This window comes from Manis javanica, chromosome 17 (genome assembly GCF_040802235.1).
Source record: "Manis javanica isolate MJ-LG chromosome 17, MJ_LKY, whole genome shotgun sequence".
In the NCBI taxonomy this organism is placed as follows: domain Eukaryota; kingdom Metazoa; phylum Chordata; class Mammalia; order Pholidota; family Manidae; genus Manis; species Manis javanica.
This window is the reverse complement of record NC_133172.1, coordinates 18,036,412-18,108,500: the sequence shown is the minus strand read 5'-3', so window position 1 is coordinate 18,108,500 and position 72,089 is coordinate 18,036,412. Positions and strand designations below refer to the sequence as shown.

At 42.1% G+C, this 72,089-nt stretch overlaps 1 protein-coding gene, 1 long non-coding RNA gene and 1 pseudogene across 4 annotated transcripts in view; 2 read left to right on the top strand and 1 right to left on the bottom strand.

Moving 5' to 3' along the window:
• PMIS2 (PMIS2 transmembrane protein) overlaps positions 1 to 547 on the top strand; it is a 1,998-nt gene extending 1,451 nt beyond the window's left edge. Inside the window, exons 2-3 of the mRNA XM_073225593.1 lie at positions 1 to 251; positions 419 to 547. The exon at positions 1 to 251 is cut by the window's left edge and continues 11 nt beyond it. Of these exons, the coding sequence (XP_073081694.1) occupies positions 1 to 251; positions 419 to 547 (380 nt within the window). The remainder of the gene's footprint in view (positions 252 to 418) is intronic.
• Positions 548 to 33,133: 32,586 nt separating this feature from the next.
• On the top strand, positions 33,134 to 64,904 carry LOC140847011 (uncharacterized). Of its 3 annotated transcripts, none has more exons than XR_012126581.1 (5): positions 33,134 to 33,586; positions 42,931 to 42,991; positions 53,933 to 54,115; positions 55,586 to 58,352; positions 64,147 to 64,904. It is a non-coding gene; the product is annotated as an uncharacterized lncRNA (long non-coding RNA). The 3 variants fall into 3 exon arrangements; XR_012126580.1 differs by lacking the exon at positions 64,147 to 64,904 and adding an exon at positions 53,345 to 53,486 and having other exon boundaries at positions 55,586 to 60,750; XR_012126579.1 differs by lacking the exon at positions 64,147 to 64,904 and having other exon boundaries at positions 55,586 to 60,750.
• LOC108401514 (uncharacterized protein C2orf78-like) lies at positions 62,217 to 71,397 on the bottom strand (annotated as a pseudogene).
• Positions 71,398 to 72,089: the final 692 nt, after the last annotated feature.

Here is a 72,089-nt window from a genome sequence, read left to right as displayed (position 1 = left end):
AAAAGCTGCCAGAGCTGCCAAAGCTGTCCCAGCACCTGCAGCAACCCCACCAGCCCCAGGCACCCCACCAGCCAGCCCCAGGTGCCCCACCTGCCCCTGGCGCCTCACCTGAGGCACCTAAAGGGGATGCAAAGCCTATACAGACACCTGAAGAACTGACATTTCACGCCACAAATGACCTATATTTGACCGTCATGGCCGTACTTTTCTTCCCTCCCCTGGGATTACTAGCTGTCTTCTTCTGTCACAAGGTAAAACAATGCCTAAGCCTATTCTGTCCTCTACCCACCCCTTGCATCTGCACCTGTCTTGGGACCTGGGTGGGGTTTTCCCTTAGTGACCACAGGTCTCCGGCCCTTCCCCAAGGGTGTCACAGGCTGGACTCAGAAACCCACCTCTAAAGCTCCCATCCCTTCAGACCTGGAAGGCCAACAGGAACAGCAAATGGGAAGACGCTTACATCAACTCAGGCCGAACTGTTTGGATGGATGTATTCTCCATACTCATCAGTTTAGGCCTCATTTATGCCTATGCCCTGTATTTATGAAGGCCAGGCCCAGTAGCCCATGGGTCCACCCCCAAACAGGACCCACACCCGCAAGACACTAACCAGCCAAATCAGCCACCATGTAAGAAATCTTCAACTGAGACATCCCCTGGTCAGGAAACCTACCAGCCAAAGAACCCAACATCCAAGCAGCCAGCCCGCTAGCCCAGGAACATCACACTACTGCATCCTCTTTTCTTCATCCACTTCAGGGGTCCTCACTTTCATGCCTTAGATGCCCTTAGCTCCCTGATACTGGGCTGCTCTTTCAGAAAAATATTTAAACCAATAAAATTGAAGGGACTATTCAGGCTTCCACTGTGTGTATGTGTGTGTGTGTGTGTATATGTTTCTGAGTCAGTGTGTTTTGCTGGATCTCTTTCCCAGCTCATGTGAAAATCAGATTGTCCTTTTGGTGAAGCCCAGGGACATGGAAATCTGGCAGATGTGGGTGTAGAGCTCACCTCTGACACTTAAAAACTGCATGTCCTTAAACAAGATGGTTTTCTTGAGCTGGTTTCTTTGTAAAATAGGCATAATAATTGCCAGTGTGAGGTGATTAAAAAATACGAATCAATATTCTTTAGGTGTATCCCCATTCAAGCCGGACTTCTAGACTTCCAGTGTTTCAGAGCAGGGATAGGAAACCATGAACTGTCTTTGGCTCTATGGAACATGAGCAGAAGTGATGTGTGCCACTACCAACCCTGGCCTTTACACACTTTCTGTGGGCACTGCTCCATACTCCTCCTCCCCTAGCTGACTGGGTAAGTGATACCCGTGGTCATTGGCAGGCCACATGCTGTAGAGATGGAAGATCTCAGCTTCAGCTCCTGAACCACTCTAGGAATAGTCAGCCCACGGTTGAGCAGAAAATAAACATACTTCATTATGCCATGACATGTCTGGCCTATCTGTTCCACAACTCAGTCCACCCTACAGTGCGATGCAGGAAAATAGAGACATTTCTGAGACATCTGGGTTACAGGTTGAAATTCATACCCAACAGAGTGACCCATTTTGTTGGGAGGTTTATTGGAAATAATAAGTAGAGGAAAGAATAAAAGTCCTAGCCTGTGGGTAACCTTGATCTTAACTGTTATGATGCTGTGTCTGTCTCCTCCATAGTCGTGGGTACCTGCATGCATTACATGTGTTTGCAGGACAATGCTCCATGCTCTGGGTATGTGTGGAGAGAAGAGTATGCCTGGTTGTCTATTTTATTAGTGGGTCTAAAGGGTCAGCCATCCCTGTTCCCCCAGACCAGCCCAAGCTGGGTAGGTCACATTCAGCTGCCAGCCGTGTCGAGTCAGACGGCCTACCTCAGCACAAAGAGCCAGACCCAGAAAAGTCACATTGTGCTCCAAGGCCTGAAAACCAACCAGTCTTCCCTGCTTCAGATCCCTGACTCCCCCTAATCTGTATTCTGCTCTCAGGCATTTATCTGTATTTACTACCATGTAAATATAAAACAAAAGTATATATTCTTATATCTTGAAACATCACCAGTTGAATTACTATAATGAAACATGCAGAGGTAACACTGTCACCCTCCATTCTCTCCCCCCACTATTTCCCACAGAAGGAAATCCCAATTTTTAACTCAGTTTGTAGGGTTTATATTTCATTATGCCTGTGTAAGTATACTCCATTATGGGGCCCAGCAGCTAACAGTGACTGCATCCTCTCCCTGAACTAATTTTTTGACTCAGCAGCCAAGCAATCCATCTGCCTGCCCTCCTTGAGATTTTTCCTTCCCTTGCTTTCTCCTGCCCCTTCTTCCCTTCCACCCTCTGTGCCTCCTCTCCCTCCCTCCTTCTCCCGCCCCTCCCCATCTTCCTCATCTGTTTGTTTTATTTGCTCAGTTATCTTTGTGCCTCTTCACTAACTGTTCCCAAACTGTCCAGCAGAACTCCATAACTGCTTTCAACAGAATTTCCCTCTGGTCAAACAGGACAGGTAATTTTTCAATTCTCTTTTTCCCTTGAATCTTTAAACTTTTAATTTAAGATTTACTTGGGTTTTTTTTTTTTTTTTGCACAACTTTCACACAAATACATTCTCATAAAGAGTCAAGTCACACAAAGAATATGGCAAAGAGGAACTCACTTTGCTGCTGGTCCTGGTATCATTTTCCCCTCTTAAAGGTTTCCTGCCAATATTTTGCTGTAATACTTTCTAGTTATCTTTCTATGCATCTTCATGTGCATATATGTCTATACACATTGATAACACTTTTTTCTGCTTACCATTAGGTCCTGAAGATCTTTCCTGTTAGTACTGAATATCTTCAACACTGAATGACCTATGTTCCCCTTGCAAATGATCTCCCCCTGTCCTCTTCTGGTCCCAAGGGTAAATAGGGAGGTTCTCAGACCTGCCTTTTCTCCATCAGTGAGAGCTCATGAGATTCCAACACCTGACATGAACTGGTAGGCCCTTCTGCCTCTTGGTGAAAGAGCTTTGAGCAGGATCAGAGGGAGAATCTCAACAGAATAAACAGCTGTAGAAGAGTAGATTATCTTCCACACCATGAAGTGTTATGGCAAATTTATTTCTAACCCCCAAAAACTTAAACTTTAAGACCCTCAGATTGTGATATTATTACTGTATCCTATGATTGTGATTCTTTTCTTCTTACAGTTTTCAATTCCACATGAAACATTTTACTTAACTGTGTTACTCTTGTAACAGTACTTGAATTGCATCCTTATTGTCTGGAAGACATGCTTTTGAATTTTCTTTGTTAAATCAGGTGATTACCACCAGCATGAACTCCACAGCTGTGTGAATTAAAAAGAGAAAAAAAAATACTCCCCCCACCCAAGAAACACTCTTCAAGAACCCATAATAGAGCTACATTTCTTATTTAAATGATGAGTTTGAGAACCTGAGTCTCATTTAATACAAAAGTAATTCAAAGTTTTTCCTAAAGTGTGTAAGAGTCCACAAATCATATGTGCATACCAATAAACTTTCACCAACAGAACATTCCTGTAATGTCACCTGAAACAAGGCACAGGCCAGAAGACCCCTGAGCCTTCCCCCAAAAGAAAACCTCTACCTGGACTTTCTCTCCCTCTTTTTAATAACTGTTTGGTGGACTGTGTCAAGGATTGTGAATTTTACTATTGGGATCCTCCTTTTGATGTTCTTTTTTTTAGTTAAGGTATCATTGTTATACAATCTTATGAAGGTTTCGCATGAGCAACATTGTGGTTTCAACATTCACCCATATTATCAAGTCCCTCCCCACACCTCATTGTAGTCACTGTCCATTAACATCATAAGATGCTAGAGTCACTACCTGTCTTCTCTGTGCTGTATTACCTTCCCAGTGACCTACCTATATTGTGTGTGCTAATCATAATGCCCTTTAATCCCCTTCTCCCTTCCCTTTGGTAACCGCTAGTCCCTTCTTGGAGTCTGAGTCTGCTGCTGTTTGTTCCTTCAGTTTTGTTTTGTTGTTATACTCCACAAATGAGGGAAATAATTTGGTACTTGTCTTCCTCCCCCTGGCTTATTTCATTGAGCATAATTCCCTCTAGCTCCATCCATGTTATTGCAAATGGTAGAATTTGTTTTCTTTTCATGGCTGAGTAATATTCCATTGTGCATATGTTCCACATCTTCTTTATCCATATATCTACTGATGGACCTTAGGTTGCTTCCATTTTTGATGCATATTTAGATTATTCCTATCATGTGGCTGACACAAACAATCCTGCAAAGAAGATCCATGAGCATGCTTCTCCATTCACATGAGCAAGTATTATTTTAGCACAGAGTCCAAGTAGGGGGTTTGCAGGGCTGAAGCATTAGAACTTTGTTAACTTTGACAGATAATACCATGCTGCCTTCTGCAAAGGTTTCATCAAGTCACATTCCTGACCCCAGTGTTTGAAAAGATCATTCTTTGTCTTCTCATCAACATCAATCCTACAAATTTTTGCCAATTTGATGGGTGAAAAATGCTAACACTTTATTGCTTTAATTTGCATTTCTCTGATAAGTAGTGAGTTTGAGTGTTGCAAACAGACAAAACTGTGTCCTATGCAAACTGGTATTTTGGACCCTAACCCCCGATGTGACTGTATTTGAAAAATAGCACCTTGGGGAGATAATTAGGGTTAGATGAAGTCATGAGGGTGGGGTTCTTGTGGCAGAATTAGTGTCATTGTGGGATGAGACACCTGAGAGCTTGCCCACTTTCTCTCTGCCATACAAGGACACAGCAAGAAGGCTGCCTTCTGTAAGCCAAGAAGAGAGCCCTCACCAGAACCCGGACCCTCTGATCACAGACTTCCAGACTCCCAAGACTTGAGAAAATAAATTTCTGTTATTGAAGCCACACAGTCCATAGTATTTTATTATGAGAACCCAAGCTAACTAAGACACGCAGCTTTTTGAAAAGTTTGCTAATCTTTTATGGTTCTTTTCTAAATGGTTTGTGATATTCTTTGCCAATTTTTCTATGATTGTTTGTCTTTTTACTATGGATAGGTAAGGGTTCTTTTTATGTTGTGGAAATAAATCCTTTTCCCGTTAAATGTGTTTCAAGTTTTCTTGTATTTTAGCATTGCTTATGCTGTTCTTTCACAGAGGTATTTGTAACTCATATAAAGTCAGATTTATCAAATTCACCTTTATGACTTCTGAGTTTTATGTTCTATCTGAGAAAACTTACAAACACCTTCCAATATTTTCCTTCAATGTTTTCTAAGTGATTTTGTGATTAATTTTTAACCCATCAAGACTATATTTGTTTACTTATTTTTGTACTATAAGTAATCATAAACCAACAACATTAATTATACATCCTTTTCGATCAACATTGTCACCTTTACCATATACAATATTTCCATATAAATGTGAAAACTATTATTAGGCTTTATTCCTAAGCCGAAATCAATTTTGAATTACCAAAACTATGGTTTCATGACTTTATTTGCTTTCTGGTTGGTCAAGCCTCCTGTCGTTGTCATTTTTCAAAAATTTCTTGGGAAATTTCATTCCTTTTCCTTTCTAGATGGGCTCTAGAATCAGCTTTCCAAGTTCCATTTATAAAATCCTATCTGAATTCGATTTCATTACAATTAATTTAGTTATCAGTTGGGGAGGCTAACCCTGATGGTAAGCCTTCCAATTCATAAACATGGTATATCATACAGCACTTGTACATTTGGGGTTTATCTTATTTATTATAAATAGGCCTTTCTTTCTATTCCATAATCTAAGTTGTTATTATTGGAGTAGAAGAAAGGTAGTGAATTTTCTAACATTAATATTTTGGCTCTTTTACTTTTTTTCCCCTAATAATCTATCACTTACACGCTTTGATTGTCTATGTGAAATGTGAATTGTTTTTTAAAAATTTAATACCTCATTTTATATTTTTCCTTTAGTTCCTTGTTTAACCATCTGGTACAGTATGACTTAGTAACTAAAAATTGAGGTAAAATACACATAACATGAAGTTTACCATTTTAACTATTTTTTAAGTGTACAATTCAGTGGCACTAAGTACATTCAAATGTTGTATAAACTATTCAAGTGTTGTATAAACAACACCACTATCTCAAAAACTTCATTATCCAAAACAGAAACTTTGTTACCATTAAGCAATAACTGCCCATTTCCATCTGCTGACAACCCCTGGAAATCTATATTCTATGTTCTATTTCAATGAATTTGCCCATTCTGGATGCTTAATGTAATTGGAATCATATAATATTTTTCTTTTTGTGTCCAGCTTACTTCACTTGGCACGTTTTAAAGGTTCATATGTACCAAAGCAAGTACCAGAGCTTTATTCCTTTTTATGGTTGAATAACATTCCCTTGTGTACATAGCGTATTTTCTTTATCCATTAATTTGTTTTGGACATTTACATTGCTTCCACCTTTTAGCTGCTGTAAATAATGCTGCTGTGGACAATGGCATACAGATATCTGTACAAGTCCCTATTTTCAATACTTCTGGGTATATACCTATGAGGAGAATTTCCATTTCATGTAATAATTCTGTTTAGCTTTTTCAGGAACTGCCAAACTGTCTTACACAGTGGCTGCACCAGTATACATTCCCATCAACATTGCATCCTTGCCTGGAGTGAGTGTTTCCAGCATTAGCAAGAATAAGGGCTGGGAGACAGTACAGTGCAGAGAGGGGGTTAGTGGTACTTTGCATGATCAGTGCCCAGTTCTAGGCCAGGGTGCCAGCGGCCTGCCAGGATGGGACCTACTGAAGCAGACAGGTCCCACCCTTAGGGTAAAGGAGGCAGACAGGCTGGCACACGGATGCTGGAGCCAGCCTGCCTGGGTGCAGAGCCTGAGTCAGGACCCTGCGCTTAGTGAACTAACCTCACTGTGCCTCAGTCCCCTCACCTGGATGTAGCAGACCCCTCACAGAGGGTTGTGAGAAGGAAATGAGTTCACAGACCCAGCATGTAGGAAGGGCTATGAAGGCGCTTTTGTTCAGGTGGTTGATTGCATGTGGCAGAGACACAGCCACCCCTCCCCTGGAACACAGGTGCTAAAGGCTTTCTCTCCATTTCTTCCTTCCCCATAGCACTCCCAACACCTCCACGGCTCAGCCACTCTGCACCTGGGTGAATACACTGGGCTGGGCCCGGAGCACCTCTCATGGCAACCGGGACAGCTCAAGGTGCTTTGCCCACACCCAGATGCCAGACCAAGCCTGCAGGACTCGGAACTACAGGGGCCTTTGACCTGGCCTTCGCAGCCAGTCCATGTACTCTTCCCCATCTGGACATCAGCATTCCCTGGAGAGGGACTCACTCTTCTCTTTGTCATAGTGTAGACAGGAGCAGACTGGGAAAGTCACAGGAGGCCCCCAGCCCAGTCCCTGAAAGTCCTTGCACTGAACACCCTGGCTTCCAGCCAGTCACTCAGACCTGCCAGGCACACACAGACTACCAAGGGAGTGTTTCTACACAGGCCAACCCTTCAAGATGGGAGAGGTAATCCTTTCACCTAACCTATAGGAAGAAACACAGAAAGTCAAGCAGAGACAAAGGTTAGTTTAATCAGTCAGAGAACCACTAAGCCCCTCTCTGCACTGTACTGTCTCCCAGCCCTTATTCTTGCTAATGCTGGAAACCATCATTTCAGGAGCTGAGCCTTTCCATAAACTTTGAGAGACCCAAATCCTGGGCTGGGGCTTACAGGAGGAGTGCAAGACACCTGGCGTGGACCACTTCCCATGGGGGAGCCCTGTGCCCCAGCTCTGGATTGCATGTCACAGAAGGGTTGAGGGCCCCCCTGAGGATGTGGAGGTGAGTGGGAGGCACTGGAAACCCTTAGTCTGCTGCTTCCAGTCCACACAGCCCTGACAGCAGTGGAGAACCACAAGACGGAGCTGATGAACGGGCAGAGGGTGGCGTAGCACTGGAGCCCAGGCTGGTGGGAGGATGAGAGAATGCCGGGGCATCATGTCACCCTGAGGCTGGCTCTCCGGGACTGCAGGGGCAGAGGCAGCCCGGAGACAGTGACAGTGGCTGGGCAGGCTGTCACCACAGCTGTTTAAGTTGTGCATTCATTGCCTTGAATCTGGCAGGAGAGCAGGTGGGAGCTGCTTCATGTGCCCGAGGGAAAGGGCACCTCTTGTGAGTCACACAAAGTCCCCAGAGGCCAGGGTTGTCCCTGAGGCTAGGACTCAGTGTGCTGGTGGGCTGGGCACATGTGGAGAGAGTGGAGATAAGTCAGGGTGCCAGTAGGTGGCAAGATGACCCAGGTGGCAGAGGAGCCTGGGTAACCTTGGGCTGGATGCAGCACTTGGGGCATCAGCATCTGTGTGGGCACTTCTCCTTGTCTGCCACTGGCTTCTCTGCCACTATCTATGCCATCCTGGGCTTGGGCTCCATCTCAGGGTCTGGGAGGTCCTAGGGCTCTGTCTGGGTGGCCCATCTTGGGGGCTCCTATATGCACTTGAGGCCATGAGACTAGTTCTGTTCAAGAGACTGAGAGCAAACATCATGTATGTTACTTTAGGACCAAAGCCTTATTTTTAAAAAATTTCCCCTGCTTTGTTGAGGTATAATTGACAAACAATATTGTGATATCTTTAAAGGGTGCAACACACTGATGTGATATACTTATTCTTTCTGAAGTTATTACACCATCAGGCAGTGAATACACCCATCACCTCACCTAGGTCCTTTTTGTGTCTGTGTGCGAGAATGCATAAGATTTACCTCTTAGTCATGCAACTCAACACTGTTAACTATAGTCACCATGTCATGTATATATACCTTATTCATCTTGAAATGTAAAGTTTGAAGCCTTTTATCACCAGTCTCCGTTGCCCCCATTCTCTGCTCCCTGGTAACTACCATTCTACTTCCTGGTTCTGACCTTGGCTTTCTGAGATGTCACATATGTGTTTTCTCTGTCTGGCCTATTTCAGTTAGTATAACATCCTCAGGGCCCAGCCATATTTTTGGAAATGGCAGGATTTCATAGTTCTCATGGCTTAATAATACCCTTTCTATATATACCACATCTTTTTATCCCTTCATCCACTTAGGTTGTGCCCATGCTGGCTATCAGGAGTAATTCCTCAGCGATCAAAGGATCACAAGGATTTATCCGAGATGGTGATTTTATTTCCTCTGGATAGACACCCACAAGTACAGTTGCTGGATCGTATGGCAGTCTACAAATTTACATTCCCACCAAGATGTACAAGAATTTGCTTTGGGCCAAGGATCTTAAGAAGCAAGTGGAAGTTCACCACTCGCACATCTGTCTGGATTCAAAACACTCTGAGCCCTTAGGAGATGGTGGAATGACCAAGCAGAAGGAGCCTGGACCCCTGGAGTAATATGTGGGCTGCCAGGAATACCCATATTGCGGGTTCCTGTGAGTGGGAAATAAATTTCTTTAGGTGAGCCAGTGAAATGGTGGAGATTCTTGTTATCTCCAAACACTATAACTTCTCGGCTTTCTTGCCCACTAGCCCAGTGCTCCCAGACAATTGGTGGTTGTGGAATAGGACCTGTTTTTGATGTCTCCAGTGTGACGTGGACTGATCCTTTCGATCTATATCCTACTCAACAAGATCAGTTTATTGATTATAAATTTGGATATCATGGCATCATCAAGTTCTTGTAAGTCTCAAAGTACTTACTGGAATTTTCCACACTTACCTTCTTGCAGACCATGAACAGGTTTCAACAGGAAGTCACCAGAAAAGGATCTCATTTATCTTGTTCAGTTGTGTTCCTAATTCCTAGAAGAGTGCCAGGTACATCATAGGCAGTCAGAAAGTATTTGTTGAATGATGAATGAATCACAGGCTTTGGTGGTGTTGGGGAGAGGAGGCAGCATTCCTGTCACAGAAGCTCCCTACAATCACGACCTGAGCTGCGTTCCAACCAGTCCACCGACAGCTGCTTGGCTCTCTGGTGTTCTGGTAGACCTCAGTACCCCAGATGAGGTCCGGTCTCTCACAAGCCCCCTCCTTGGGTTTCCCCCATTAAACACTGGCCCAGTCTGGATGTCACTGGTGATAATCTGTCTTCCACCCTGGCTTAGAAGCTAAGAGGTTCAGAGTGGGTGGTCTGGATCTGAGCTGATCACTGCTGTGTCCCCAGGGTCAGGCAGCACGTCAAGGCCTTGGTCAGCACAGACAGATTTGTGGCATGAATGCACAAATGTGGGCAGAAAGGAGGCTGCCCTGGGGAAACAGTGCCCCACCCCATCTCTCATGGCCCCCATCCAGGGTCCAGGGTCCAGGGTCTTAACCTCTGAGCAAAGGCCGCCTGAGCTACCACTTCCTTTCTCCATCAACCACCTCAAGTTGCTGGCTCAGGATGGTAACACTTGGCTCTTCAGGCACTGAGGGGCAGGTTTCTCATTTGGCCCGATTGGATACTTAGAGCCAAGTTAGGCAACACCATTGGGTGAATTAGGTACTTTTCTCAAGAGCTGGAGAGGAGGTTACCGAAAAATCAAGGCCAGGAGGACAACCACACTGTTGATTACACCAATACCGGTCAAAATAAATGAGGCGACTGAGAGTGCAAAAACTTTCTTGGAGGCCTTGGCTACCAAGTCTTCTTCATTCCTTCTGTTGTAGGTCTGAGGTTGAGGAGACAGGTGATACAGGAATAGATGGGCTTGAACGGGTATTGCATGGGGAGGTGGATAGAGACCCCAGGTGGGGTCCTGAACTGCCTACACAGGCGGCAGAGCATGGATGACATTGGTTCAGGGTCAGGCCAGGATGAAGAGGGAAGGGAGGATAGCGGTTTGCACAATGCAGATTCCCACCCGGGAAGAGTAGTACAAGGCTGCGCTGCCGAAGGGACAAGACAGGAAGTAGGCCAGGATCGCCAGGAGGAGATAGTCGCTGGGAGGTTTGTCAGACATAATTTCAAACACCTGGGGCAGAAAGTGGGGTATGGCTAAGTATGGCTTCAGGGTTCTCCCATCCCTTCTGACCTCCATTACACCCTTCCTGGCTATGATGAAATCTTCACTGACATCCTTTAAAAATGTCACCCACTCCACCTTCCACTGTGCCACCCTAGCCGTACTGTCCCCTTGATACCTCCCTGTCCCCTGGATCTCCCAGCACCACCCCCCTGGCCCCATGCCCTAGAATCCCTCTGCTCCCTGTCACCCTTCCCCAGCTCTATGGCCTCCTCCCTGTCCTGTCACTGCACCGCACACCCTACAACACGTCTCACTTGGCCCTGCCACGATCCCCCCAATCTCGCACTGACTGACAACTCACAGGAGTCCTCCCTGAAACCGCCGCTGACCGCTCTCTCACTTTGTCCCTATAACCCCTCATTGCCCCAGGGCAGCCTTCTCTTTCCCAAATAAAACACCTCGAGGACACTCACTCAGCACTTTAACACTCTCATCCTTCCTCTGGGAAACCCTCATGTCCCCTTAGAAGCTCACACCCTATAAATGGCCACAGTCTCCAGTGCCTCTCTTCTGCCTTTGCAATAGCCCTCAATCTGTCTCTGTGCATGTGTCACAGTCCTGCTCTGACCCTTTGGGTTCACCCAGACACTCCTCCCTCCTACCCCCATAACCTCTCGCTTGGCTCCTCTAAGACCTTCAGCACCTATAAACTCCACATCCTCCCGTGTCCTCGCACGGCCTCTTCTCTGGCCCCTTGCAAAGGGCCGCCCTTTGTCCCTCTAACACCTTCTCTCTACCTCTGCAACCAGCTTCCTGACCGTTAGATCTCCTCCACCCACTTATCACTGCCTGTCCCATATACCCCTGCTTCCCCTAATTACTTCTCCACTTAAAACACCCTCTCTGACTCTCAGGAAGCCCCGTTTCCCCCTCATTCTGCCACTACCCCCGCTAACTCTCTACCTGCCACCTGTCCCCCCATGCATTCCCTCCCTGTCCTCTCAAACAGCCCCATTCAGGCAGGGGTCCAGCACTACCAAGGCTGCACAGGGGCTGTCCCTCACTACAACCAGCCAGCAATTACCATGGAAACAGGGCAGGCCCCCCCTCCCATTCTATCTTTTTACTTCTGTGCGCTGATTGGAGCTTGTGTGTGACAGGGTGGGCAATCCAGGGCTCACGAGGCTGCTGATTGGCCTGAAGGAAGTCAGGCCTTTCCTATGCCTCAGGTGATTGTCCAATTACAGGAATGCCTTGGGGACAAAGGCCCACTTGGAGCAAGAGTGTTGTGGGCCTGTGAGCCTTGGGTTCCTTTAGGCACCTTAAGAATGGTCATGTAATTACTTGGGTCGGTAGCAGTGGAGGGTGAACCTCACGAGAATAAACATCTCTCCATGTGCTTATTTGCCACCTGTACAATTGGCCCTTGAACAAGGCAGGGGTTGTGGCACCGACCCTCATACAGTAGCCAATTCGAGCATAACTTCTGACTCCCCCAAAACTCAAGTACTAATAGCCTACTGTTGACTGGGAGCCTTATTGATAACAAAAATAGTTGACTAACACATGGTTTGTATATTAGATGTGTTATGTACTGTATTGTTGCAATGTAGTCAACTAGAGAAAAGAAAATGTGTTTTCAAATTGCAGCAAATCTCCAAAAAATTTTCCAGTATGTTTATTGAAAAATATCTGTGTATAAGTGGACTCTTGAAGTTCAAACTCATGTTGTTTAAAGGTCAATTTTATATCCTCTTTGTTGAAGTATCAGTTCAAGTCCTCTGCCCATCAAAAAATGGCTTATTTTTATTATAGTTAATTTGAGGGTCATTTATATGTATTTTGGATACAAGTCTTGTCAGAGATGTGATTTGCAAACATGTTTTCTGAGTCTGTAGCTATCTTGTCAATTTCTAACAGGGTCATTAGCTGAGCAAAAGTGCTTAAATTTGATTGAGTTTAATTTGTTTTCTGTTATGGACATGCTTTTGGTAGCATGTCTAACAATTTTTGCTTAACCAGGGTTTGGAAGATTTTTTCTATGATTTACATTTATATTAATGACTCACATTGAGTTAACATTAGTATAAAATGAAATTTTTGTCAAGATTAATTATGTTTTGCCTATGTTGGTCCAATTAACCTACACCATTAAAAAACACAATTCTTTTTGTTAAATTGTCTTTTGACTTCTTTTGAAAATAAATTGGCCATATTTATGTGGGTCTCTTTCTGCACTCCTTGCCTATTCTGTTGATCTGTGTGTCTATCCCTTTGCCAAATCCAAACTGTTGTTATATAACTCTACAGTGATTCTTAAATTGGGCAGCCTGAATTCTCCAATTTTATTCCTCATTTTCAGAATTGTTTTAATTATGCTTGTCTAGATCTACAAATGGGAATTGCAGTCAAGTTTCTTGTCAACTTGGGAAACATGTTGAGTCTTCCATTTCACCACTATGGGAAGGTTCTCCGTTTATTTAGGTTTTTTTTTCTTCCATCAGCAGCTGAAATGTAAGCACACAGCTCCTACACATGATATTTTAGATTTACACCAACTATTTGCTTTTCTAGGAGCTTTTGAAATGATATTTTTTAAAACTTTGGTTTCTGATTGTTCATTGCTAGCATATGGAAATACAATAGATTTTTATTGACATTGCAAACTGTGATCTTATTAAACTCATTTTATCAATTCTAGGAGCTTTTTTTTGTAGATTCCTTGGGATTTCCTACATAGACAGTCATGTCATCTGCATACAAATATAGTTTTGTTTCTTCCTTCCTAGTCTGTATACCCTTTCTTTATTTCCCTGACTTACTGAGCTGATTAGGACTTCCAGTCTGATGTGGAATATGAGTGGTGAGTGGACATCCTTACCTTGTTGCAAATTTAGAGAGAAAGCTTCCCTCTTTCACTATTATCTATGAGAGCAGCTGTAGGTTTTCTGTAGGTACCCTTTATTAGGATGAGGAAGTTCCCTGTTAGTCTTGGTTTGCTGTGTTTTTATTATGAATGGATGTTGAATTTTATCAAGTGTCTTTTCTGCATCAATTGATTGTGTGGCTTTCTTTTTTGAGACCATTAATGTAGTGGTTTAACTTGATCAATTTTCTAATATTGAACAAGCTTTGCACACTTGGATAAAACTCCAGTTGTTGATGGTGTATTTTATTTGTATACATCTCTTTTTGGTTTTCTTATGATTCATTGAGAATTTTTCTGTCTGTATTTCTGAGAGATATTGGTCTTTAGTGTGCACTGTTTTTACCTGATTTTAGTATCATGAAAATGCTGGGCATCATAAAATGAGTTGAGAAATATTCACTCTTGCATATTCTGGAAGAGATATTTTCTGTTTGGGGTTGATGGATGTTTTCAGTACTGATTGTGAGAATGGTTTCATGAGTGTTCACTTACATCAAAACTTGTCACATTATATACTTTAATTATCTGCATTCATTATACCTAAATGAAGTCATTAAAAATTAAGTTAGTAAAGGATCAAACAGTAAATTCTGGAATAAGGATATATTACAGGTAAACACTAACCTTTTTTAATAAAATTCATTTTAAAAATTTCATATTGATGTACATACAATGAATGCACAAATCTTAGTGTACAGCTTGATGAATTTTGACATGTGTATACATTCATATAATTGTTGTCTAGATCAAGATATTAAACATTCTCACTAATTTTTTCCCTCTTCACCCATTTCTCCCATTCTCCACCCTCCTCCCCATGGCTACTACCAGTGTGCTCTCTGTGTTTATGAGTCTATTTCAATACTGTTTGTTTTGTTTTTTAGAATCCACATATAAGTAAAAATCATACAATATTTGTCCTTCTCTGCCTGGCTTATTTCAGTTAGCAAAATACCCAGTAGGTCCATCCAGGTGGTCACAAATGGTAAGATTTCATCCTGTCTTATGGCAGAGTAATAACCCATTGCATATTGCAGCACATCTTTTTATCCATTCCTCTACTGATGGACATTTAAGTAGTTTCCATATTTTGTCTATTGTAAATAATGCTGTGATAAACACAGAAGTACATCTATCTTTTCAGATTCATGATTTTGTTTTGTTTGGTAAATTCCCAGAAGTGAAATTGCTTGGTTGTATGGTATTTCTATTTTTTAGTGTTTTGAGGAACCTCCATACTGATTTCCATAGTGACTGCACTAATTTGCCATCCCACCAGAACTGTGCAAGGGTTCCTTTTTCTCCACATCCTCACCAACACTTGTCATTTCTTGTCTTATTGATATTATCCATTCTGACTAGTGTGACCTCGTTGTGGTTTTGAATTGCAGTTTCCTGATTATTAGTGAAGTTGAGCATCTTTTCATGTGTCTGTTAGCCATCTGTATGTCTTCTTTGGGAAAATGTCTATTCAGGTTCTCAACTCATTTTTTAATTGGATTGTTTGGGGTTTTTTGGTTTTGAGTTGTATGAGTTCTTTATATATTTTGGGTATTAGACACTTATCAGGTATATCATTTGAAAATATATTCTTCCATACAGTAGGTTGCCTTTAGTTTTGTTGCTGGTTTCCTTTTCAGTGAAAAAGTCTTTCGTTTGATGTCCCACTTGTTTATTTTTGCTTTGTTTCTCTTTCCTGGGGAGACATAGCCAGAAAAATTTACTAACACTAATGTTCAAAAGTTTACTGCCTATGTTTACTTCTAGGAGTTTTGTGGTTTCGTGTCTTATGCATAGGTCTTTAATCCATTTTGAGTTTATTTTTGTGTGTGTGGCATAAGACAGTGATCCAGTTTCTTTGCATGTAGCTGTCCAGTTTTCCCAACACCATTTATTGAAGAGACTGTCTTTTCCCCATTGTATATTCTTGCCTCTTTTGTCATATATTAATTAACCATACAGGGTTGGGTTTATTTCTAGGCTCTCTATTCTGTTCAATTGGCCTGTGTCTCTATTCTTGTGCCTGTTTTGATTACTGTAGACTTGTAGTATAGATTGAAATTAGGGAGCATGATACTCCCACTATTGTTCTTCTTTCTCAGGATTGTTTTGTGGTTCAGAGTGTTTTGTGGTTCCATATAAATTTTAGGATTATTTGCTCTAATTCTTTGAAAACTACCATTGACATTTTGGTAGGGATTTCACTGAATCTGTAGAATGCTTTGGGCAGTAGGGCCATTTTAACAATACTGATTCTTCCTATCCATGAACATAGAATAGCTTTCCATTTATTTGTGTCTTCTTCAGTTTCTTTCATCAATATCTTATAGTTTTCAGAGTACAGGGCTTTTATCTCCTTGGTTAAATTTATCCCTAGCTATTTTATTATTTTTGTTGCAATTGCAAATAAGATTGTTTTCTTAATTTCTCTTGCTGATATTTCATTGTTAGTGTATAGAAACACAACCAATTTTTGTATATTGATTTTGTACTCTGCAGCTTTACTGAATTTATTTACCAGTTCTAATAGTTTTTTGGTGGATTCTTTAGGGTTTTCTGTACATAAAATCATATTGTCTGCAAATAGTGACAGCTTAATTTTTTTCTTTCCAATATGGATATCTTTTTTTTCTTTTCTGATTGTTATGCTAGGACTTCCAGTACTGTGTCAAGTAAATGTGGTGAGAGCGGCCATCCTAGTCTTATTCCTGATCTTAGAGGGAAAGATTTCAGCTTTTTGCCATTGAGTATGTTAGCTGTGGATTTGTAACATATGGCCTTTATTATATTGAAGTTTATTCACTCTATACCCACTTTATTGAAAATGTTTATCATGAATGGATTTGTCCAATGCTTTTCGGCATCTATTGAGATGACCATATGGTTTTACTCTTCCTTTTGTTATATGGGGTATCTCATTGATTGAAATGAGGTTTTAACCATCCTTGCATCCCTAGAATAAATCCCACTTGGTCATGGGATTGATGGGGTTATGGTAAATGATCCTTTAAATGTATTCTTGAATTCAGCTTGCTAATATTTTTTGAGGACTTTTGCATTTATGTTCATCAGGGATATTGGTCTGTACTTTCCTTCCCTTCTCTTTTTCTTTCTTTTTCTGTAGTGTCTTTGTCTGGTTTTGGTATCAAGGTGATGCTGGTCTCATAGAATGAATTTGGAAACTTTCCTTACTCTTCAATTTTTTGAATGGTTTAAGAAAGATAGGTATTACCTTTTCTTTAAATGTTTAGTAGAATTCTCCTGTGGAGCCATCTGGTCCTTGAATTTTGTTGGGAGTTTTTTGATGACTTCAATTTCACTACTAGTAATTGGTTGTTCAGATTTTCTATTTCTTCTTGGTTCAGTCTTGGGAGATTGCATAGCTCTACAGATTTATCCATTTCTTCTAGGTTGTCCAATTTGTTGGCATATAATTTTTCATAGTAATCTCATAACTGTATTTCTGTGGTGTCAGTTGTAACTTCTGTTTCATTTCTGGTTTTATTTATTGGAGTCCTCTCTCTTCTTTCTTGATGAGTCTAGCTAAAGGTTTATAATTTTGTTCTTTTCAAAGAATCATCTCTTAGTTTCATTGATCTTTTGTAATTTTTTTAGTGTCTATTTCATTTATTTCTGCTCTAATATTAATTATTTCCTTCTTTCTACTAAACTTGGGTTTTGTTGTTCTTTTTCTAGTTTCTCTAGGTTCAGGGTTAGACTGTGTATTTGAGGTTGTTATTGCTTCTTGCAGTAGGTCTGTAATGCTATAAACTACTGTCTCTGAACTGCTTTTGCTTCATCTCAAAGATTTTGCATTGCTGTGTTTCTATTTTCATTATTCTCCAGGTATTTTTGATTCCTCTAATTTCTTTATTGACCCGTTGGTTGTTTAGTTAATGGTGTTTAGCCTCCACATGTTTTTATTTCTTCCAGTTTTTTTTCCTTTAATTGATTTCCAGTTTCATACTGTTGTAGTTGGAAAAGATGCTTGGTATCATTTCACTCTTTCTAAATATACTAAAACTTGTTTTCCAGCCTAACATGTGATCTATCCTGGAGAATATTCTGTGTATACTTGGGGAAAAATGAGCATTCTGCTCTTGTTGGATATAATATTCTATATGTGTACACACACACACACACACACACACACACACACACACACACAGCCCATTTGGCTTAATGTGTTGTGAAAAGCCACTGTTTCCTAATTGATTTTCTGTCTGGATGATCCATCCATTGATGTAAATGAGGTGATAAAGTCCCCTATTTTAGTCCCCTATTATTGTATGACTGTTGATTTCTCCCTTCATGTCTGTTAATATTTGCCTTATGTATTTAGGTGCTCCTTTGTTGGGTGCATAGATATTTGCAATTGTTATACCTTCTTGTTGGATTGAGACTTTAATCATTATAAAATGTCCATTTTCTCTTATTATAGTATTTGTTTTAAAGTACTACTACTCCAACTTTTTTTCATTTCTGCTTGCATGGAATATCTTTTACCATCTCATCAGTTTCAGTCTGTGTGTGTCTTTAGGTATGAAGTGAGTCTCTTGTAGGCAACATATAGTTGGGTCTTGTTTTTTAATCCATTTAGTCACCCTATATCATTTGATTGGAGTGGTTAGTCCATTTACATTGAAAGTAATTACTGATAGGTATGTACTTACTGACATTTTGTTAAACGTTTTATGGTTATTTTTGTCATTCTTCTCTGATCATTTCTTCTTGTCTTGTTCTCTTCCCTTGTATGTGATAACATTCCTTAGTGTTATAGTTGGATTCCTTTCTCTTTATTTTTTGTACATCTATTGTATAGGCTTTTGGATTGTTATCATATGGTTTATTATAATGTCTTACAAATATGGCAGTCTAATGCATTCTAACAGCACAACATTTTTAACTCTCCCTCTTCCATATTTTATGGATATGATGTCTTCTTTCACATTTTTCATTTAGTGATTTCCTTAACTAATTTTTAAAACTAGTAGATTTTACTACTTTTATCTCTTAACTTTCATATTAACTTTTAAGTAATTGGTCTACTACCTTTGCAATCTGTTTGCTTTCAACAGTGAAAATTTTTATTTTCATAATTTTCTTGCTTCTAGTTAATAGCCTTTTCATTTATTCCTAAAAAATTTCCATTAACATTTCATGAACATTGCTTCAGTGGTAGTGAACTCCTTTACCTGTGTTGATCTGAGAAGTTCTTGTGTCTCCTTCATAGCTGAACAGTAATCTTGCTGGGTAGAGTATGCAAGGTTGTAGGTTTTCTCTTTCAGGATTTTGAATATATTATGTCACTTCCTTCTGGTGTATTAGACTTTCTGCTGAAAAATCAGCTGATAGCCTTATGAGGTTCCCCTTGTAGGTAACTCATTCTTTTCTCTTGCTGCTTTTAAGATTCTTCGTATTGATCTTTGACACTTTAATTGTTATGTGTCCTGGTGTAGACTTTCTTGAGTTCATCTTCTTTGGAGCTCTAAGTACTTCCTGAACATAGATGCTTGTCTCCTTCCCTAGGTTAGGGGAATTTTTTTTTGAGGTAACATTCATATACACTCTCATGAAGGTTTTACATGGTTACTGTATTCACCCATATTATCAAGTCCCCTGCACACCCCATTGCAGTCACTGTCCATCAATGTCATTGCATAGTAAGATGCCATAGAGTCACTACTTGTCTTCTCTGTGCTACACTGTCTTCCCTGTGAACTCCCCCCACACACCATGGGTGCCAATCATAATACCCCTCAATCCCCTTATCACTCACTCCTCACACAAACTCTCCAATCCCTTCCCTTTGGTAACAGCTAGTTCCTTCTTGGAGTCTGTGAGTCAGCTGGTATTTTGTTCCTTCAGTTCTTCTTCGTTGTTATACTCCACAAATGAAGGAAATCATTTAGTACTTGTCTTTGTCTGCCTGACTTATTTCACTGAATATAATACCCTCTAGCCCCATCCATGTTGTTGCAAATGGTAGGATTTGTTTTCTTCTTACAGCTGAATAATATTCCCTTGTGTATATGTACCCCATCTTCTTTATCCATTCTTCTACTGATGGACAATTAGGTTGCTTCCATATCTTAGCTATTGTAAATAGTGCTGCAATAAAACATAGGGGTGCATATGTCTTTTTGAATCTGGGATCTTGTTTTCTCTGGGTAAATTCCTAGGAGTAGAATTCGTAGGAATTTTCTGGGTAAATTCCTAGGAGTGGAAATTTTAGTTTTTTAAGGAAACTCCATATTGCTTTCCACAGTGATTGAACTAATGTATATTCCCACCATCAGTGCAGGAGGGTTCCCATTTCTCCACACCCTCATCAACATTTGTTGTTCCTTGTCTTTTGGATCATGGCCATTCTAACTGGTGTGAGGTGATATCTCACTGTGGTTTTAATTTGCATTTCCTTGATGATAAGTGATGGAGCACCTTTCCATGTGCCTCTTGGAATCTGAATGTCTTCTTTGGAGAAGTGTCTGTTCATATCCTCCATGCATTTTTTAAATGGGTTATCTGCTTTTTGGGTGTTGAGGCATGTGTGTTCTTTATATATTTTGGATGTTAACCCTTTGTCGGGTATGTCATTTATGAATATATTCCCCCATTCTGTAGGATGTCTTTTTGTTCTACTGATGGTGTCTTTTGCTGCATAGAACCTTTTTGGTTTGCTGTAGTCTCATTTGTTCATTTTTGCTTCTGTTTCCTTTCCCAAGGAGATGTGTACAGAAAGAAGTTGCTCATATTTATATTCAAGAGATTTTTGCCTATGTTCTCTTTTAAAAGTTGTGTAGTTTCATGAATTACATTCATGTCTTTGACCATTTCAAGTTTACTTTTGTGTATGGGGTTAGATAATAATCCAGTCTCATTCTCTTACATGCAGCTGTCCAGTTTTTCCAACACCAGTTGTTGAAGAGGCTGTCATTTCCCCATTGTATATCCATGACTCCTTTATCATATATTAACTGACCATATATGTTTGGGTTTATATCTGGGCTTTCTATTCTGTTCCACTAATCTATGGGTCTGTTCTTGTGCCAGTACCTAATTGACTTGATTACTGTGGCTTTCTAGTAGAGCTTGAAGTTGGGGAGCATAATCCCTCCAGCTTTATTCTTCCTTCTCAGGATTGCTTTGGCTATTCAGGGTCTTTTTTTGGTTCCATATGAATTTTAGAACTATTTATTCTAGTTCACTGAGGAATGCTGTTGGTATTTTGAAAGGGATTGCATTGAATCTGTAGATTGCTTTAGGCAGGATGGCTATTTTGACAATATTAATCCTTCCTATCCATGAGCACAGGATGTATTTCCATTTAGCAGTGTCTTCCTTAACTTTGCTCATGAGTGTCTTGCAGTTCTCAGGTTATAGGTCTTTCACCTCCTTGGTTAGGTTTATTCTTAGATAAATAAAATACTAAAAAGTGTTTTATTCTTTTTGATGCAATTGTAAATGGAATTGTTTTCTTGATTTCTATTTCTGCTAGTTCACTGTTAATATACACGAATGCAACAGATTTCTGTGTATTGATTTTGTATCCTGCAACCTTGCTGAATTCAGTTATTAGTTCTAGTAGTTTTGGGGTGGATTCTTTAGGAATTTTTATGTGCAATATCATGTCATCTGAAAACAGAGACAATTTAACTTCCTTAACCATGTAGATGCCTTTTATTTCTTTGTGTTGTCTGATTACCATGGCTGAGACCTCCAGAACTATGTTGAATAAAAGTGGGGAGAGTGGGCATCCTTGTCTTGTTCCCGAAGTTAAAGGAAAAGCTTTCAGCTTCTCGCTGTTAAGTACAATGTCAGTTGTGGGTTTTTCATATATAGCCTTTATTATGTTGAGGCACTTGCCCTATATACCCATTGTGATGAGAGTTTTTATCATGAGTGGGTGTTGAATTTTGTCGCATGCTTTTTCAGCATCTATGGAGATGTCCTCTTCTAACTTTTGGAAAACTTTAAGGAAGATGGGTATTAGGTCTTCACTAAATTTTTGGTAAAATTCAGGGGTGAATCCATCTGGTCAGGGGTTTTGTTCTTAGGTCGTTTTTTCATTACCAGTTCAATTTCATTGCTGGTATGTGGTCTATTCAGATTTTCTGTTTCTTCCCAGGTCAGTCTTGGAAGGTTGTATTTTACTAGAAAGTTGTTCATTTCTTCTAGGTTATCCACCTTGTTAGTGGATAATTTTTCATAGTATACTCTAATGATTCTTTGTATTTCTGTGGGGTCCATAATGATTTTTCCTTTCTGATTTCTGATTTTGCTTATGTGTGTGTAAATTCTTGTTTCTTCTTGATAAGTCTGACTAGGGGATTACCTATTTTGTTTATTTTCTCAAAGAACCTTGGTTTCATTAGTATTTTCTATTACTTTATTTTTCTCAATTTTCTTTCTTTCTTCTCTGATCTTTATTCTATCCCTTCTTCTGCTGACTTTGGGTCTCATTTGTTCTTCTTTTTCCAATTTCAATAATTCTGAATTTACACTGTTCATTTGGGATTGTTCTTCCTTCTTTAAATAGGCCTTGATTGCTATAGACTTACTCTAAGAACTGTCTTTGCTGTGTCCCACAGAAGCTGGGGTGTTGTGCTGTTGTTTTCATTTGTCTCCCTAAATTGTTTGATCTCTGTTTTAACTTGATCATTGATTCATTGATTATTGTAAGCATATTGTTAAGCCTCTATCTGTTTTTGAGCCATTTTGTTTTCTTTGTACAATTTTTTTCTAGATTCATACTTCTATGATCTGAGAAGTTGGTTGGTATAATTTCAATCTTTTTGAATTTGCTGAGGCTCTTTTTGTGGGCTGGTATGTGGGCTACTCTGGTCAGTGTTCCATGTTCATGTGAGAAGAATGTGTACCTGCTGTTTTTGGTGGAGTGTTTTCTAGATGTCTGTTAAGTCCATCTGTTCTAATGTGTTGTACAATGTCTCTGTCTCCTTACTTGTTTTCTGTCTGGTTGATCTGTCCTTTGGAGTGAGTGGTGTGTTGAAGTCTTCTAAAATGAATGCATGGCATTCTGTCTCCCCCTTTCATTCTGTTAGTATTTGTTTCACATATGCAGGTGCTCCTGTGTTGGGTGTATAGATATCTATAATGGTTATATCCTTTTGTTGGACTGACCCCTTCATCATTATGTAATGTCCTTCTTTGTCTCTTATGACTTTCTTTGTTTAGAAGTCTATTTTGTCTGATAAAAGCACTGCAACTCCTGCTTTTTTCTCCCTGTTAGTTGCATGAAATATCTTTTTCCATCCCTTCACTTTTAGTCTGTGTATGTCTTTGGGTTTGAAGTGAGTCTCTTCTCCACAGCATGTAGATGGGTCTTGTTTTTGTTTATCCATTCAGTGACTCTGTGTCTTTTGATTGGTGCATTCAGACCATTTACATTTAGGGTGATTCTTGATAGGTATGTGCTTATTGCCATTGAAGGCCTTAGGTTAGTGGTTACCAAGGGTTCAAGGGTAAATTCTTTAGTAACTAACAGTCTCATTTAACTTTCTTAGTATGTTATTACAAACACAATCTGAATGATCTTTTTTCCCCCTCCGTTTCCTTCCTTTTCCATTTTTTATATATTAGGTATCATATTCTGTACTCTTTGTCTATCCCTTGACTGACTTTGTGGGTAGTTGATTTGATTTTGCATCTGCTAGTAATTAATTGGTCTACTCCCATTACTGTGCTTTTGTTTCCTCTGATGACAGCTATTTAGCCTTAGGAGCACTGCCATCTATAGCAGTCCCTCCAAAATACACTGTAGAGATGGTTTGTGGGAGATAAATTCTCTCAGCTTTTGCTTATCTGGAAATTGTTTAATCCCTCCTTCAAGTTTAAATGATAATTGGGTCGGCCAGAGTATTCTTGGTTCGAGGCCCTTCCGCTTCATTGCATTAAATATATCATGTCACTCCCTTCTGGCCTGTAAGGTTTCTGTTGAGAAGTCTGATGATAGTCTGAAGGATTTTCCTTTGTAGGTGGTCATTTTCTCTCTTTGGCTGATTTTAATATTCTGTCCTTGTCCTTGATCTTTGCCATTTTAATTATCATATGTCTTGGTGTTGTCTTCCTTGGGTCCCTTGTGTTGGGAGATATATGCACCTTCATGACCTGAGAGACTTATTTCCTTCCCCAGACTGTAGCAGTATTCAGCATTTACCTCCTCAAACACACTTTCTATCCCTTTTTCTCTCTCTTCTTCTCCTGATACCCCTATAATGCGAATATTGTTCAGTTTGAATTGTTCACACAGTTTCCTCTCTATTCTTTCATTCCTGGAGAACATTTTTTCCCTTGTTGCCTCAGCTTTTTGTGTTCCTATTCTCTAATTTCCATTGTATTTACTGTCTCCTCCACTATATCTAATCTGCTTTCAATCCCTCCATTGTATTTTTCATTTCAGATATTCCATTCCTTAGTGATTGAATCTCCATCCAGAATTCTTCCCTGAGTTCTTGAATATTTTTCTGTACCTCCATAAACATATTTATGATTTGTATTTTAAAATCTCTTTCAGGAAGATTGATGAGTTCAGTTTTACCTGGCTCTTTATTCTGGTATTTGTGGGATGTTGGTTTGAAACAGGTTCCTTTGACATTTCATATTTGTATGTGGCACCCTCTCGTGCCAAGAAGCTCTACTCTCTGGAGCCACTCAGCCCCTGATGAAATATCTATGTGTTGCAGGGGAGCAGCGCTGGTGCCCTGTTCTGTGAGGTCTATTCTTTTCTCCAGGTTTATGAAGTCTGGTGCAGCCTTCCTTCCTGTTGCTCTTTCAGGATTATTTCTATTAATTATATTTTCATATTATATGTGGTTTTGGGAGGAGGCCTCTGTCTCACCTCTCATGCCATCATCTTTACTCCCAAAAAAGCTACTCTTTTTAAATTTAATTTCTCTCTATATATATTAAATGGTGGACTGAGTAATACTGTGGCATACTTGGAGAAATTTTAGACTTGATTTTAGACTTTGTTCTCTTTGCCTGCTGTGTAGTTTGGACCTACATATTTCCAAGTCTAGTATTTCATCATAAAATAGGAACAAAGGTGTTCACTTGGATACTTCATGGGGCACAGGGGTCTCTGGAGGTAAGGGAGCCACCAGTGAGAAGAGGAATGTGAGGACCTTGGCATCTGAAGGGAGCACTGCAAGAGCTGTTCTTTTTAATGTTCATCATCAAAAGTGAAGGCATTCATTTGTGTCACTCAAACCAAATTCCATTCTTCTTCTAGCCTGTTTTCTTTCCAAGTCCCTTTTGCTGTACTTAAATCAATTACTGATGGGCATTCCCTATTAAAACACATGGGTTTGTCTCAGTATGGTTTCGCTGTTTGGACCTGACCAGGCCTTCTCCCATTTACATTCTTGCATCTAACTGGGAGCTGTGCACAATTTCCCAGAGACAGTGAATTTTGACTTTGTGTTAGATAATTCTTTACAGTATCTTTGTAAAAAAAACACACTCCTCTTCAGAGTTTCTGCTTTTCAGTGTAGTGGTAGTATTGTGTGAGTAAGAAGTGTTACTCCTCAGAAAAGTACATCACTTGTTGGTAGTACGTCAACTCAGTGTTATTTAACTCTATTCCCTGTTTTACAAACAAACTTATCAGTGCCCACTGTACCCATGGTGTAAATAGGACGGGCTACCTAATCTGCAGGTGAGTTGCCACTGCAAGAGACAAACCCTATTTGAGTTGTTTGGTTTACAATAGTAATGTAAGCTAGCTGCAAAACCCAGTGTAGAAGTTTATGAAGGGGAAAGCAGACTTAAGCCCAGGAAGAGATATCACCAGTGATCATTAAACCTATTAAACCTATTAAAAAGTCATTAAACCTATTAAAAAAGTTTTTAAATGGTACTTTAATGGTATAATATTTACTTATTTATTCTGTGAAGGGATTTTATCTTTTATTTCTATTTATTTAAAATTTTTTCATTGAAGTATAGTTGACATACTAATTTCAGGTTAATGGTATAATATTTAGACATCCTGATTTATAATGTAGTGTATGGTAGATATCTTCCTATGAAACTATTTGGAAACCTCATTCTTTTTAAAGGTTACATTGCTCCTTCACTTACTGATGAACATAAGAAAGTCACAAGTTGTTATAAACTACTGAAGTAATGAATATTCCTGTGTGAACATCTTTGAATAAATATTCTATCTTCTCAGAGACAGTTTCACTCAGATTGGAATTTATGAATAAGAATTTATACCCTTGTGTTTTTGTGAATGTTGCTACATTGTGCCAATTTTTGTTCATTCAGAAAATATTTTTAGGCATCTTCTATGTGTAAGACTTGTAAGACTTTGTGGGCTAAGAGACTTGACCTGTCTTCTCTGAATCCTACCAGTTTAGGGGGGGACTAGTTACTTGAGAATCACATAATTGCCTATAGAATTACAATGCTAACAAGTGCCAGGATGGACCGGACATGGTACTGTGAGAGCATGTTCATAAGGAGGATTTGGCCTCCTCAAAGAGATTATAGAGGTTTCCATACACATATTTGAGTTGATACCTGACAAAGGAGTAGGTATTAACCAGATGGGGACATTGGGGAGAGAATCCTGGGTGGAAGGAACAGCAAAGACTGACAGCAGGAAGGCATGTGCTGTGTTTGAGGGACTGTCCAAGTGCCTGGGTCTGGGGAGTATGGCATTAAAATGGAGCTGGAAGTATGGAGCTAGGTCGTGCAGGGCCCCCTTTAAGGTTTTAGACTTTGTCTTAAGAGTAACAGAAAACTGTTGAACTGTTTTTGTTGAGGGTGAGTGTGTGCAGCATGATCAAATATGCATTTTCAACCTATTGTTTTGCCACCAAGTGTAGAATATGTTGTCGGGGAAAAAGTGGAAGCAAGGAGACATGTTAGGAGGTTTTTGTAGAAGAGGCATACTGGTGGCTCGGGTGTGGGCCGGTCATTTTGGTGGAAAGATGTGAACATGTTCTAGAGATACTTAGGTAATACCCTTGTTCCAACTTGGTAGTGGGTTGAGGAGGAGGGTACGGAAGAAACGGCTGACAGTGATGGTGACTTCCAAGTTTCTGCCCTGTACAGTTGATTAGATAGTATTTCTTAGATAAGATGTTAATATTTTTCCCAGTTTGCCTTTTTGTGTTTGTTGGTTCCTGATAAATATGCCATCACACTATGTAAGTCTTCTGTATTTAATATAAAGCATTTTGATAAAATAATGACTGTTGTGTTTTTATTTGTTTATTTGTATTTTGGTATCAGTAATGAACAATTATATGAGAAAAATTGTGGTCACTTGACTTCCCCCATTATCAAGTCCCCACCATATACCCCATTACAGTCACTCTCCATCAGCATGCTAAGATGCTATAGAATCACTACTTGTCTTCTCTGTGCTATACTGCCTTCCCCGTGCCTCCCCCCTACATTATGTGTGCTGATCGTAATGTTCCTTTTTCCCTCCTTATCCCTCCCTTCCCACCCATTCTCCCCAGTCCCTTTCCCTTTGGTAACTGTTAGTCCATTCTTGGGTTCTGTGAGTCTGCTGCTATTTTGTTCCTTCAGTTTTTGCTTTGTTCTTATACTCCACAGATGAATGACATCATTTGATACTTGTCTTTCTCTTCCTGGATTATTTCATTGAGCATAATACCCTCTAGCTCCATCCATGTTGTTGCAAATGGTAGGATTTATTTTCTTCTTTTGGCTGAATAATATTCCACTGTGTATATGTACTACATCTTCTTTATCCATTCACCTACTGATGGACACTTAGGTTGCTTCCATTTCCTGGCTATTGTAAATAGTGTTGCGATAAACATAGGGGTGCATGTGTTTTTTTCCAACTGGACTCCTACAGTCTTAGGGTAAATTCCCAGTGTTGGAATTTTTGTGTCAAATGGTATTTCTATTTTTAGTTTTTGGAGGAACCTCCATACTGCTTTCCACAATGGTTGAACTAATTTACATTCCCACCAGCAGCGTAGGTGGGTTCCCCTTTCTACACATCCTCGCCAACTTTTGCTGTTGTTTGAATTTTGGATGGTTACCATCCTAACTGGTGTGAGGTGATATCTCACGGTGGTTTTAATTGCCATTTCTCTGATGATTAGGGATGTGGAACATCTTTTCATGTGTCTGTTGGCCATTTGAATTTCTTCTTTGGAGAGGTGTCTGTTCAGATTCTCTGCCCATTTATTAATTGGATTTTTTGCTTTTTGTTTGCTAAGGTGCAAGAGCTCTTTATATGTTTTGGATGTCAACCCCTTATCAGATATGTTATTTATGAATATATATTCCCATGGTTCAGGATACCTTTTTGTTCTACTGATGGTGTCTATGCTGTACAGAAGCTTTTTAGTTTGATATACTCCTACTTGTTCATTTTTGCTTTTGTTTCCCTTGCCCATGGAGATATGTTCATGAAAAATTGCTCATGCTTATGTCCAAGAGATTTTTGCCTATGTTTTTTCCTAAGAGTTTTATGGTCTCATGTCTTACATTCAGGTCTTTGATCCATTTTGAGTTTACTTTTGTGTGTGGGGTTAGACAATGATCCAGTGTCATTCTCTTACATGTTGCTGTCCAGTTTTGCCAACACCTGCTGTTGAAGGGGCTGTCATTTCCCCATTGCATATCCATGGCTCCTTTGTCATATATTAATTGATGATATATTCTTGGGTTAATATCTGGACTTGCTGTCCTGTTCCACTGGTTTATAGGTCTGTTCTTGTGCCAGTACGAAATTGTCTTGATTACTGTGGCTTTGTAGTAGAGCTTGAAGTTGGAAAGCGAGATCCCCCCTGCTTTTTTCTTCCTTCTCAGGATTCCTTCGGCTATTTGGGGTCTTTTGTGCTTTCATATGAATTTTGAAACTATTTGTTCCAGTTCATTGAAGAACGTTGTTGGTATTTTGAAAGGGATTGCATTGAACCTGCAGATTGCCTTAGGCAGGATGGCCATTTTGACAATATTAATTCTTCCTAAAGGGCATGGGATGAATTTCCATTAATTAGTGTCCTCTTTAGTTTCTCTTAAAGAGTGTCTCATAGTTTTCAGGGTATAGGTCTTTCACTTCCTTGGTTAGGTGTATTCCTAGGTATTTGATTCTTTTTGATGCAATTGTGAATGGAATTGTTTTCCCGATTTCTCTTTCTCCTAGTTCATCATCAGTGTATTGGAACACAACAGATGGGTTTTACTTAGTTTATACCAGTAGAGGAACTTTTATTTAAAAGAAGGAGGGGTGGTTCTGTTACTGTACCTGAAATAACTGTACGTGTAGGTGGATTGGTAAAGGGTGGTGTTACCTACACGATGGTCTCTCAGCCAGAATGTTTTTCACCTGCTGTCTTTTTGGTGTGGTGCTCACTTTTACTTCATTTTGAAGCATCCTCACAGGAGCCTTCTCTAGCTACCATTTCCTATTTAAATTATTCTCCCATCCTTTTTGCTTTTATCCTTCATAGCCTTTAATGTAATCTATAATTGTATATATTGCAGCTATGTATGTAATTGCAAGACTTTTTAAATTTTTAAACATGTTTTCTATTTTACAATAGTTTTAGACTTATACAAAAATTGTAAAGATAGTACAAAAGTTCTCCTATACCCTACACTCAGTTTCTCTTCTTTTTAACATATTAGTATAGTATATTCATTTTCATCAATGAACAAATATTGATACAGTATAGTGAAGTAATGTCCACACTTTATTCAGATTTTTCTTTAGGTTTTCATCTACTGCTGTGGATAAAGTGAGGTTTCCAATGGCCACGATTCTGGACAACTGCTTTCTCTGATAAAACCTTTAACATATTAGTCCTAGTTATTTTAAATTCTCTCTGATAATTCTAAAAGCTGTGTCACATCTGAGTTGGTTCTGATGGTTGCTTTGCCTCTTCAGACCATGTCTTTTCTTTCCCTTTTGGTATGCCTCGATATCTTTTGTTGAAAGACATTTTGTACCCAGTTATAGGAACTCAGTAGATAACAAGGGTTTTACCTGGCCAGAGGTTGGGCTGTGTTCAGTATTTATTGGACTTTGTAGACGCTAGAGTTTTTACATTCCTCTTAGGTCCCTGTTTTTTGTCTTCCTCTTAACACTGGGATCCCCTAAGCCTTCCTCCTCAGAGTCTGGGTCCTAACACTCGTCAGCTGTAACCCACTGATCCTGGAGCCCTGCTGGTGTCACGGTAAGCTGTGAGGGAGGGGAAACGTCCTATAACCTTATGAATGAATCTTCTTTTTTTTACTGAGTCTCTATCTTTGGTCCATGACCTTCAAAAATGCTTCTCCAGTGCTTTAGCTTTTCTTTTTAAAACCAAACTTAGATGAGAAACGAAGTCTAGAGGGCACTGGAGTAGGAAGAAATCTCTTCTCCCAGCTGGAATGACCGTACTGAGTACAAGTTTTTTCCCAGGAGGATAAGCTTTCTCGTGGAGAACTGTCTGGGTGTATTTCACAGTGATTTGTCTTCCACCCTCTTGGATCATTCTCGGATCCTTGTGAGAATCTGGTGTATTTCCAGTTTACGGCCCTGGAGGATTCTGTTCCAGGGGAGCAAATGTCAGCTGTGACTGCATGTGCCTTTCTCTTCGATTTCAGTGTAATGATTGCACTTGCAATTTCCACCGCAACGTCATTTCTTGTTTGGGTCAGTTTGTCCAGCTTTTCCTTGAAAGACTGGATATGATGACTTCCAAGCTCTTTCTGCATATCAGAGTGATTATAAATAGACAATTGTGAGGTGTTAGAAGACTTTGATTGAGAAAAATCACCAAGCCTAAAACCATCCAGGTTGGTGTGTTCACTCTCCAGTGGGCATGGCATTTTCCAGGACAACCTAAGGCAGCTAGAGCTAGAATTCAGAGAAAGGGAGGTGACGGGAAGAACAAGTCAGGGAAGCGGGAGCACCACCGCTATCAAGGTGTTGGGGCAGAGGCGTTCTGTATATTCCGCGGTCCTTGTCCCCACCATGACAAAGAATTGAAGGGCAGAGACACAGGAGTGAAGCAGAGTAAAAGTTTTATTTAAAGTTACTTAGAGAGAAGTGCAGGCGACCTCAGAGAGAGAGGACCGCCCTGAGAGGCTGGAGACAAAGAGTTTAAGATTAAAAGGTTACACACTTACAAAGTGTGGGCGACCTCAGAGAGAGGAGCACCCTGAAATGTTGGGAAAAGTGAGTTACACACTCTAAGTTACACGCTCTGAGGTGTGGGGACCAAGAGTGCTTGTCTGGGACAGGACCCCTGCTTGGATCTGACCTCACTACAGTTCAAGAACCACCTGGCCCGGCTTGGTGGAGCTCACCCCACCCAAATCCCTTGCTTTATCAGGGGGAAGCAAGCCCAGAGAGGGGGAGGCTGTGCCTAAGCAAGGGAAGCGGCAGAGCCAGAGTATACAGGTGAGAGCAGCTGGTGGCCTCGGTGTGCAGAGGCAGACGCTGCAAAGAAGAGACCCAGCCGGCCCCTGCTTCACAGTTATTGAACATGTCCTGTGCCCATGTGACTTACCTTCACCCTCACGGTGTCTCCAGGAAGTAAGGCTTATCCCAAGCCCACTTTTCATGGGGAAATGGAGGCTTAATGCAGTTTGGCAGGGACTCTCATGGCCTGTCCAGTGAACCTTGGTTCCCTTCTCAGAGCCCATGCGGGTTCTGTTCTGCTGGGCTGTCGGATGTGGGTGCAGTTCACCAAAATGGGGCATGGAGCCACCGCTGTGTTTTCCATGACTTTCTTGGACATGGACACCCCCTGGCCATCCCTGGCTGGCAGGGAGCCTTCACTTCCTAAGATCCCAAGTTCAAGGTGGCTGGTGGATGATGTCAGAGCAGCTCACTTCTCAGCTGAACCCTGAGCCTTCCTTGGCTCCATATTTCCCTCCACATGAAGCCCACACTGTAAACAAGCCACTGAACCCAGCACATTCTGGGCACTGGCCAGCCTCACCCACCGCACTGGCCAGCCTCACCTACCACACTGGCCTTCCGTGTAATTCTCAAGGCCGGTGTTTCCACCATGCTGTTCTGTCTGCCTGAAAGGCTCTTCTCCCTTCTAATTCCTCCTCGTCCTTCAGTTCTCAGTGTAAATGCCCCTTCCTCTGAAAAGCCCTCCCTGATCCCCTCCTACTAGGTCATGTCACCTGGCTTCAAGACACTCTGAGTTGTTCCTCCATGGTGTTCACTGCAGTGTTAAATAAACGATTTGTAAGAGTTAACATCCTGCCCACACTAGGCTGTGAATCTCATGAGAGCAGGGATCGTGCCTGCGGTGTGTCCCAACCTCTGATGGACTCGTTGGTACATAGTAGGTGCTTAATAAATACTTCGTGAATGAGTAAATTAAAAAGAGAGAGAGAGAGAGAGAGAGAGAGAGAGAGAGAGAGAGAGAGAGAGAGGAGCACCCTGACAGGTTGGGGGTTCCCCCTTTAAGGATTTTTCAGGACTGTGACAAAGGCCCAGGGTGCGGGCTTGTTAAGTGGTCTCAAGTCTCTTTGATGAAATGTTAAGTTTCCTATCAGTCAGCCCTCTAGGTAATGCTGCAAAATTAGCTTATCAGTCAAGACTGTCCGCCCTTCCGCCAAGGTGGGCAGAGTTATCTGTGATTTGCTAACGAGTGTGTGAAGAATCTTTCTTCTTAAACTTTCTGGGGTTTTTTTAAATGCAATTTTGGCTTTAAGGTGGGACCTCCCCGTCTTTATAATGCTGTTTATAGGTGGGCACTTTATCAGGCTGGAGTAAATTTAAAGTGGTCTAATTGACACAATGAAGACATGGGCTATGCTCAGGTATTTTTATCTGGGGGATATTCAAACGTTCAACGCCAAGTTGCTCTTCACCTTTTGAACTTTAACTGATTAACTCATTAACTCTGAGTCTTTTCTGCATTTCTGGTTTTAACTAGTTAACTGAGTCCTTTCCAGTGGGCTTTACTGACCTTGTTCTCCTTCCACCCGGCTCACATCTATTTTCCTGCCTAACAAAAAGGTGAAAGGATTGCACGCTTGGTATCGAGTGTGTGACCATCTGCAGGTCAGTCAGCAATTCCGGTCTGTCTTCATCCGGTAAGATCGAAGAGGCGAGCAGCAGCAGCTGGAGCTCCCGCCGGGCGTCCCGCGGTCCCTGCGGAGCTGCCGCGCTCTCTCGAGGTCGATCCGCTGGGCTTCCTCGGCCTCCCCGCTCAGGCAGCGCACGGCGCTGACACCGAGGTCACTCTCCCACAGCGCCTGCGCGGCAGCCCCGCCGGCCCCCACTGCCCACGCGCGCGCGCACCCTCCCGCCCTCGCTACCCTGAGACCGCCGTGGGCGCCGAGGTCCCGCCGCCCGGGCCCACCTCCGGGCCGAGCTTAGCGACCCTCTGGGCCGGGGAGGCAGCGGGAGCGGGCGGGTGGGGCCGCCGGGACGAGCGAGGCGGGCGTGGGCTCGGGTGTCGCGCGAGGGAAGGTCTCCCCGCCCGGCCTCGCCCAGACGCCGGCGCCTCCTTCCCCGGGTAGCGGCGGCCCGCCTCGCCCCCGCGCCGCCGCCGCCTTCGAGGTTCCCCGAAGGCCTGCGCCCGGCGGCGAGAGTACAGCCACCGGGGCGCCCCTGCAGCGAGCTGCCGCCGACGGCTCCCCGTGCCCGACGCGCCCATCCCTCGCCGCCGCCTGGCACCGCTCCGAGGCGCCCTTGGCCCTGCCCGCGCCCGCCGCCCGCATGGCGCTCCTATAATTGTTAAGTTTTTAAGTGCTGCTAGATAATTCTAAAATTATGGTTTTATAATTGAGATATATTGACATATCGCATTGTGTTAGTTTTAGGTGTACATGTACAACATAAGGATTTGATACATGTATTACACATTGTGAAATGATGACAATAGTAAGTTTAGTTAGCATCCCTCACTGTGTATAGTTAGGAGTCTTTTCCTCTCGGGATGAGAACTTTTATACATACTCTCTCAACATTTAAAATCTACAAATACAACATTGTTAGCTATAGGCACCATACTATATATTACAGCCCAGGACTTCTGCGTCTGGTAACTGGAAGTTGGTAACTTTTGTCCTTCACCCATGGAGCCTACCCCTACCCCTCACGCCCGCCTTGTCTGGTCTTCAACAATCTGTTCTGTATATGTACGAATTCTCTCTTTTTTGTTTTGTTTTGTTTTAGATTCCAAATGTAAATGATATCACACAGTATTTGACTTATTTCACTTAGGGTACATCTATGATGTTACAAATGGCAGAATTTACATAGTTTTGTAACTGAATAATATCCCGTTCTGTGTATGTATATATATATATATATGTACACACACACACACACACATTTTCTTTATCCATTCCATCAGTGGACGCTTAGATTGTTTCTGTGTCCTGGCTATTGTAAACAATGCTGCAGTGAACAGAGCAGGTATTTTTTTTTTTAACATGAGTAAAATTTATTATACTATATATAACATACAGTTAAGCAAGAAGAAAATTTTAAACTGGCTTGAAAATAGCAGAATGACTTCACAGTGCAGCTGAATATAAAGCATTCTCAAAAAAGCAAAATAATGAATAATAAATTTAAATCTCATTACCATTAAACCTCACAACAAAATTTCAGCAACAATACTTTTTAACATCAAGATTTTGATTTCTCTGGATAGAGTTCATACTGGAAAGGCCCAATAAATGCTCTTATTTCGGGGGTTTTTAATTATGAATTTTCAGAATAATGATCCAATGAAATGAACAATGATGTTTAATGAGTTTCGATTTGCTTATATTTTGTTTCTTTTGCTGTTTTTTGTTTTTGTTTTTTTTTTTGAGAGGGCATCTCTCATATTTATTGATCAAATGGTTGTTAACAACAATAAAATTCAGTATAGGGGGGGTCAATGCTCAATGTACAATCATTAATCCATCTCAAGCCTAATTCTCGTCAGTCTCCAATCTTCTGAAGCATAACGAACAAGTTCTTACATGGTGAACGAATTCTTACATAGTGAATAAATTCTTACATGGTGAACAGTACAAGGGCATTCATCACAGAAACTTTCGGTTTTGATCACGCATTATGACCCATAAACAATCAGGTCAAATATGAATATTCATTTGATTTTTGTACTTGATTATATGTTGATCCCACATTTCTCCCTCTATTATTATTATTATTTTTATTTTTAATAAAATGCTGAAGTGGTAGGTAGATGCAAGATAAAGGTAGAAAACATAGTTTAGTGCTGTAAGAGGGCAAATGTAGATGATCAGATGATCAGGTGTGTGCCTATGGACTAAGTATTAATCCAGGCTAGACAAGGACAGCAAGACATCCACGGATGCAGAAGATTTCTCTCAAAGCAGGGGGGGTGAGGTTCTGAGCCTCACCTCTGTTGATCCCCAAATTCTCACCTGATGGCCCCCATGCAACTGTGCCTGTCTTAGGTTGTTCCTCCCTTGAGGAATCTTACCCGTCTCTGGCTAACCAGTCATCTTCCGGGGCCATACAGGGAAATGTAAAGTTGGTAAGTGAGAGAGAAGCCATATTGTTTGAAAAGGTTAGCTTTTTACTTCTTTGCAGATTTATGCCCTGTGGCTTCTATGCCCAGCACTTGTCTCGAGGTATCTTTACCACCTGGAGGAATTATGATACTCGGTAAATTCGATATGAGGCACGAATTCAGAGCAGGTATTTTAAGATTGTGATTTCACCTCCTTTGGATAAATACTCAAAAGTGGAATTGTTGGATCATACAATTTTTTAATTTTTTTTGAAGCTCGTTAACTGTATTAGATAGTAGCAGAACCAATTTACATTCTAACAGTGCACCGAAAGGGAGCCCTTTACTCCACATCCTCTCCAACATTGATATTACTTGCCTTTTTGATAATAGACATTCTAACAGGTATGAGGTGATATCTCATTGTGGTTTTGATTTGCATTTCCTTGATGATTAGTGACAGTGACGTTGAGCACCTTTACATGTACCCGTTGGCTGTTTGTATGTCTTCTTTGGAAAATGTGTATTTACCTCCCTGCCCATCTTGTAATGGGGTTGTTTGGTGACTTTTTTCCCCTACTGAATTGTATTAATTCTTCCTGTATTTTAGATATTAATCCCTTACCAGATATGTGATTTGGAAATATTTTCTCTCATTCTATAGATTGTCTTTATTTTGTTGATTGCTTCCTTTGCTGTACCAGAAGCCTTTTAGTTTGATCTAATCCTACTTTTTCTTTTTACTTTTGTGGCCTTCTTTCACTCTTGGTGTCAAATTCAAAAAACCATCAATAAGACCAGTGTCAGTGAGCTTACCCTCTATGTTTTCTTGTAGGAAGTTTATGATTTCAGGTCTTAATGTTTCAGTCTTTGATCCATTTTGAGTTGATTTTTGTGTATGGTCTAAGATAATCATCCAGCTTTGTTATTTTGCTGTGGGGTTTTCCCAGCCATTTGTTGAAAAGACTGTCCTTTCCCACTGTATATTCCTGGCTCCTTTGTTGTAAGTTAATTAACCCTCTGTGACTGGGTTTATCTCCAAGCTCTCTGTTCTGTTCCGTGGATCTAGGTGTCTGTACTCTACCATTCTGATTATTATAGCTTTATTAATATAGTTTGAAATCAGAGAGCTTGACGCCTCCAGCTTTGTCATTCTTTCTCAAGATTGCTTTGGATATTCAGCCTTTTGGGGTTCCATACACATTTTAGGTTTGTTCTAGTTCCATGAAAAATGCCACTGGGTTTTTGATAAGGGGTTCCATTGTATCTGTGGATTGCTTTGAGTAGTATGTGATGATAATTGTTTCAGTCTATGAGCACAGACTCTTTCCATTTCTTTACATATTCTTCAACTTCTTTCATCAGTGTCGTATAGTTTTCAGCATACAGACTTTTCACCTCATTGGTTAGATTTATTCGTGGGTATTTTATTATTTTCAATGCAGTTATAAATGGGAGTATTTTCTTAATATCTCTGATAGTTCACTATTAGTGTGTAGAAACACAGCTGAGTTTTGTATATTGATTTTACATTCTCAATATTGTTGACTTCATTCAGTTAGATGTAATAGCTTTTTGAGCCTTCAGGGTATATATATATATATAGTATGTCATATACAGATAATGACGGTTTTGCTTTTTTTGTTCTAATTTGGGTGCGTTTTGTTTCTTTGTCTTGCCTCATTGCTCTGCCTAGGACTTGCAGTACTCTGTTGAATAAAAAAAAACAACCCTTGTCTTGTTGCTGATCTTAAAGGAAAAGGTTTCCATTTTTCACATTGTTGATGATGGTAGCTGTTGTCTTACCACATGTAACTTTTATTATGATCAGGTATATTCCCTGTATACGTACTTTGTCATGAATAGATCTTGAAGCATTTCTCTAAATGTCTGATAAAATTCAGCAGTGAATCCATCTTGCCTGGGTAATCTTGAAGCATTTCTCAGATGCTTTTTCTGTATCTCTTGATATGATCATATGGTTTTTATCATTCACTTTCTTAACCTGGTGTGTAACACTGACTGACTTGTGGATGTGGAACCGTCTTTGCATTGCTGGAATAAATCCCTCTTAATTATGATGTGTGATCCTTTTAATATATGGTTGAATTCATTTTGCTAGCATTTTGGAGGGTTTCCTTCTGTGTTCATGAGGGATATTGGCTTGCAGTTTTCTGGCTTTCAAGGCCTCTTAAAATGAGTTGAGAAGTGTTTCTCCACTTCTATTTTTGTGGAGTGTGAGAAGTTTCTGTATTAATTCTTCTTCAAATGTTTGGTGGAGCTGTCTGGTCCTGGTATTCACCATGAGTGCAGCTGTCTGGTCCTGGTATTTTGTTTGTCAGGAGATTTGAAAGTCTTTTGATATTTCAGATATTAAAAGAAGATCTTGTGTATCCCACTGTATTCTGGGGAAATTGCTTTAGGGATTCCCAGAGTATTTAGTGAAAATTCTGATAATACTCTAGAGTGTGGGTAACAAGGATCCTAGTTACAAGTGTTTTTTTCTTGAATCTACATGTCATTGTTTCTGCCTATGATTGTAACTCCAAAAATATGTATTGAGACCGTATTAGTGTTTACAACTAGGGCTTATGATTGTAATATGTTATTATGTCTAAAAATTCCTGTTTGATATAGAAGAATAACTGTCGAAAAGTGAGGGTGGAGTTAGACAACAATCCAGTTTCATTCTCTTGCATGTAGCTGTCCTGTTTTGCCACCACCAGTTGTTGAAGAGGCTGTCATTTCCCCATTGTATGTCCATGGTTCCTTTATTGTATATTAATTGACCATATATGTGTGGGTTTATATCTGGGCTCTGTAGTCTGTTCCACTGGTCTATGGGTCTGTCCGTGTGACAGAACCAAATTGTCTTGATTACTGTGGCTTTCTAGTTAGTAGAGCTTGAAGTTGGAGAGCGTAATCCCCCCAGCTTTATTCTTCCTTCTCAGCATTGCTTTGGCTATTTGGGGTCTTTCATGGCTCCATATGAATTTTAGAACTATTCTCTCTAGTTTGTTGAAGAATTCCATTGGTATTTTGATAGGGATTGCATTGAATCTGTACATTGCTTTAGGCAGGATGGCCATTTTGACAATATTTTAATTCTTCCTATCCATGAGCACAGGATGTATTTCCATTTATTGTTGTCTTATTTAATTTTTTGTGAGTGTCTTCTAATTTTCAGAGTATAGTCTTTCACTTCCTTCATTAGGTCTATTCCTAGGTATTTTGTTCTTTTCAATGCAATTGTGAATGGAATTGTTTTCCTGATTTCTCTCTCTACTAGTTCATCATTAGGGTATAGGAAACAATCAATTTCTGTGTATTAATTTTGTATCCTGCAACTCTGCTGAATTCAGATATTAGTCCTAGTAGTTTTGGGAGTAGATTGTTCAGCATTTCTTATGTACAATGTCATGTCATCTGCAAACAGTGACAATTTAACTTGCTTAACCATCTGGATGCCTTTTATTTCTTTGTGTTGTCTGATTGATGTGACTAGGACCTCCAGGACTATGTTGAATAAAAGCAGGGAGAGTGGGCATCCTTTTCGTGTTCCCAATCTTTAGCTTTTTGCTGTTACATGTGAATTTGGCTGTGGGTTTGTCATATATGGCCTTTATTATGTTGAGGTACCTGCCCTCTATGCCCATTTTCTTGAGAGTTTTTAACATGAATGGGTGTTGAATTTTGTCAAATGCTTTTTTAGCATCTGTGCAGATGATCGTGTGATTTTCGTCCCTCTTTTTATTGATATAGTGGATGATGTTGATGGATTTTCTAATGTTCTGGCAACCTTGCATCCCTGGGATGAATCTGACTTGATCATGATGGATGATCCTCTTTGTGTTTTTTTGTATTCAGTTTGCTTATATTTTGTGGACTCTTTCTGCATCTATGTACATCAGGGATATTGGTGTGTAGTGTGTTTTTTTTGTGGTGTCTTTGCCTGGTTTTGGTATTAGAGTGATGCTGGCTTCATAGAATGAGTTTGGAAGTATTCCCTCCTCTTCTATATTCTGGAGAAATTTAAGGAGATTGGGCATTATGTCTTCTCTAAATGTCTGATAAAATTCAGCTGTGAATCCATTCGGCCTGGGGGTTTTGTTCTCCGGTAGTTTTTTGATTACCAAATCAATTTCATTGCTGGTAATTGTGTTCAGATTTTCTGTTTCCTCGTGGGTCAGCCTTGGAAGGTTGTATTTTTCTGGAAAGTTGTCCATTTCTTGCAGGTTACCCAGTTTGTTAGTGTATAATTTTTCACAGTATTCTCTAATAATTCTTTGTATTTCTGTGGTGTCCGTAGTGATTTTTCCTTCTTCATTTCTGATTCTGTTCTTGTGTGTAGATTCTCTTTTCTTCTTGATAAGTCTGGCTAGGGATTTATCTATTTTGTTAATTTTCTCAAAGAACCAGCTCTTGGTTTCATTAATTTTTTTCTATTGTTTTATTTTTCTCAATTTATTTTTTTTATCTTTATTATATCCCTCCTTCTACTGACTTTGGGCCTCATTTCTTCTTCTTTTTCCAGTTCAAATAATTGTGAATTGAGGCTATTCATTTGGGGTTGTTCTTCCTTCTTTAAATTGGCCTGGATTGCCACAGACTTTTCTCTTACAACTCCTTTGCTGTGTCCCACAGAAGTTGGGACGTTGTGCTGTTGTTTTCATCTGTCTCCATATATTGCTTGATCTCTGTTTTAATTTGGTCATTGATTCATTGATTATTGAGAGCATGTTGGTAAGCCTCCATGTGTTTCTGAGCCTTTTGTTTTCTTTGTACAATTTTTTCTAGATTCATACCTTTGTGATCTGAAAAGTTGGTTGGTATAATTACAGCCTTTTTGAATTTGCTGAGGCTCTTTTTGTGGTTTACTATGTGGGCTATGCTGGTAAATGTTCCATGTGCGCTTGAGAAGAATGTGTGTCTTGCTGCTTTGGGATGGAAGGTTCTGTAGATGTCTGTTAAGTCCATCTGTTCTAATGTGTTGTTGAGTGCCTCTGTGTTCCTACTTGCTTTCTGTCTGTCTGATCTATTCTTTGGGTAAGTAGTGTTTTGAAGTCTCCTAAAATGAATGCATGGCATTCTGTCTCCCCCTTTCATTCTGTTAGTATTTGTTTCACATATGAAGGTGCTCCTGTGTTGGGTGCAGAAGATATCTACAATGGTTATATCCTGTTGTTGGACTGTCCCCTTTATCATTATTTAATGTCCTTCTTTGTCTCTTGTGACTTTCTTTGTTTTTGAAGTCTATTTTGTCTGATACAAGTACTGGACACCTGCTTTTTTCTCCCCATTGTTTGCATGAAAGATATTTTTCCATCCCTTCACTTTTAGTCTGTGTATGTCTTTGGGTTTGATGTGAGTCTTTTGTCCACAGCATGTTGACGGGTCTCGCTTTGTTAATCCATTCAGAGACTCTGTATCTTTTGATTGGTGCATTCAGACCATTTACATTTAGGATGATTCTCGATAGGTATGTGCTTTGTGCCATTGCAGGCTTTAGGTTAGTGGTTACCAAGGGTTCAAGGGTAACTTCTTTACTACCTAACCGTCTAATTTAATTTACTTAGTATGTTTTTACAAACACAATCTGAAGGTTCTTTTTTTCCCCCTCCGTTTCCTTCCTTTTCCATTTTTTATATATTAGGTATCATATTCTGTACTCTTTGTCTATCCCTTGACTGACTTTGTGGGTAGTTGATTTGATTTTGCATCTGCTAGTAATTAATTTGTCTACTCGCATTACTGTGCTTTTGTTTCCTCTGATGACAGCTATTTAGCCTTAGAAGCACTGCCATCTATAGCAGTCCCTCCAAAATACACTGTAGAGATGGTTTGTGGGAGATAAATTCTCTCAGCTTTTGCTTATCTGGAAATTGTTTAATCCCTCCTTCAAGTTTAAATGATAATTGTGTCGGCCAGAGTATTCTTGGTTTGAGGCCCTTCCGCTTCATTGCATTAAATATATCATGTCACTCCCTTCTGGCCTGTAAGGTTTCTGTTGAGAAGTCTGATGATAGTCTGATGGGTTTTCCTTTGTAGGTGGTCTTTTTTCTCTCTCTGGCTGATTTTAATATTCTATCCTTGTCCTTGATCTTTGCCATTTTAATTATTATATGTCTTGGTGTTGTCTTCCTTGAGTCCCTTGTGTTGGGAGATATGTGCACCTTCATGGCCTGAGAGACTTTTATCTCTTTCCTCAGATTGGGGCAATTTTCAGCAATTACCTCCGCAGCAACACTTTCTATCCCTTTTTCTCTCTCTTCTTCTCCCAGTACCCCTGTAATGCGAATGTTGTTCCGTTTGGATTGTTTGCACGGTTTTCTCTCTATTCTCTCATTCCTAGAGAACATTTTTTTTCTCTCTGTGCCTCAGCTTCTTTGTGTTCCTCTTCTCTAATTTCTATTGCATTTACCGTCTCCTCCAGTATATCTAATCTGCTTTTCAATCCCTCCATTGTATTTTTCATTTCAGATATTTCATTCCTTAATGTTTGAATCTCCTTTCAGAATTCTTCCCTGAGTTCTTGAATATTTTTCTGTACCCCCATGAAAATGTTTATCATTTCCATTTTGAAATCTTTTTCGTGTGCCCTCTCATGCCCAGAAGCTCCACTCTCTGGAGACGCTCAGCCCCTGATGCAATGTTCCAGGTCGCAGGGGAGCGGCGCTGGTACCCTGTTCCATCAGGTCTGTTCTTTTCTCCAGGTTTATGTCGCCTGGCGCCACCTTCTTTCCCGTTGCTCTTTCAGGATTAGTTGTATTAATTATATTTTTGTACTGTATGTGCTTTTGGGAGGAGGCCTCTGTCTCACCTCTCATGCCACCACCATCTTTACTCCCCAAAAAACTACTATTTTTAAATTTAAGTTCTCTATGTGTATTTTAAATGACAGATATCTAATACTGTGGCATAGTTGGAGAAATCTTAGACTTGATTCTAGACTTTGTTCTGTTTGCCTGCTGTGTAGCTTGGACCTTACATTTTTCCATGTCTTCCTTTTTCATCAAAGTAGGAATGGTCGTGTTCACTTGGATACTTCATGGGGCACAGGGGTCTCTGGCGTGGAGGGAGCCACCAGTGAAAAGAGGAGTGGGAGCACCTTGGGGTATAAAGGGATCACTCCAGGAGATTTTCTTTTTAATGCTCAGCATGAAAAGTGAGGGCGTTCCATTTGTGTCACTTGAACCAAATTTCATTCTTCTTCTAGCCTGTTTGTTTTCTTCCCAGTCCCTTTTCCTGTACTTACATCAGTTACTGATGGGTATTCCCTTTTAAGACAGATGGGTTTGCCTCAGTATGCTTTAGCTGTTTGGACCTGACCAGGCCTTCTCCCATCTACACGCTTGCAGCTAACTGGGGGCTCTGCACAAATTCCTAGAGACAGTGAGTTTTGACTTTGTGTCAGATAATTCTTTATAGTATGTTTGTAAAAAAAACACACTCCTCCTCAGAGATACTCCTTTTCAGGGTAGTGGTAGTATTGTGTGACTAAGAAATGCTACTCCTCAGAAAAGTGCGTCCCTTGTTGGTAGTGTGTCAACTTGACGTTATTTAACTCTATTCCCTGTTTTACAGACAAACTTACTGGTGTCCACTGTACCCATGGTGTAAACAGGACGGGCTACCTCATCTGCAGGTGAGTTGCCAAACGCGAGAGGCAGACCCTATTTGGGTTGTTTGGTTTACAATAGTAATGTAAGCTAGTTGCAAAAACCAGTGTAGAAGTTTATGAAGGAGAGAGCAGTCTTAAGCCCACCCAGAGATACCACCAGTGATCGTTTAACCTATTTTCTCAGACTTTAAAAATGCAGACATAAGCATATACATGTACTTTAAGGGTGTAATATTTCCTTATTTTGTGAAGGGATTTTATTTTTTACTTCTTATTTATTTAAAAATGTTCCTTTGAAGTATAGTTGACATACTAATTTCAGGTTAATGGTATAATAATTAGACATCCTGATTTCTAAGTTAGTGTATGGTAGATATCTTCCTATGAAAGTACTTGGAGACCTCATTCTTTTTAAAGATTGCATTTCTCCTTCACTTACTGATGAAAATACGAACGTCACAAGTTGTTATAAACTACTGAAGTAATGAATATTCCTGTGTGAACATCTTTGAATAAATATTCTCTCTTCTCAGAGACAGTTTCACTCAGATTGGAATTTCTGGATGAGAGAATTTATAACCTTGTGTTTTTGTGGATGTTGCTCCACTGTGCCAATCTATGTTCATTCAGAAAATATTCTTAGGCGTCTTCTGTGTGTAAGACTTGTGAGACTTTGTGGGCTAAGAGACTTGACCAGCCTTCTCTGAATCCTACCAGTTTAGGGAGGGACTAGATACTTGAGAATCACACAATTTCCTATAGAATTGCAATGCTAACAAGTGCCAGGATGGACTGGACATGGTACTATGAGAACATGTTCATAAGGAGGATTTGGCCTCATCATGGAGATTATAGAGGTTTCCATGCAGATATTTGAGTTGATACCTGACAGAGGAGTAGGTATTAAGCAGTTAGGGACATTGGGGCGAGAATCCTGGGTGGAAGGTACGGCAATGACTGACAGCAGGAAGGCATGTGCTGTGTTGGAGGGAGTGGCCAAGGGCCTGGGCCTGGGGAGTATGGCATTCAAATGGAGCTCGAAGTATGGAGCTAGGTTGTGCAGGGCCCCCTTTTAGGTTTTAGACTTTGTCTTAAGAGTAACAGAAAACTTTTGAACTGTTTTTGTTGAGGGTGAGTGTGTGCAGCATGATCAAATATGCATTTTCAACCTATTGTTTTGCCACTGAGTGTAGAATATGTTGTCAGGGAAAGAGTGGAAGCAGGGAGACAAGTTAGGAGGCTTTTGTGGAAGAGGCATACTGGTGGCTCAGGTGTGGGCCGGTCATTTTGGTGGAAAGATGTGAACATGTTCTAGAGATACTTAGGTAATACCCTTGTTGCAACTTGGTGGTGGGTTGAGGAGGAGGGTATGGAAGAAACAGCTGACAGTGATGGTGACTTCCAAGTTTCTGGCCTGTGCAGTTGATTAGATAGTATTTCTTAGGATGTTAATATTTTTCCCATTTTGCCTTTCTGTGTTTGTTGGTTCCTGATGACTACGCTATGACACTAAGTAAGTCTTCTGTGTTTAATATAAAGCATTTTGATAAAATAATGATTGTTGTATTTCTATTTATTTATTTTTTAGTTTTGTATCATGAATGTACAATTATATGAGCAACACCGTGGTTAGTAGACTCCCCCCATTATCAAGTCCCCACCACATACCCCATTACAGTCACTGTCCAGCGTAGTAAGATGCTATAGAATCACTACCTGTCTTCTCTGTGCTGTACTGCCTTCCGCATGCCCCCCACCCCCCCATTATGTGTGCTGATCATAATGTCCCTTTTCCCCTCTTATCCCTACCTTCCCACCCATCCTCCCCAGTCCATTTCCCTTTGGTAACTGTTAGTCCATTCTTGGGTTCTGTTTGTCTGCTGCTGTTTTGATCTTTTAGTTTTAGCTTTGTTCTTATACTCCACAGGTGAGTGAAATGATTTGGTACTTGTCTTTCTCTTCCTGGCTTATTTCACTGAGCCTAGTACCCTCTAGCTCCATCCATGTTGTTGCGAATGGTAGGATCTGTTTTTTTCTTATGGCTGCATAATACTCCATTGTGTATATGTACCACATTTTCTTTATCCATTCATCTACTGATGGACATTTAGGTTGCTTCCATATCTTGGCTATTGTAAATAGTGCAGCGATAAACATAGGGGTGCATCTGTCTTTTTCAAACTGGAGTGCTGCATTCTTGGGGTAAATTCCTAGAAGTGGAATTCCTGGGTCAAATGGTAAGTCTATTTTGAGCATTTTGAGGAACCTCCACACTGCTTTCCACAATGGTTGAACTAATTTACATTCCCACCAGCAGTGTAGGAGGGTTCCCCTTCCTCCACAACCTCCCCAACATTTGTTGTTGTTTGTCTTTTGGATGGTAGCCATCCTTACTGCTGTGAGATGATATCTCATTGTGGTTTTAATTTGCATTTCTCTGATGACAAGCGATGTGAAGCATCTTTTCATGTGTCTGTTGGCCATCTGAATTTCTTCTTTAGAGAACTGTCTATTCAGCTCCTCTGCCCATTTTTTAATTGGATTATTTGCTTTCTGTTTGTTGAGGTGTGTGAGCTCTTTATATATTTTGGATGTCAACCCTTTATCAGATCTGTCACTTATGAATATATTCTCCCACACTGTAGGATTTATAGTCATAGAATGGTGTCCTTTGCTGTACAGAAGCTTTTCAGCTTGATATAGTCCCATTTGTTCATTTTTGCATTTGTTTCCCTTGCCTGGGGAGATATGTTCAAGAAGAGGTCACTCATGTTTATGTCTAAGAGATTTTTGCCTATGTTTTTTTCTAAAGTCTTATGGTTTCGTGACTTACATTCAAGTCTTTGATCCATTTCAAATTTACTTTTGTATATGGGGTTAGACAGTGGTCCAGTTTCATTCTCTTACATGTAGCTGTCCAGTTTTGCCAGTACCATCTGTTGAAGAGACTGTCATTTCCCCATTGTATGTCCATGGCCACTTTATCAAATATTAGTTGACCATATATGTTTGGGTTAATGTTTGGAGTCTCTATTCTGTTCCATTGGTCTGTGGCTCTGTTCTTGTGCCAGTACCAAATTGTCTTAATTACTGTGGCTTTGTAGTAGAGATTGAAGTTGGGGAGTGAGATCCCCCCCCACTTTATTCTTCCTTCTCAGGACTGCTTTAGCTATTCGGGGTCTTTGGTGTTTCCATATGAATTTTTGAACTATTTGTTCCAGTTCATTGAAGAATGCTGTTGGTAGTTTGATAGGGATTGCATCAAATCTGCATATTGCTTTGGGCAGGATGGCCATTTTGACGATATTAATTCTTCCTAGCCAGGAGCATGGGGTGAGTTTCCATTTGTTAGTGACCTCTTTAATTTCTCTTAAGAGTGTCTTATAGTTTTCAGGGTATAGGTCTTTCACTTCCTTGGTTAGGTTTATTCCTAGGTATTTTATTCTTTTTGATGCTATTGTGAATGGAATTGTCTTCCTGATTTCTTTTTCTATTAGTTTATCGTTAGCGTATAGGAAAGCCATAGATTTCTGTGTGTTAATTTTGTTTCCTGCAACTTTGCTGAATTCCGATATTAGCTCTAGTAGTTTCGGAGTGGAGTCTTTAGGGTTTTTTATGTACAATATCATGTCATCTGCATGATGTAGAAGTTTAACTTCTTTGTTTATGTACAATATCATGTCATCTGCATGATGTAGAAGTTTAATTTCTTCTTTACCAATCTGGATTCCTTGTATTTCTTTGTTTTGTCTAATTGCTGTGGCTAGGACCTCCAGTACTATGTTGAATAACAGTGGGGATAGTGGGCATCCCTGTCTTGTTCCCAATCGCAGAGGAAAAGCTTTCAGCTTCTTGCTGTTCAGTATTATGTTGGCTGTGGTTTTATCATATATGGCCTTTATTATGTTGAGGTACTTGCCCTGTATACCCATTTTGTTGAGAGTTTTTATCATGAATGGATGTTGAATTTTATCGAATGCTTTTTCAGCATCTATGGAGATGATCATGTGGTTTTTGTCTTTCTTTTTGTTGATGTGGTGGATGATGTTGATGGATTTTCGAATGTTGTACCATCCTTGCATCCCTGGGATGAATCCCACTTGGTCATGGTGTATGATCCTTTTGATGTATTTTTGAATTCGGTTTGCTAATATTTTGTTGAGTATTTTTGCATCTACGTTCGTCAGGGATATTGGTCTGTAGTTTTCTTTTTTGGTGGGGTCTTTGCCTGGTTTTGGTATTAGGGTGATGTTGGCTTCATAGAATGAGTTTGGGAGTATTCCCTCCTCTTCTATTTTTTGGAAAACTTTAAGGAGAATGGGTATTATGTCTTCTCTGTATGACTGATAAAATTCTGAGGTAAATCCATCTGGCCTGGGGGTTTTGTTCTTTGGTAGTTTTTGATTACTGCTTTAATTTTGTTGCTGGTAATTGGTCTGTTTAGATTTTCTGTTTCTTCCTTGGTCAGTCTTGGAAGGTTGCATTTTTTTACACAGTTTTCCATTTCTTCTAGGTTATCCAGTTTGTTAGCATATAGATTTTAATATTATTCTCTAATAATTATTTTATTTCTGTTGTGTCCATCGTAATTTTTCCCTTCTCATTTCTGATTCTGCTTATGTGTGTAGATTCTCTTTTTCTCTTAATAAGTCTGGCTTGGGGTTTATATATTTTGTTTATTTTCCTAAAGAACCATCTCTTGGTTTCCTTGATTTTTTCTATTGTTTTATTGTTGTCAATTTTATTTATTTATTCTCTGATCTTTATTATGTCCCTCCTGTTGCTGAATTTGGGCCTCAGTTGTTCTTCCTTTTCCAGTTTCAATAATTGTGAATTTAGACTATTCATTTGGGATTGTTCTTCCTTCTTTAAACAGGCGTGGATTGCTATTTACGTTCCTCTTAGAATTGCCTTTGCTTCATCCCACAGAATTTTGGGCATTGTGCTGTTGTTTCCATTTGTCTCCATGTATTGTTTGATCTCTGTTTTAATTTGGTCATAGATCCATTGATTATTAAGGAGTATGTTGTTAAGCCTCCATGTGTTTGTGTGCCTTTTGGTTTTCTTTGTACAGTGTGTTTCTACTTTTATACCTTTGCGATCTTAGAATTTGGTTGGTGTGATTTCAGTCTTCTTGAATTTGCTGAGACTCTTTATGTGACCTAGTATCTGGTCTGTTGTGGAAAATGTTCCATGTGCACTTGAGAAGAATGTGTGTCCTGCTGCTTTTCGGTGTAAAGTTCTGCAGATGTCTGTTAGGTCCATCTGTTCTAGTGTGTTGTGCAGTGCCAGTGAGTTCCTTTCTTATTTTCTGTCTGGTGTATCTGTCCTTTGGAGTGAGTGGTGTGTTGAAGTCTCCTTAAATGAATGCATTGCATTCCGTTTCCTCTTTTAATTCTGTTAGTATTTGTTTCACATATGTAGGTGCTCCTCTGTTGGGTACATACTCATTTAGAATGTTATATCCTCTCATTGGAATGATCCCTTTATCATTATGGAACTTCCTTCTTTGTCTCTTGTGACTTTCTTTCTTTTGAAGTCTATTTTGTCTGATACCAGTACTGCAACACCTGCTTTTTTCTCCCTATCGTTTGCATGAAATATCTTTTTCCATCCGTTGACTTATAGTCTGTGTGTGTCTTTAGGTTTGAAGTGAGTCTCTTGTAGGCAGCATATAGATGGGTCTTGCTTTTTTATGCATTCTATCACTCTGTGTCTTATGATTGGTGCATTCAGTCCATTTACATTTAGGGTGTTTATCAATAGATATGTACTTACTGCCATAGCAGGCTTTGGATTCGTGGTTACCAAAGGTTCAAGGGTAGCTTCTTTACTATCTAACCATCTAACTTAACTCTCTTATTATGCTATTATAAAGACAGTCTGATGATTCTTTATTTCTTTCCCTTCTTATTCCTCCTGCATTCCTCACATGTTAGGTGTTTTATTCTGTACTCTTTTGTGTTTCGTTTCACTGCTTTTGTGGATAGTGGATTTTATTTTTTGCCTTTAGTTAGTATTTTGTTGGTCTTCTTTCTTTGCTGTGATTTTATTTTCTCTGGTGACATCTGTGTAGTCTTAGGAGTGCTCCCATCTAGACAGTCCCTCTAAAATACCCTGTAGAGGTGGTTTGTGGGAGGCAAATTCCCTCAACTTTTGCTGTCTGGAAATTATTTAATCCCTCCTTCATATTTAAATGATAATTGTGCTGAATATAGTATTCTTGGTTCGAGGCCCTTCTGTTTCATTGCATTAAATATATCATGCCATTCTCTTCTGGCCTGTAAGGTTTCTGTTGAGAAGTCTGATGATAGCCTGATGGGTTTTCCTTTATAGGTGATCTTTTTTACTCTCTCTGGCTGCCTTGAATTCTCTGTCCTTTTCTTTGATCTTTGCCACTTTAGGTATTATGTCTTGGTGTTGTCCTCCTTGGGTCCCTTGTGTTGTGAGATCTGTGGGCTTCCATGGTCTGAGAGACTATTTCCTTCCACAGCTTGGGGAAGTTTTCAGCAATTATTTCTTCAAAGACACTTTCTATCCCTCTTTCTTCAGAGACACTTTCTATCCCTCTTTCTCTCTGTTCTTCTTCTGGTACCCCTATAATGCGAATATTCTGTTTTTGGTTGGTCACACAGTTCTCTTAAGATTCTTTCATTCCTACACATCCTTTCATCTCTCTGTGCCTCAGCTTCTCTATATTCCTGTTCTCTGATTTCTATTCCATTAACAGTCTCTTGCACCTCGTCCAGTTTGCTCTTTAGACCTTCTAATTGCTATTTCATGTCTGTTATGTTCCTCCGGCCTTCATCCCTTAGCTCTTGCATATTTCTCTGCAGGTCCATCGGCCTGGTTATGACTTTTATTTTGAATTCTTTTTCAGGAAGATTGGTTTTATCTATTTCAGCAGGCCCTGTCTGTGGGGTTGTCTGAGTGATTTATGAATGAACTATATTCTTCTGCCTTTTCATGGCAGTACAAGTGGTCGCAGGCAGATGGCGCATGTGTCAGCTGGGAGAACAAAGTCCCTTCCTGTTTGCTGGTTGCCTTGCCCTTTTCTCCTGCCTGTCGGTTATCCGCACACAGGAAGCAGTCTCTGGGATAATCGACTGAGCTGCCATGGGCAGGGTGGCTCTCGGGATAGCCCAGGACACTACAGGGGGTCGCAGACACGCCGTCTGTGTTCTCCTGTGAGAGCGGCACCCCTTCGTGCCTTCCGCACCTTGCTCCGGCTTCCTCTCTCTGTTCTGGGCAGCTGCCTGCCGGTGGCAGCGTCTGCGTCAATCCCAGTTACCTACGTGCTGGAAAAAGACTCTGTGTGCTTGGTGTGCGGTACTGTTCTCCGGCTGCCCCACAGCTGTGGCTGGTCAGCCAGTTTGCTTGCAGCGCCAGCCTGGGTGAATGAATGGCCAGCTGCTTATTGCTGTGAGGCACTTCAGGGCTGCGTAACCCCCCAGGGGATTGGGGCGCCTGAAGTTCCTGAAGATTCCGAGCCTGCTGGGCTAAGTGTGCCGGGATGATTTTGTCCAGCTGTTAAACCCTTGTCCCTTTAAGACATTAAAAAATTGCCCGCTTTTCTTTTGTCCCAGGGGAGCTGGCTGTGGGGACCCTCTCGCAGTCTCTGTCTCGGATTTTACTCCTCCTTTTCTCTAATATCTGTACACCATGCAATGTGTGTCTGTGCTCCTGGTGCAGATCATTAAGGCTGGTTATTTGGCAGTCTTGTGCTTCCACTCCATCCCCCTCTGATTCTCTTCCTCCTGCCAGTGAGTTGGGGTCTGGGGAGTGCTCGGATCACGGCTTTGTATCTTACCCTTTCCGTGAGATGCTGAGTTCTTGCAGATGTAGATGTAGTCCGGCTGTTGTACTGTATGTTCTGGTCTCTCTTTTAGGAGTAGTTGTATTTGTTGTATTTTCAAAAATACATGTGGTTTTGGGAGGAGATTTCCCCCATCCTACTCACGCTGCTATCTTGATCCCCTCCCCCACCAGGTTTTCTTATTTATTTATTACTTTTATTTAGTGGGCACAGAGTTTCTGTTTGGGATGATGAAAAAGTCATGGAAACAATAACTGCTACCCACGCATTCTTAGTTTTGCTTGACCTATTTCCATGAGAGGATTTGGAGCGATTCAGAAACTGTGCTGCTGCCTCCATCTTTCTGAAGACCTGCCCAGTTTTTTGACATAATTATTTAAAATTTGGACAGTGGCGATGGCTTCACGATCCTGTGAATTTACTTAATGCCACTATTGTACACTTAAAAATGGTTAAAATGGTAAATTTTGTGTTATGTCGGTTTTGCCATGTTAAAAACAAAATGAAAGAACAACATAACTCAGAATTAGATGATAGACCTCAGAACTGCATTGAAATATTTTTCTAATTCTCAGAAATGAAGCCTGAATTAAAAATAATGCAAGAGTGAATGAACATAGTGGATAATACCTGAGAGACACAAACAAGAAGGGGAGGAAATGTTTAAAAATGAAAAAGAAGTTGAAAAGAATTTTAGGGAGATGTCAGTCTAAAAGGATAGGCAAAAAAAGGACAGTTTTGAAAAGAGTACTGCAAATACACCAGAGAATTTCTTATACCATAAAGTGACATTTCAAATCAGTGGGACAATAAGTTAATCAATACGTTGTGATACACAAATGTCGGGGTATAAATAGTTTCTCAGGAAGGATCTGCAGTGTGACAAAAGTAGCTGTCTTTAAGGAGGCAGGGAAAGAGGGGGCTGGGGGACTCGGGGAAGGGGGAAATTTCCATTGCTTCCCTTTGGTAACTTTCTAATGCTCTCTCACATGAATGAATCTATTACCTCTCAAGTCTGATCCCTGAGTTCAAACCCCACCCAGCTCCTTCCATCACCAGCTCAAACTTGGGCAAATTTCCCGCACTCTCTAGGCTTATCTCCTTATCTGTGAAACGGGGTGAATAACTTAGCCTGGTGTTGCCTGACACAGCATAAACTCTCAATAAATGTATTTTACTAGTGGAGACAACCCAAATGTCCATCAGCAGATGAATGGATAAACAAAACTCGTAGAGCCACACCATAGGATATTATACAGTCATAAAAAGGAATGAAATGCTGACATGTGGTACAACATGGATGAATTTTGAAAACATTCGGCTAAAGGAAAGAAGCCAGACTCAGAAGTCACATACTGTATTGTAGGACCTAAACATTCAGTGAAGACAGCAGGTTAGCCTGAGCACAGCTATCTTAAGAAGCCCAGAGGCCATTTTCTGAATATGTTCAGAAAGCCCTTGAAAAACAAGGTGAAAAACAAGTTAATCATGAACACCAGGTGGTGGCCAGCTGCGGCCTTCAGACAGCTAACCTTGGTCAGTTAGTCATACATACCAAGCTTATCTTGCTGAAACACTGTATGGCTGAGGGTGTTCTTATCTCGTGAAACCCCCAGGATGTGGCGCCAACCGAAGATTTATGTGTCCTTGGAAAAAAAACCCCTGTTACGTGCTTGTAGAACAATACTGTCTTTTTAGAAAATGCTATAAAAACCTCCGGCTTTGACTGCTCGGGGTCCTTGTTGAGACCCGCTGCGTCGGGCTAACACTTGGACCCCAGCTAGCTGGTTCCTGAATAAATTCCTCTTGCTTGTTGCATCAAGAGATGCCTTTCGTGAGTGATTTGGGGCGGCGTCCTCCTCTGGGAGAATCCAACATTTGGGGGTTCGTCCAGGATTGTGCACTCACCCCGCTTCACTCCTGAAGTTGCTCTTGGAGGAAAAGGTAAGGTTAGTGGCGCCTTGAGTTGTCTGTGTTCTGTTTTCTGTTTTTCAGTGAGACTGGTCAGAATTCTGAAAGGGTACCCTCTGTCTGGCAGTCGTCCCGATCCCATAAAGGGGTCGAGACTGCGGTCGGTAGACGTACTTGGAGTGCCGCAGGCTGCAATCCTGGGGGACGCCTCTGGGAGATTGGAGGGCCAGGGACGCCTGGTAGCCTCTCATCTGTTTTTCCGGCAAAGTGAACCTGATGAGATAGGGTTGATTTTTGGGCGCCAGGAGTATCAACCCTCCGATTCATTTCGGTTTCTGATTGAAAATCTGAGAAAAACGAAAAGCGGCCGCTGTGTGTCTAATTTGTGTGTGTCTTTGTTTTTTGTGTCTTTTACGTGCCTAATTATTGTTGTACTGACAATGGGACAGACAGTGATGACCCCCCTTAGCCTGACGTTAGATCATTGGACGGAAGTCAGAGCGAGGGCGCATAACTTGTCAGTAGAAGTAAAAAAGGGACCATGGCAGACTTTCTGTACCTCCGAATGGCCCACCTTCAATGTTGGGTGGCCCTCGGAGGGGACTTTTGATCTCCCCACTTTATTAGCAGTAAAAGCCGTTGTCTTCCAGGATTCGCCTCAAGGACATCCGGATCAGCAACCCTACATTGTAGTCTGGCAAGAGTTGGTGGAAAACCCACCACCCTGGGTAAAGCCCTGGGTGCAAAAGAAAAAGGGCCCTCGAGTTCTAGCTGCCCAAACCAAACTTCAGGGCAAGGAAAAAGAAACTACTACCAGAGTTCACCCTGACACTCAAGATTTGCTTATGGTTGATGATCCCCCTCCTTATCCCCCTGCTCCCCCTGCCCCTACAGCACCCCCGGCCCTGGCGCCGCCACCCCCGGCCCCCCCAGCACTGCCGGCACTGCCACCCCCGGCACCCTCAGTCCCTGATGCCGAGGCAGTGGGGGTGGCTCCGGGGCCTGCCCAGGGAACTCGGCGCCGCCGAGGGGCCACCTTGGACCCATCGGGTATTTTTCCTCTCCGGTCCTATGGAGTTCCCATCATCGGGGAAGAGGGAGAACCCCCTTTCCAACCTCTGCAATATTGGCCATTTTCCTCTGCTGACTTATATAATTGGAAAGCTAATCACCCTCCCTTTTCAGAGGAACCACAAAGACTAACTGGGCTAATAGAGTCCTTAATGTTTTCTCACCAGCCCACTTGAGATGATTGTCAGCAGCTTTTGCAAGTGCTCTTCACCACGGAAGAAAGAGAGAGGATCCTCCTGGAGGCACGAAAGAACGTGCTGGGACCGATGGACGACCATCGTAACTCCCTCATGACATAGAGAGGGGTTTTCCGTTGACCAGACCCAACTGGGACTTTAATTCTCCAGAAGGTAGGGAGCGACTAACCATCTATCACCAGGCTTTAGTGGTGGGTCTCCGTGGGGCCGCCAGACACCCCACCAATTTGGCCAAGGTAAGAGAGGTCAGTCAGGGAGCCACCGAGGCACCCGCAGTGTTCTTAGAACGCCTGATGGAAGCCTTCAGGCGGTACACTCCTTTTGATCCAACTTCTGAGGAGCATAGTGCTTCAGTGGCCCTTGCTTTTATCGGGCAGTCAGCACCCGACATAAGAAAGAAGCTTCAGAGGCTAGAAGGTTTACAAGATTTGTCGTTGAAAGATTTGATAAAAGAGGCTGAGAAAGTTTATCACAAGAGGGAGACTGAGGAAGAGAAAGAGTTAAGGAAAGAGAAGGAAAGAGAAAGTAAAGAAGAAAAAAGAGATAGAAGGCATGAGAAGAATTTAGCAAAGATCTTGGCCGCAGTAGTAGAAGGTAAGGGACAGTCGCCCTCCAGTGGCAGAACTAGCAAGGCAGGGCACCTGGGCAACCGGACCCCTTTAGAGAAAGACCTATGTGCATACTGCAAAGAAAAGGGGCATTGGGTGAAAAAGTGCCCTAAGAAGCCACCGTGGGGACCTCTGAAGAAGGTGTTGTCTCTGCTGGAGGAAGAAGATTAGGGAGGACGGGGCTCGGAGCCCCTCCCCGAGCCTGGGGTAACCCTGAAGGTGGAGGGGCAACCCGTTGAGTTTCTGGTGGACACCGGTGCTCAACATTCTGTACTGACTCAAGCTAGGGGCCCCCTCTCTGGCAAAAAGTCTTGGGTGCTCGGGGCTACAGGTCAGAAACAATATGCATGGACTACCCAAAGAACGGTAGACTTAGGAGTGGGACGAGTAAACCACTCATTCCTTGTCATACCAGAATGCCCCACACCCCTATTAGGAAGAGACATCTTGACCAAAGTCGGGGCCCAAATATCCTTTCAGGCTGAAGACACTCGAGTGACTAATCGGGAGAAAAAACCTTTGGGCCTAAGTATCCTGACCATTAGATTAGAAGACGAGTACCGTCTTTTTAAGGAACCAGAACCCTCCCGAGTTAGTCAGGGTGGCTCAACCAGTTTCCAAGGACCTGGGCAGAGACGGCGGGTATGGGGCTTGCTGTGAACCAGCCCCCGGTGGTCATAGAATTAAAAGCCTCAGCCCTACCAGTGACTGTGAGACAATATCCAATGAGGAAAGAAGCCAAAGATGGAATTAGACCCCATATCCAGCGGTTCATAGAGCAGGGGATATTAGTAAAATGTAAATCCCCATGGAACACTCCCTTACTGCCTGTAAAGAAAGCGGGAACAGGAGATTATCGACCAGTGCAAGATTTAAGAGAAGTTAATAAAAGGGTACAGGACATTCATCCCACTGTGCCGAACCCTTATAACCTGCTAAGCTCCCTGGCCCCAGAAAACACCTGGTATACAGTCTTAGATTTAAAAGACGCCTTCTTTTGTTTCGCCTGCACCAGAGTAGCCAACCGCTGTTTGCTTTTGAATGGAAAGACCCCTCCACAGGAACTACTGGACAATTGACCTGGACTCGCTTGCCACAAGGATTCAAGAATTCACCTACCCTCTTCGATGAGGCTTTACATCAGGACTTGGCCTTTTACCGAGCCTCCAACCCACAGGTAACTTTGTTACAATATGTTGATGACTTACTGATAGCAGCCCCTACTCAGGAAGCCTGCCAAGAGGCCACTGGAGCCCTTTTGACTGAACTTGCTAAATTGGGGTATAGGGCATCTGCCAAGAAGGCACAGATTTGTCAACAACAAGTGACTTATTTGGGATATTCCCTGAGAGAGGGGAAAAGGTGGCTAACTGAAGCCCGAAAGCAGACTGTGATGCAGATCCCGGTTCCCACTACTCCACGCCAGGTTCATGAGTTTCTGGGGACGGCAGGGTTTTGTAGATTGTGGATACCCGGATATGCCACCTTAGCCGCCCCTCTGTATCCCCTAACCAAAGGGGTGGTCCTGTTTGTATGGGGACCTGAACAACAACAGGCCTTTGATGATATTAAGAAAACCCTCTTGTCGGCACCTGCTCTGGCATTGCCAGATGTGACTAAGCCATTTGTCCTCTTTGTGGATGAACAGAGCGGAGTGGCTCGGGGAGTGTTGACCCAGCAATGGGGACCTTGGAAGAGACCAGTCGCTTACTTGTCAAAGAAATTAGACCCAGTGAGTAGTGGATGGCCTGCCTGCTTGAGAGTAGTGGCGGCTGTGGCCCTCTTAGTTAAAGATTCTGATAAACTAACTCTGGGACAGAAGCTTGTTGTAGTTGCTCCACATGCGCTGAAAAGTGTAATTCGGCAACCACCCGAAAGATGGATGTCAAACGCCAGAATGACTCACTACCAAACCTTGCTCCTAAATCGCGATCGTGTGGAATTTGCCCTGCCCACCATCCTAAACCCGGCTACTCTGCTCCCCGATCCGGGGAAAGAAGTACTCCATACCTGCCAGGAAATCCTGGCTGAGGAGACAGGGACCCGCCGGGACTTAGGAGATCAGCCCCTGGAAGGACCAGGACTCCTGACTTGGTACACAGATGGGAGCAGTTACATCATAGAAGGTAAGAGGATGGCGGGAGCTGCAGTAGTGGATGATGACTGGATCGTGTGGGCCAGCGGACTCCCAACGGGCACTTCTGCACAGGGAGCGGAACTCGTTGCCTTGACTCAGGCTCTAAGGATGGCAGAAGGTAAGAGACTTAACGTCTACACTGACAGCTGATACGCTTTTGCCACCACTCATATACACGGGGCTATTTATAGACAGAGAGGGCTGTTAACTTCTGCCAGGAAAGATGTTAAAAACAAACAGGAAATTTTAGATTTATTAGACGCCATCCATAGGCCTAAAGAAGTAGCGATAATACATTGCCCTGGACATCAGAAAGATGACTCTCCAATAGCTCAAGGAAACCGGAGGGCAGACCAAGCCGCAAAACAAGCAGCTCAGGGAATGAACATTTTACCCCTCCAGGTGCACCCGGAAGCAATATGTATCAAGAGCTTCCAGTATACACCTGAGGATCTCGCTCGGATGGACAAACTGGGGTTCCAAAAATCTTCACCCCTCGGAACATATAAGTCAGGAAATGGGAAAAACATTCTGCCCCAGAAAGAGGCAGGAGAATATTTGAGGCAATTACATCAATTGACACATTTAGGAGCCAAGAACCTAAAAGCCCTGGTTCGACACTCCCCTTATCATATCATTGGTTTAGAAAAAATGGCAGACGAGGTAGTGAAAAATTGTGTTCCTTGCCAACTAGTAAATGTGAATAGACATCAAATGATACGCGGAAAAAGGCTTCGCGGAGATCGGCCGGGAGCTTACTGAGAAGTTGACTTCACTGAAATTAAGCCTGCTAAATATGGACATAAGTACCTTTTAGTTTTTTTAGATACTTTTTCAGGATGGACAGAGGCTTTCCCCACCAAGACCGAGACAGCCCAGACGGTATCCAAAAAGATACTTGAAGAAATTTTTCCGAGGTTCGGAATCCCCAAGGTAATCGGTTCCGATAATGGACCTGCTTTCGTTGCCCAGGTAAGTCAGGGATTGGCCAAGATCCTGGGGACAGATTGGAAATTGCATTGTGCATACAGGCCCCAGAGCTCAGGACAGGTAGAAAAGATGAATAGAACTCTAAAAGAGACCTTGACTAAATTGTCCATAGAGACTGGTTTGTGTGATTGGTTGGTTCTCCTTCCCTTTGCTTTATTTCGAGTCCGAAACACTCCCGGCCGCTTTGGCTGGTTGGTTCTCCTTCCCTTTGCTTTATTTCGAGTCCGAAACACTCCCGGCCGCTTTGGGCTAACACCCTTTGAGATAATGTTTAGAGCCCCGGCTCCGCTTGAGTCGGCTCACCTCCACGCATCCCCCGAATGTGTAACTAATAAGTTTCTGCTTGAAAGGTTACGGGCCCTAGAAGTTGTACAGAGAGAAGTGTGGGCCACCATCCAGGAAGCCTATCGGCCAGAAGACCTGTCAGTGCCTCATCAGTTCCAGGTGGGAGACCCCGTTTACATAAGATGACACCGAACAGGAAACCTTGAGCCTCGGTGGAAAGGACCCTTCATCGTCCTCTTGACCACTCCCACAGCCGTGAAAGTAGATGGCATCTCCTCCTGGGTACACGCTTCACATCTGAAGAAAGCGCCCCAGTCAGACTCGGATTGGCGAGTAACTCGGACTGATAACCCTCTTAAGCTTCGCTTGTGTAAGAAGAATTATGTTATTAGTGACTCTAATGCTCCTACTAACCCCAACCCACCAGAACACTAACCCTCATGAGCCTAGGTTACTGACATGGCAGGTCTACTCCCAGTCAGGAGAGGCAGTGTGGTCTATTTCTAAGGCCACCCCCTTAAGACCTGGTGGCTGTCCCTGCACCCTGATGTTTGCACCCTAGTTGCCGGGTTAGATACCTGGGACATACCTAATATACCTGGAAACAGGCCCACCTAGCTCTCAATCACCCCCTAGTGAGCGGCTGGTGGCCCGCTGGTTTTGGATGCAGTACACCTGAAGCTCAAAATAAGACAAAAACCACTGCCTTTTATGTCTGTCCCCGCGACAGACGAACCTATCAACAAGCTCAGCAATGCGGGGGCCCACAGTCCTTTTATTGTGATTCTTGGGGATGTGAAACTATAGGAGACGTTTATTAGAATCCTGTATCCAGCTGGGACCTCCTAAGGTAGTCCGGAATCATACATCCCCTAACTGTGAACAGACAGGGCTATGCAACCCTTTAAATATCACGTTCAGTGATAAAGGACGTCAGTATGATGGGTGGGTCCTGGGACGTCAGTGGGGACTTAGATATTACAGATCTGGAGATGACAAAGGCCTCATATTTACTGTTAGGCTCAAGATTGAGACCCTACCAGCTGCCCCAGTAGGACCTAATGCTATCTTAAAAGATCAGCTGCGTGTTCCCGTGCCTCCAAAGAAACTTCCCACCCCGGCCCTGAAACAGACTCTAGCCCCAACAGTAGACCCCACCGCCACTCCTGTCACCCCCACCCTTGGCCAGATAACCCCCTTTCCTGGCACCGGACAACGCCTCCTCAACCTTCTTGACGGGGCTTTCCGGGTTTTAAACACTACCAGTCCTAAAACCACTGAATCCTGTTGGCTATGCTTTTCCTCTGGGCCCCCATACTATGAATGATTGGGTTTGACATGAAGTGTTGACAATACAACCAGCCATGAAATCTGTAGCTGGGGCAGCCATAAGAAGCTGACTCTGACTGAAATAACGGGAAGAGGGAAATGTCTAGGTACAGTTCCCCCCACCCACGAACATTTATGTAATGAGACCATACCCATAGCCTTCCCCGGTAAAAACAGGTATTTAATCCCTCCTCCCGAGGGATGGTGGTCTTGTAATACTGGACTAACCCCATGTGTCTCCACTTCCGCCTTCAACTCCTCCCATGACTTCTGCATTATGGTCCAACTAGTACCTAGACTGATGTACCATGATGATTCATCATTCATAACAGAATTTGAGTCCAACCAGACGTTTAGAAGAAAGCCAGTCTCGCTAACCCTGGCCGTGTTGCTGGGAGTAGGAGTTGCAGCTAGAGTAGGAACAGGGACAGCCGCCATTATTCAAAGAAACCAACACTATGAGAGACTAAGGGCAGCTATTGATGAAGATTTGAAAACTATAGAACAATCCATTACTAAACTTGAAGAGTTCCTAACCTCTCTTTCTGAAGTAGTGCTACAGAATAGGCGAGGACTAGATCTACTGTTCCTAAAAGAGAGAGGATTGTGTGCAGCCCTAAAAGAAGAATGGTGCTTCTATGCAGACCATTCCGGAATAGTAAGAGACTCGATGTCTAAACTCAGAGAAAGACTAGATCAAAGGAAGAGAGAACGGGAGGCTAGCCAAAGTCTATTTGAATCTTGGTTTACTCGATCCCCATGGCTTACAACCCTGATATCCACCCTAACAGGACCCCTGCTTATTCTTGTATTGCTTCTCACTTTTAGTCCCTGTGTTTTAAACTGGCTAATATCCTTTGTTAGAGAAAGAGTGAGTGCCGTTCAGGTACTAATGCTGAGGCAGCAGTATCACCCTCTTACGCAGCAAGAAGAAACGAACATTCCATGATTGGAATGATCAAAGAGAAAGTGGGGAAATGTAGGACCTAAACATTCAGTGAAGACAGCAGGTTAGCCTGAGCACAGCTATCTTAAGAAGCCCAGAGGCCATTTTCTGAATATGTTCAGAAAGCCCTTGAAAAACAAGGTGAAAAACAAGTTAATCATGAACACCAGGTGGTGGCCAGCTGCGGCCTTCAGACAGCTAACCTTGGTCAGTTAGTCATACATACCAAGCTTATCTTGCTGAAACACTGTATAGCTGAGGGTGTTCTTATCTCGTGAAACCCCCGGGATGTGGCGCCAACCAAAGATTTATGTGTCCTTGGGAAAAAAAACCCTGTTACATGCTTGTAGAACAATACTGTCTTTTTAGAAAATGCTATAAAAACCTCCGGCTTTGACTGCTCGGGGTCCTTGTTGAGACCCGCTGCGTCGGGCTAACACTTGGACCCCAGCTAGCTGGTTCCTGAATAAATTCCTCTTGCTTGTTGCATCAAGAGACGCCTTTCGTGAGTGATTTGGGGCAGCGTCCTCCTCTGGGAGAATCCAACAGTATCACTTCACATATATATGAAATGTCCGGACAAGCAAACCCATAGAGAGGAAAAACAGATGAGGGGCTGCCAGGGTGTGCAGAGAGCAGGGAATGAAGAGTGCCTGCTAATGTTCAAGGGGGGTTCTTTGGGGAATGAGTAAAATGCTATGGGTAAGATAATGATGATGGTTGCACAACCTTGTGAATGAACTAAATGCCCCTGATTTTAGTTTCTAAAGGTGAATTTTATGGTGCGTGAATTATATCTCTATAGGAATAGGTTTTAAGATGTAAATTACCGATTTTCCGAAGGGGCTGATCTGCTGCTCAGCCTTCGCCCTCTCCCTACTCCATTCCTTTTCCTTTCTAGTCCCGTCCCCTCCCTGTGGGTGCCCCAACAGGCCTTCTAAGGAGCGCCTCTGGACCATCCTGAGGCTTCAGCCTCCAGTTGTTCGCAGGGCAAGCCAGCTCGCACACACTGCCAGAAGGAAACAGATGCTTCCAGGGAGATATGTCTTGTGAGCTTAGGTTGTTAGTGATGTTCAGAGCAGGCTGCATGAGCCAGGGTTGATGGAGGAGGACCGGTCCTGTCAAGTCAACATTTAGGCCCATCCCAAAGTTTCATCTGGTCCACCATGAAGCTCTGGGTGCCATGCTCTGAAAGCCAGGTTGGCCACCTAACGCCTGAAATACCAAGGACTTCGGAGGCATATAGTCCTCAAAGTGAGGCCTTGCCCCACCCCCATGCAATGTGACCTCAGTCCATTGCTGAACCTCACTAGTGAAGTGGCACAGTGATACAGACAGTAGTGTGGTCTCGGTCCTGGTGCGCAGGTGTTGAGTAAATGGTGATTTAAATCCCAGGTCCTGCTCTGGGTGGGCCTCCTGCTGCAGCAGTTCGCTGGGCTCAGCCCGTTTTCAGCTGCCGCCAGGATAGCTCTTGGCCCCTGCCAAGATTCTTCCTGTTATTTGTACTCGCCACCCCCAGCCATAATCATACATGGATTAGGCAGCCCAAAGTTTTGGAGTTGTGTCCTGAATCCCTTCTTTCCTAAAATCCCTGGTGGCCATGCGACACGATGTCAGCCCTCATGAGAGACTCTTCACATTTCTCCTGGTCAACCTAGACACATCTCCTGCCACCTTCAACTATTCAAAGGTCAACCCTGATCTTTAGCCCTGACATGTTTCCTACATCTGCCATTTCCCGCACTCTGGCACCTTGTTATAAACCTGTAACCTCTCTCCCCCTTTGGCCTTCCTGACCCTGGGCCAAGTTCCTTCCTCTCTCCCCAGTTCTTATGTCCCTTTTCCCTGACCCTGCCATCCACATTCCAGTTCTTTCTTTCTCATACAGCCTTTGATCCCCCCACTCCCATCAAATAAAAACCACAGTTAAAAGCATTTCAAAACTCAGGTCTTCTTTATTACTCATCTATTAATTCTATTATGTTAATTGTTTTATTGTTTTAAAATCTATCAGAATAAATAGAGGAACTTATATCACATGGAGAAACTTATATCTATCTAGCTAAGTGTGGAAATTTATGTCTATCTATGTGTGGAAACTTACATCTATCTATCTACGTTTGGAAACTTGTTTCTATCTCTCTATGTGTGGAAACATATCTATCTTTCTACAGCTGGTAACCAAAGTGGCACCACCAGTCCTGTCAGCTCTTACATTACGTAGCCGTGTAGTCAGGAATTTCCATTTCCTTTACACTCTTAATAAAAAACTATACTTTTTCTTTTTTTGGCAGCATTCTCATGCTCTTGTTGAGCCCACCTCTTCATAGCCTCCCGCTCTGACCTCTGCTCTTCTGTGATGGACTTTGACATTACTGGCCCAGAAATATCAGGTTTCCTCCATGGACGGGGTTGGAAGCAGAATGCTTGCGGTGGAAGCTGGGTTTGAGGCTTGGGTGGAGGCTGGCACTGGGTCACAGCTGTGGGAATGGGCTCCTGCTGAAGAGATGGGCAAGATGATGTTCTGTATGGTACAGGTCTAGAAGCAGCGGACTGGGTGACCCTGGGCTGGATAGAGTTGGTCAGGTATAGTTGGGCTGAGTTGGTCTGGATTGGACACAGAGATGAGCAGGCAGGATGTGTCAAAGATGCACGTGCTTGCCGGGATAAACCGACTGCAGTAGGTTGAGCTATGTCAGTAGATCCAAGCCGGTAGAGGAAGCCAGAGCTGGCCGGCGTGAGGCCAGAGATTGTCGCCTCCTAGAAACTCGATGAATTGGAGGCCTCTCCTCAGTCAGAAAAGGCAAAGGCACCAACTTGAACTTGCCAGGACGTGGCTGTTGGTCCTGGGATGGAGATGGACCCTCTTTTTCGACACTGCCCTCTGGTTTCTGGGCTTTGACATGAGTTTTCTCAGGACCTTTAGCTTCACGTGTAGTATTCAGACGTGGTTTGGTGGCCGGGAATGGCTGGGGGTGTTTGGGGCTCCTGTAATTTTCTGAGACCCAGGAAGAAGAGAATCCAGGTCTCCTATCAATCTTCTTCCCCACTGTATGAAAACCCTGCACAGACTCCAGCATGTGCGTGCCTAGGCCACTTTGAGGTTTTTCAAAGTTCTCCTGGCTGAGTTAAGGTTCGTTTTTCTTCCGCTTCATCCTGGGAATGGTTGGCTTTTCTTCTGCCTTGACTCTGCTCCCGGACTGCAGCTTTATTGGAGTTGCTTTGTCTGGTTCTTTCGATCTGTTCCTGTTCTTGATTCCTGGTTTTGCCCGTCCTGCTCGATGCATCTTTTGGAGATTGGTGGTTAGACCACTTGGATGTGGTCACAGGAGCCTTGTCACGATCTGCCACACCACGAATACTCTTGTGTCCCCCTAAGAGACCCTCCATGTCCTGTGGCTGTATTTTGGCCTTGGGAGCAGCACTGAGAGGCTCAGAGGCCTTATATTTATTCTTCCTGGCTTCACCAGAGGACCTCTTGGTACATGACTTTTCCCACAGCTGGTTTAAGTTGATGGCTCTGGTATCTTTGGCTTTGTCCACCTCGGGACCTTTGGACTGATCAAGGTCTTTCAAGGAGCTGCAGAGCTGAGGGAGGTGACTGTCCCCCACCAAGGCAGCAATGTTTGCACAACCGCTGCTTGATTCAGTCTCACGTCCAAGTGTCCCTTGGTCCTCAGGGCTCAGGGTGTTCTTTCCCAGGTCAGTGTTTTCAGTACCAGGCTGCTTCTCTTGGCCAAGGGGATCAATGCAGGCCTGGAGCTGGTGAATATCAGGGATTTGTAAAGAGAGGAGTGCATCATCTTGTTTTTCTATTGGTATCATTGAAATGCCCCCAACCTCAGGTGGTGGGTTACCCTCAAGTGTCCGGATATTTCTGCTGCTGCAGGTCTTGGGGTCTTCTGGAGTTTGTGGCCGAGAAAATGACTGTCTTGGAGGCTGCAAACCCAGGGAAGTCTCCGACACCAGGGAAGTCTCCATCACTACAAAGGAACAAAGAAGAAGTCAGTCTTTGGTAAGTGAGGTGCTTCTAGACACCACACAGCAATCATGCACTGTTCAACACGGACAAGACTTTCTCCTAGTGCTTAAGAATCATGGGCAGCACCCTGTGCAAAGAGATAGAGGAGGCAACTGTTCCGGCTCTTACTGGGGAATCACTTGATGTCACTGTTGCTTGGTTTCCTTTGTACTTCGTAGGGTTTTTGTAAGTCAAATAAAATTAGAAATGATTTTTAAAATATGAACTGTTTCACAAGGCCTAGGAGTTTTATATGGAGTCTTCAATCCTCTCTGCTTTCCTGAGAAGTTAAGAACACCTCACCCCATAGACTACGAGTGAGAATAGAGCTCTTCCTGGTGCAATAGATAAGCAAGGATAGATTCATAGACTGCTTGCTTTGGAAAAGATGCCGGAACACAAGTTCTTAAATCCTGGTGTCAGTTAAGGATGTGAGGGAAAGTTAAACTGGTACTAGCAGAATAAGTGAAATGCCTTCCAAAAATCATGAATAAATGAGGAAAACAAAGTTCCTTCCAGTGTGGGAGACTACAGGGGGACTGATCGGCTGGGGCCGAGAAAAGCATTGTATCCCTTGGTACGCTCTTGGGTTTTATGTGCATGTACCATAGATGGCATTCCAGTGTCCTGCCTTCCCACCTCTATTAGGTCTGAAAATGAACACTGAGTGAGGGTGGTGGTTATTAAAGTCTCAGGACTAAAACTCTTCCTATGTGTGGACTTCCTCCTTACCAGCTGCAGATTTGACCTTTCTTTTGAATGCTGACCTTTTTCCTCTCCCTACTTGTTGTTTGCACTCACCTTGAAAATGCGGTTGTATGATGGGTGGAGCAGACGCAGAGTAGTCAATTCCAGATGTGGAGATTGGTGGCAGGGTGTCTGCAGGCTGAATCTCCTTTAGCACCATCACCATTCCTGGTTGAGGGGCAGAGGCCCTACTTCTTATATATGACACAGAGCAATTAGATTTCAGGCAGGGGCCCACTTCTCTAGATAGCAGAGGCCCCAGTGTGCCTTAATAATAACATACCTGGTTCCCTTGCTGGTAAAGAAGTGACAGGCTGCTATGTCCCTGATTTGGAATCTGAGATGGTGTTCCCTGAACAAGGCTAGCAGAAAGTGAACGACACAGAGGGACCATGTTGTTGGCATCTGAAGCCTTATCATATTGGGCCTCCATAGACATGGCTGTGTTCTGGTCAGTGACAGTCTCAATGAAGTCTCCAAGGGAAGAGGACTTCTTTTCAGTGCTTCCTGTGATGTCCCACTTAAAACCACATGTGTAGGAAGCAGCTGAAGTGGAGAGCTGGCTCTGGCCAGTAACTCCAGACAATACAGCTGTGCTAGAATGTTGGTAAAGGTTCGCACTACCCATGAGTGGCTGGAAAGAGGTGCCAGAGGCTGATGGCAGCAGCCACGTTGAACTGGCGTTGGGAGCAGAGACCCTGGGGAAGTTGCAGACACTTCCTGTTAAGAAGCCACGTGGCTCACCACAGGAAGGGGGAGCTACAGAGAATTTGGAGTTCTCAGTAAAAATGGATTTTGGAAATTTTCTGTAGTGAAAAAAAACTGTGAGGCTGAAAATTCTCTGTCGGAGGAGTCACGTTACCTTAAGGTTGCTGCTCTCAGGAGGACTGTAATACCAACTCACTGGAGATAGCAAGAACCAGTCCGTTTCTGATGGCTCTCGGTGCCAGAGCAGTCTGTATCCTTTGGTGCTCACTGCCCGTGCTTCCCCCCAGGAGAGGGGTTCCTAATGGTTCTCTAGGCTAGAAGCAAACTTCTTCCTGCCCTTCTTCCCTGCAAGCCTGCGTTAGTGTCTTGTCCTGTGCTATTTCCTAAAATTGAACCATTTTAGAGCTGGGAGGTCCCTCAAGAACTTGTAACACTCTTGTTTTACAAGTGTGGAAACTGAAGCTTAGAGAGGTCAGATGGGCTTGTTCAAGTTCTCCCGTTCTGGTAGTGGCATTACCAGGTTGTGGGACCCTAAGTATCCTGACCTCCTTGCCAGGACTCTGCTCTGAGCATGACACTGCCAGAAACCAGGAGAAATGGAACTTATCATGTGGACTTTTTTTTTTTTGGAAAATAGCACAGCTGCTCCCATAGTAAACCTCAGTGTCTCTTTTTTTGTTTGTTTTTATTTTTATTATTATTTTTTTCCCACAGGGCATCTCTCATATTTATTGATCAAATCGCTGTTAACAACAATAAAATTCTGTATAGGGGACTCAATGCACAATCATTAATCAACCCCAAGCCTAATTCTCAACAGTCTCCAATCTTCCGAAGCATAACGAACAAGTTCTTGCATGGTGAACAAGTTCTTACATAGTGCATAAGTTCTTACATGGTGAACAGTGCAAAGGCAGTCATATCACAGAAACTTTCGGTTTTGATCATACATCATGAACTATCAACAATCAAGTCAGATATGATTATTTGTTTAATTTTTATACTTGATTTATATGTGAATCCCACTCAGTGTCTCATTTTGCCTGTGCAGTTCACATGCTCTTACCCAGAGTTCATGTATAGCTTAGCCCAGTTGGTAAATTGAAGGGTCCATTCTTACCGTCTTCAAGCCAGGTTTCTGATCCTCCCTCAAAATGCCTACCTGAGAGTGAGTTTCTCAAAAAGTGCTTTTTGAGAGAAAAAAGTTACTTTTTTTCTCTGTGAGCTTCAGGTTATTCATCTATAAAGTGGTTATAATAGTAACAATAATGACCCTAATAATTCATACATGGATAACAGTGATATGTTACATATGATTTATAGAGAGGAAAATACAGGTTCTGGAAAGATAATGAGAAAAATTATGACAAACATATCACAAAACTAAAAAGAAATATAGAGATACTATTGAAACCTGGGGTATGTATGGAACAGGCATTAAAGCATAAGTTGACTAACAAATGAAGTTCTGTATCATATGTGCAATACCATGAAAGTGAATATTGCCTCCTGTATGTTAGTGAGCACTAGTAACCAAAAAACACAGCCCACAGTAGAAGGTGATTTTGAATGGATTCCTAGACAGTACATTCAGACAGAGAAGATAATGTCAGTAAAAGGTTACACAAACAGCAGCAAAAGGCAATAAATGTGCAAGTACAGGGAGCTACAGTTTTTGTAGACAAATATTTCAGTAAAACCCGGTACAAAGCAGAGAGCAAGATACTAAGTATAAAGGAATTCCATTATTGCGCCCTTTCATAGCTGTCTGAATGTTAGCCAGCACGGAACAGATGTCAAGCCTGGTTGAAATATATGTATTCCAAATAATATAATCAGATAAGAGAAAAGAACCCTTAACAAGTATCAGGAAGGTTTTAATATTTAGCTTAAAACCTAGATCACAATCATCTTGAACATTCAGGAAAGTGTCATCCTCAAAGCCCAGAAAAACCAAAAGGCTAGAATTAAATTTAACTTTTTTTTAATGTACGAAAACCCAAAGGACTCCACAAAATTTTATTAAATAAATGTGGAACTCAAGATGTGGGGCTTGATTTCTCCTTCTTAGATTAGCTAACATCTAAAAGCAGATTATGGCTGTTTATTAGTGTGCCCTCTGTATTAGGAAGAAAATAACTAAAGATGAAGAGCAGTCTTGACTTGGAACTTACTTATGAGACAAGAGGTTAGTCCTGATTCAAGTTAGAAGATACCATCTTTTTAAAAGACTTAAATTTATTTTGAATAGACAAAACATCTGCGTAGTTTAAAAATCAGAATGACGTATAAAATAGTGAAAATTTTGTTTCCTTCACTCTCCTAGATAACCACTTTGGTTAGTTTTTGTTCGTAGAAAGCACGATTTCTAAAACATACTTCTTCGGTGTTTACTTTCAAAGCTGTAAGGTGCCGTCTGTGGTTCAGAGAGGCAGTGGGAAAGCACAAACAGTTGTGTGTGACTTCTGATAAGCTCCTGTTTTCTGATATGTGATACCCTATCTGGCCTGGCTTTCCTTCTGAGTCTATTCATGGAAGCATTTGCTTAGATCAGCTTGTTCTGCCCTGCTCTGAGCAGATTCCACTCTGTGTGCTTCTGCTTTAATTTAAAATCTTTGAATGCTTCAACATGCGTCTCAAACTGCTCCTTTTTCTTGAGAGCTGCTCCATGCTTGCCTTCATTCCTGTATTTCCTCCACCCTCTTGGTTCCTGTGGGCCTGTGCTGATGAAAACAATCTTCAACTTCCTTCCTTTTGAATAGCCCAGTACTCTGTATCCTCTGTCCCTACTTTCTCTTTTCACCTGGTTTAGATAGGACACTTGAAAATGTGTGGATATTCCTTTTTGAACATCATTAAATACATAGTAAATTTGAAACACTAGAGGATGGAGGCCAGTGCAGATGATACATCTCAGTATGTACTGCCAGTTTTCTACACCACGTTGTTTTCTTTGTTTCTGTGGAAACCCTTTCAAGAGGCCTCTGATTTCATTTACTACCTGGGTGCCCTTTAAGATGCAGTATTGGAAAAGAAAAGGACCAGAGAGAACCAGTCTGGCCTCCTAATGGAACAGATGAGCAAAAACCAGATTTTTTGGAGAGTCAGTGACTTGTCCAAAGTCACACAGCCAGTGAATGTCAAAGTCAAAACTGAAATTAGATCTCCAGATTTCTAGTTGAACACTTTCTCCCATTATTTCATGCTGTTTTAAACCTGCTTCAAATTTAGGGGCAAAGAAATCTAATGAAAATCCTTCAGAAGTTTCTTTCCTTACCTGACATGGTCAGAGAAGAAGAGGAAACATCAACTGTCGATACAAGAGATGAGGAGAAGAAGCTAGAGGATGTCTGAGTGGCTGAAGCCGAAGAGCACATGTGTTCAGTATTAAGATCACTGGTCACTGGTCACTTGCGATGCTCCGAGTCTGTTTACAGACAACTCCGTGGAAACCCAAACCCCAAGATTCTACAGGTGGTGATAGGTTGGTGGGAGAAGGATGTCACAAGCAGGCAGTTTAAAGGTACGAGGTGGCCAATAGGGAGGTCAGCTTCCCAACAACAAGACAGGATTGGGTGGAGGCAGTAGTAGGTGAGCTAGAACACCACCTAAATGGCTGAGCTCTGTGAAGGTGGAATCCTACGGGACAGGTGTGATTGCCTCACGTTCCCCCAGGATCTTCTGTTAGGGAAATCATCTCAACATTTCTTAAAGATGTTCATTAATATAAAAAACTATTACTTAATTATAATATATTTTATAACATGTCCCACCCATTTAAATTATATGTACTGTTGACTAATATCCTTAGGAAGGAGCAACATTTAGGTTGAACAGTTACATTTGTTCTGAACTTCTATCAGTTGGTCTGTTTAATGAACTTGTCCCTTTTTTAGGAGCACAGGAAGGGATTAAGGATCTCTTTTTGTAACTTGGTTCAAGAATTGGATGAATTTGTTGAGTGCACCTTGTGGGGGAAGATGTGGTCCAAGGATCTTTCCATTTGGTTTCCTCTCCTTGAATCCTGTCTTCCTTGCTCTAGGCTGGGCGAAGCCAGGTCGCACTTGCATCTCTCTTCTGCCTTCCTTATTCTCTTCCTTACAGGCATTGTGTGTGGGACAAGGCTGTATCTGGCGTTCTTCCGCTCATGGATGTTACTTTCTGTCAACTTCCAGCAGCAGGGGTGCTCTTTCTCAGTGCCTGATGCTTCGCAAAATGAACTCTGCCCATTAGATACAAACGCCAGACAGCTAGAAGACACCACTGTTTGCAGACCTTTCCTCCTCCAGCCTTTGGTTGCAATTCTTTTCCCCATAATTTGTTACCTCTGGCTCCTTGGGCTGCACAGGCATCCTGCCATCCCACTCTCTTATACACGAGAGGCCTTGCTGCTATTTTCCCTTTTCCTTCTCACATAGAGTACCCAGTGTGGCAGTTAGAGTAGCCTCCTCCCGCCTTGCAAACAGGCACTGTAGAATCTGGGATCCCTGGGATTCTCTGCCTGCCATGCTTGGGCGCACTGCAGGCAAGCTGAGGAGGAGAATAGTTCAAGAAAGAAGAGGCCCTTCCTGGAGAACAAGGAACACGCAAGGTGAACAGATACAGGAAAAGAGATTCGTGTGGATTTTTCACTTCCTGTGAGAAGCGAGTTGACACATTTTTGGCCTCATATTAACAGAAGAGACAGTGCAATGTATATTACATACATTTTAGGTAATCCGATAGTACAGCAATTAACCATGAATTCTGTACACTAAAGAGAATAATCTTAAACATTTTCCCTCTTTGATGTCAGAGCACCTCATTTACTCACTCACTGGCAGGTGTGTACACTATGGGTGGTTTATATGCTCTGGTTTTGTCTACATGGTTTCTCCTTGTCCCATTTTTAAGGAACCCAACATTGTATGGCATAGTGCATGTTTTCCTCCTGATGGTTGTTTACTGTGATGCACCATGCACTAACCTGACTTGATGGATTTAGTGGGGAGATTTCAAAGGAGTCTGTGAAAAGGTCATTTTGGTGAGTCACACTGTGCACGCAAACGTAAGGACAGATGCCTGCAGTCAGTGGCTGGATTGCTTCTGTTCTTGCTTCCCTGTTTAGTAGAGCTCACTAAGGGCTCCGGGACTGTGATAAAGTGAGCTAGGGCTGAGTTGCCTGTGATCTGTATATGTGGTATAAGCTGGTTTGGTGGAGGAAATCTATGGATCTATTCCTTGGTGGTACATTTTTAGAGGTGCCTAGATTGATCTATCTGGGGACTTTTCCAGTGTGATGAGCAGGAGGTATGTGATATGAGATGCCATGCTTCCCCGGGTGAAATAGAGAGGGACTGCTCTTTAAGACGGGCCTGTCAGTGTTGGGGACACCCCTTACTTACCAAAATGAGGTCCCCCACAACTCCTCAGGCTATGCTATTTTGACACAGAAAATAGGAGTAATAAGAGCAAAGGTTGAATGATAAAACCCACCAGTACAACCAAACTTCTCACCAAAAAAATGTGTGTTGTTTCCAGGAATCGCCAAGGGCATCCTTTTGCTTTCTAACCGGTCTCATTTGAGAAATTGGCCTCCGTCTATTCCAATGATTAATTTTGAGGCTTTGCTTTTATGTTCAGTGAACTCTTCTTCCTTGAGACCTTGCTTTCCTCCATGTCACACCCCACCAAGTCCCCTTCATTTTATATCCTGAGTATCTTTTGAACCTGTTCTCTCTCCTCCATCAGCATCCTAATACAGAACTTTCCTGATCTATTGCTTTTAGGTCCTAATTAGTGTATATATTTTATCGATTCTTTTTTCCTCCCAGTCCATTCTTCACATAAGACATCTTTTTAATAGGCAACTTGGAAAGTTCTCAAAAATACTGCACAAAAACATTGCTTTAAGAATAAAAACAAACTCTCCTCCATGGCCTTTAAGACTCTGTGGGGTCTAGAACCCCTTCCTTTCCCCAGCCCCATCTTGTGTCACTTTTGCCCTCACTGAATTAACCTTAGTTAATCCTACCAAAGGCAGCTGTATATAAATGCTACCGAAGGCAGCTCCAAGTACTACCTTTTACTATCACTCCTAGCCTTGTTAAGTGATGTTCACGGCCCGTTTTCTATCAGGCTTTCTTTAAAAACACGAACTTGAAGTTCACTAGTGGTTGCATTTGATGGCATAGGTTGTATTGAGACTAAAAATAAAGTGTAAAGTGAAAGAATTAAACTGTGTCAGTCAACATGTGTGTATTAGTGACACCTTAGAGCTCACGATTGGGCTAGATTTTATTGGGGACGCAGGAGTTCTGGCCACCTGTGGTCTTAGATGTGTCTTATTTGTCGAGCCCTTTGCACTGTTCTGCTGC